The sequence below is a fragment of the Elephas maximus genome, chromosome 11 (genome assembly GCF_024166365.1).
Source record: "Elephas maximus indicus isolate mEleMax1 chromosome 11, mEleMax1 primary haplotype, whole genome shotgun sequence".
In the NCBI taxonomy this organism is placed as follows: Eukaryota; Metazoa; Chordata; class Mammalia; order Proboscidea; family Elephantidae; genus Elephas; species Elephas maximus.
The window spans coordinates 112,335,753-112,406,583 of NC_064829.1; the positions used below are offsets into that span (position 1 = coordinate 112,335,753).

Sequence of the window (70,831 nt, forward strand, 5' to 3'; positions counted from 1 at the left end):
ACAGTGTCTAAGAGTTCAAATCCACCAGCTGCTCCTTGGAAACACTATGGGGCAGTTCTACTCTGTCTTATAAGGTCATTATGAGTTGGAATTGACTCGATGGCAATGGGTTTAACAGGTTTTATGTCCATAATTTGTTATTTAATTTATACATCTGGCAGGAGCCCTGGTGGTGCAATGGTTAAGCACTCGGCTGCTAACCAAAAGGTTGGTAGTTCAAACCCACCAGTGGAAGGAAGAAAAGACCTGGCAATCTGCTCCTGGAAAGATTACAGCCTAGGAAACCCTTTGGGGCTGTTCCACTCTGACCTACAGGGTCGATATGAGTTGGAATTGGCTCAACGGCACATAACAACATCATATTGTAGACCTTATTGTTGTCACGTATCACTGTTTTGGACCCCCCAACCCACGTTGTTCTGGGTGCACCTGCTTGGCAGCTTCCAACAAACTGCACAGGAAACCTTGGTGTTACTCCGCTTCCGTGTACACACCCACTCCTCTGGGGTAGACAGCCGGGCTGCCTCCAGCTCCTGCCCCATCAATAGCACACCTGATGCTGCAGTGAACATCCTGATGCACGTGCCGTCGTAGACCTGAGTGAGAATTTCTTTGGTAGTCACCCAGAAGCCGAATCATTGGTCAGCTTGTTGCGGTGGCAGGGGATGGTAGTTCAAGTGAGCGTGAGTAGCCAGGTGGCACACGACTTAAGAGGTATTGGGATGCTGCCTGGGCTCTGCCACCACCTGGCAGAGTCACAGCCCAGTTGATGGGCATATGTTAGGTTGGGGTGTTCATTTTCTCCTCAGGACCTAACCCCTGTTCTCATCTGCTTTCCAGTGCCCAATCCCTGTAAAGATGTCTGCAGTCACCTCTGCCTACTGAGACCTGGAGGATACAGCTGTGTTTGTCCCCAAGGCTCGACGTGGTATGTGTACATACGCATGATACTTAATTTGACTAAGCAAGACTTAAAAAAAAAATTGTTTTGCCAGACCTGTCGTGTGAGATAGCATCTGATTTGAATTTCCATTTCTCTGATTACTAGTGAGTTTGAACACCTGTGCATATGCTTGTCGGCTCTTGGGGTTTTTCTTCTGTACGTTGCCAGTTCATATCCTTTGCTCCTTTTTATATTAGGGCTCTGTGGGATAGAGAATTTAATTTTAGCCAAAGAATTTGGTCTCCGTCTCGGCTCCTGAGAGATAACCTCTAAAACCTTGGAATTGCCCCCAGGAGTTTCCCCAGTGACTGAAGTGGCTTTGCTGAGGCCTCCAGACCACCCTTGAGGGTTTATATTCATGAGGTTACTCATGTGGGGGCTGGCCAGGCCAGAAAGACCACCTTGTGATATCAGCTGACCTCAGGGGACAGGAACGGGTTCAATCAATCATAAAAATGAAAACCAAACCTGTCGCCATCGAGTTCACTCCGACTCATAGCCACCCTATAGGACAGAGTAGAACTGCCCCATAGAGTTTCCAAGGGTGCCTGGTGGGTTTGAACAGCCATAGCTCTTAATCACTAAGTTACCTGGGTTCCCAATCAGTCATGATACACAATAAAACCAAACCCGTTGCTGTCAATTCTGACTCATAATGACCCTACAGGACAGAGCAGAGCGGCCCCATAGGGTTTCCCAGGAGCAGCTGGTGGATTCGAACTGCCGACTGTAGCTCGTGTCCACTGCACCACCAGGACTCCGTGATGCACAGTGAGGCCCCAGTGAAGACCCAGGCGCTGGAACTCCATGGGCTTTCTGGTTGGTCGAAGACATCGATGCATGTGACTCTTTCTGGGACATGGAAGCTTCACGTCGTGGACCCTCTCAGACCTCCTCCTCTGTATCTCTTCATTTGAATCATTTTTGCTGTAATAAAACTGTAAGTATAATTCTAAGTACCTGTAAGTATAGCAAATTACTGTGTCCGAGGGACTAGTGGGAGCCAGCAGATCAGAAGTGGGGAATCCTGGGGACCCCTGAGCTTCCAGCTGGCATCCTGATGGGGTAGTGGGAATACCCCAACTTGTAGCCAGCAGGTCAGACGTGAGGGTGTCATGGGGATACCCAAGCTCGTGGCTGGTGGCTGATATCTTGGGCAGACTTGGCAGTCTGGAGATCTGTGCCCTTTATCTTGTGAGGTTTCATCACCCGGCTCTTGGTGGTCGGGGGCAGAGGTGCTGCAGGGGTAACTGGTGTCAGAAATGGAACAGAGCGATACAGAATTTGTAATAGATTTGGACTGATCATCACATCTGGTGCCAAACAAGCAGGATTTGGTTTATCCGCACAGATCGCTACCTTTTTCTTGTTAAGATAATATCTTATGTTAGAGATTGCAAATTATTCCTCTCGTTCTGATACCTGTCTATTAAATTTGTCCATGATGTCCTTCCAGAGCCCTGGTGGTGCAGTGGTTAAGAACTCGGCTGCCGAGCAAAAGGTTGGGAGTTCAAACCCACCAGCCACTCCTTGGAAACCCTATGAGGCAGTTCTACCCTGTCCTATAGAGTCACTATGAGTTGGAATCAACTCAACGGGTATGATGTCCTTCCCTGAATAAATGCTCTTAAATTTGACTAAGATTTGGTTTTTTCTTTATAATTTGGTCCTTTGGAGGTTTGAGAAGTCCTTTATTTTTCTCTACCAGCTTCAGTTTACCTGTCAGTTAGATCTTTAATTCACCTAGAGAAATATCACATAATAGAACGTTCTGTATAATGAAAATGTTTTATATAAAATGTGGATAATGCAACTGAAGAAGTGCTTAATTTTAATTCAAAATTGAACAGCCACATGAGGCTAGCGGCTACCGCACTGGGCAGCACAGATCTAGTGTTTCTTTTGTAGTGGTGTTAGGTAGGGATTTAGTTTTACTTTCCTCCATAAAATGAGCCAATTTTCCCAGCACTATTATTAAACAATCTATTTCCCCCATTGATTGGTGGGGCCATCTTTATCATATGATAAGCCCCTGTATCTTCATGAGTGGGAATCGACTTGATGCCAACTAATAACAGCAACCAAAAAAACCAAACCTATTGTCATCAAGTCAATTCCGACTCATAGCAACCCTATAGGGCAGGGTAGAACTGCCCGTAGGGTTTCCAAAGAGCGGCTGGTGGATTCCAACTGCTGACCTTTTTGTTAGCAGCTGTAGCTCTTAACCACAGCGCCACCAACAATAAGCTCCTGTATATACCTGGGCCTGCTTCCGTGTCCTCTGCTGTGTGTCAGTAAGTCAGAATCCCGGTGGTGGAGCATGGTGCATGTAACGAACAGCCATTGTGGAGGATCACTGTTCTATGGTGACAGAATTTTTAGACAGACACATCAAATCAAAAAACCCAAACCCATTGCCATGAAATCAATTCCAACTCATAGCAACCTTATAGGACAGAGTAGGGTTACTCTGCCCCATAGGGTTTCCAAGGCTATTATCTTTACGGAAGCAGACTGCCACGTCTTTCTCCCATGGATTGGCTGGTGGGTTCAAACTGCTAACCTTTCGGTTAATAGCTGAGCACTTAACCACTGCACCAAAATAAAGACTACATTTCCCAACCTTCCTTGCTCCTGGGTATGGTCACATGACTCAGCTTTGGCCAGTGAAATAACAGTGCAGCCTCTGGGTTAGGTCCTTAAACGGAAGGAGAGTGCTGTCCTCTTTCCCTGTCCCCTTTTCTGGAGGCACTGAGTCATCTTGGACCATGGGGGTGAGGCAATAGTCTCCGGATGAAGGAGCAACAAGATGGAAGGAGACTGGGACCTGGTGACTTGGAAGGCGGAACTACCACTCACCTCCACCATTTACACAGGATAGGAATTGTACATCTCAGTGGTTCTCAAACTGGAGGGGCATGAGAGTCCCCTGGAGGGCTTGTTAAAATAGATATTGCTGGGCCCTACCCAGAGTTTCTGATTCGGTCTGGGGTGGGACCTGGGAATTTCTAACAAGTTCCCAGGGAATACTGATACTGCTGGGCCAGGGACCACACTTGAGGAACCACTTGTCTATCTTGTTTAAATCACTCATTTTAAATCTCTGTCAACACAGCTCTGACCTATATCCAGCTCCATCCAGTAGCTGAGGCTTCAACCCTGACTAATGGTAACCCCATGTGTGTCAGAGTAAACTGTGCCCTGTAGGGATTTCAATGGCTGATTTTCCTGATATGCCTCTGGGTGGACTCGAACCTCCAACTTTTAGGTTAGCAGTGAAGGCATTAATAGCCTGCACCGCCCAGGGACTCGTTGGCCTTACAGCTAATACTGCCTGAGCCTTTGGTGTTCAGATCCATTGCCCTCAGCACCTCCTGCTGAGTTAACATTCCTTGTGGAGTGCCATGTCCAGTCAATACAATCTGGACGAAGCGGGTCCTCCTGTTCCCCACGGCTGCTGTGTCCAGTGACGTCTGCCACTTCTCAGCCCACTTGCTCTCCTAAATGCTCCTGTTCTGCTGAGGCTGAAAAACTACCTTTTACTGACTCCCTTTGCCAGCTGGCATCCAAGAAGGTTTTAGAGGTAGGAGGCACTATTACAGGCTGGGAAGCTGGAAGGAGCCATTCTACATTTGGCAGCAGCAACAAGAGTAGAGTTCTGGGGTCTTGTTAGTGGCTGTCGAATAGGCTCCAGCTCACGGCGATCTTACATACAACAGAACAAAATGCTGTGCAGTCCTGTGCCATCTTCTTGATCATTGGTATATCTGAGTCCACTGTCTGGACTATTGTGTCCATCCATCTCATTGAGGGTTTCCCTTATTTTTGCTGACACACTACCAAATAAAAAAAAATAAAAAATATGATGTACTTTTTTAGTGATTGGTCTTTCCCGGCGATGTGTCCAAAGCATGTTAAGTCTGGGGTCTAGGTAATACAGCTCACCCGCTTTGTTCCTCCAGCCCCGTGGGCGGTGGCAGCCTCCTGCCTTTAGAGATCTCTAGGCAACTGTGGCTCCTTCAGCCTTTCCACTAGTCTTATAATCAACCCCTCTATTAAATCCCCCTGCCTGACACCTAGAGGGGAGTGTTTCCCTGACTGGTCACTGACCGACGCATGAGGGCAACAGCAGGGGCGGGCAGCACTGGGGGTAGGGCCTGGGGCCTCGGAGTTCACCCCGGACCACCCAAAACCATTCTTTTACGGACTTCAGCATTTTTTTTTAATAATCAAGTTACCTCTTTTGCATCGTTGTCGTCTTATGCCCTAAACCCACGTGTTACGGAGTGGAACTACTCCATAGAGTTTTCTTGGCCGTAATCTTTACAGAAGCAGATCGCCAGGTCTGTCTCTTCCGAGGTGCCACTGGGTACGTTTGAACTGCCAACCTTCCCATTACCAGCCAAGCACAAACCTCAAAACCATTCTTCCAGACTGCACAGTGGTTGTGATTGACGCAGTGACAGACCTGCCCCCACAACTTATGGGAAGCTGGACAAGTGCCTTCCCATCACCTCCCCTGTGGAACGGGCACCCGCGGAGGTGCTCTGAGTGCCCAGCGAGCCTCCATAGCCCTAAGGCTACAGGTGAGGTGGGTCTCTGACACCGTTCTTCACTGTCCGCATCTGGTTCTGGAATCACAGTTATACCAGCCTCATAGAAAGAGTGCCTCAGGTTGCAGGAAAAGGCTCAGCTGATGGGGCCTCTCTGAAGCTGCAGCTCCAGGTCAAACAGCCTTAATCAACCCCCCCAAAAGCCCATCTGCCCTGACCAGTCTGCGAAATGACCAACTCATGACTGTCAACTCACCAAGGACCAGTTCCTATCCACTGAGCTCGCTCAAGACAAACAACCTTTACGTTGCCAGCAAACGGTAGATCCCACTCCCATCTGGAGGGGGGGTGGGGCCGTTACAGGCTGCTTTGATCTGGAACTCCCACCGCGCACAAGCTGCACAGCCCTTGCCCTCAGTCTGACTGGGATCCAGGGTTAGCCAGGCCTTGCTTACCCAGCTCACCAGCCATCGCGTGGAACCTGACGCATGCCTACCCCAGGTGTGTCAGAGCAGAGCTATGCTCCGCAGGGCTCTCAATGGCTGATGTTTCAGAAGGAGACTGTCAGGCCTTTCTTCCGAGGCGCCTCTGGGTGGAGCTGAACAACCAACCTTTCGGTTAGCAGCCAACTGCGTTAACCATTTGCACTATCCAGGGACTCCCAAAGTCCCAAGCCAAGACAGCCTGGGCAGGGTCTCTACACACCCCACACACAGCACACATACACACCCAAAACAAGAAAATGTTTTAATTGTAAAACTAACTTGAGGGAGGGAAAGGGCGGGGCTGCGCCGAGGAGCCAGGAACCTGATTCTTCAGACAGTGGTTCTGTCCCCGGTGCCACCCCGCAGGACAAGGGCCGTCTGTCCCCAGGTGGGGGCAGGGGCCAGAGTGTTATAAAATGGCAATATAAATAGATTTCTAGAAAAGAGGAGGCCGTCTGGGTGCAGTAGTCATTTTCTGCAGCGGCAAGGGATAGGTGGGGAGCTCTGATCCCCGGCCCCCTGTCCATGCCTAGGGGGTGTGTGCAGGGCTAAGGGAAAAGGCCACTCTTCAGACATTCATGATTGACCCCCACATGGCTCAGGGGGGCTATACGTCAGGCGAGGTCTGAGGCGCCCACTTGCAGGACCGTCCACACCGCGTGCACACACACCTGTCGTAGTGTTCTCTCCACCTTCAGCAAGCCCGCTGCAGGTTTCCAGTGATGGGAGGGTGCCTGTCCTTCCAGGAGACAGGGGACACAGGCAAGAGCCTGTCCTGGATGGAAGGGGTGTCCTGGGAGCCTCACTGCTCCCACGAGTCTCTGGGTTTTCTTTAAAAGTCTAAACCGAAGTTCAGTAGTAGGGTCCGACACCCTGCAAGGGGGGTGGCGCCACACGAAGTGTCTCCCAGGGTGGGAGGAGTGGGGGCCAGGCCCCTACTGGCTTCCGGTGGGGCAGGATGGCCCGAGGGGCTCTTTGGTTCAGGGCCAGCGTCCTGGGCTTCATCTGGTGCGGTTTTGGCGCATGAGGGGCACGATGCTGGCGGGCGGTCCCGCCTTGGCCAGGAACGGATGCTTCAGCAGCTCAGCTGCTGTGGCCCGCTGGGCAGGGTCACGCACCAGCAGGCGGTCCAGAAAGCCCTTCAGGGATGGCGACACCTGTGGGGAGGTAGGGGAGGGGTCAGGGGAACGGGTCCTGCCCTGGGTCTACGTGCCAGCTCTACCACTTACTCAGGTGGGGCCTCAGTTTCCTCCTCCACCAAATGGGCTAACAGCACCTACTGCCCAGGGAGCAGGCAGAGGTCAGGGATGTCTACAGCTTAAGTGGGGGGATAAAAACAAGCCTGGGAGGCCCCACCCGGGGGTTCATTCCCTGCCCATTCTGGTCACTTGGCAAGGAGCTGGCAGTAGCTGGGCACTGGAGCACCCCTTTTTCACCAGGTGATTCTTCCAGCAGAAAGGTCCCCTGTCCCTTGGGCCCAGCTATGCTGTGTGCATTCAGCCAGGCCAGCCCAAGCACAAGGCCTGTGAGGGGCAAGGGCTCGGAGGCCCCATGTGCTCTGCTCTCAGCCGCTTAGTCTCCTGCGTAAGCCTGTTTACGTGGACACACATGGCCTGGGGGTGGGGGACAGCACCCAGTAAGCGTGCCCCCTCAGGGACTGGCAAGGCCCCGCTGCCGATGTCTAGCGCCCTGCCTGGAGAGCAGGCCGGGGTGCCAGCTCCTGCCTGCTGTGCAGTCTGCCCCACCCGCCTGCCTGCAGGGGGCTGACCTTGTGCAGGTTCTTCAGCCGGGGTGGCAGGTTGTCCCGAATCATCTTCATGGCTTTGAGGGGCGGCTCGTTGAAATAGGGGGGCTCCCCGTCCACCATCTCGATCACCATCACTCCCAGAGACCAGATGTCCACCTGGGGGGAGGGGGCGGGAAGACTGAGCCATGAAAGGATGGCTGGTCCTTGGTGGGCAGGGGGAAGCCCCGGGGAAGGGTGGTCCCGGTTCTGCCTTTGAATCCTCATGCGGGGCCCACAACACCCTCTCTCAGAAACACAGGAGAAAACCCAGTGTGGCTTCTCACACCACCCCTGACCCAGTGTGACCCCTATTCCAGCCCATGGGTCCCCCATTATGTGCTCCCCAGGGATGCCTTTTTCATGGACAGGCAATTGGTCAAGTCCTGTTGGCCGACTAGCTGGAGGAGTTCCCAGGGCCACAGGCCACAGTTCAAAGGCTCAGGGCCAGGCATAACAGCAGTGAGTGAAGCAGGTAAGTGGAGAGCAACAGGGATGGGTGGGGACTGCAGCCCAAAATGAGTGCCAGGCCCCTTCGACAGGGAAGCAGCCCCTCAGTGCTGCCGACTGTTGCCACGTGGGAATTTAGGTTCCATGTGGCCGTATCACCCGGTTTTCTGCCAGAGGATGGAAATTTGAATTTTTATGTGAGAGCTCTCTTTAAAATGCTTCCAAGAGCATCTTCAGGTCACGCCAGCCGGGAGCCTACCAGTCTGTGCCCGACTGTCTGGCAGGGCCCATAGCCACTTCAGCTCAGTATTCTGTTCCCACTGCCAAGCTCTGGGCCTGGCTCAGCACTAGTACTCAATCAAGAATAAACAAATAAGTTAATGAATGCCTTCCTGTCTTCTGGTCTAGGCTTTTCCACTTCCTCTTCCATGAAACCATCCCCAGTAACCAGTCCTCAGACACAGCCCCACCTCACCAGCTGCTTTTGGACTGTGACAGCATAAGCCCATGCTGCCTGTGGGTGGGGTCTGGGCTCACCTCTGGCCCATAGGGAAGGCGGGAGATGAGCTCCGGGGCCATCCAGTAGGGTGTGCCCACCAGCGACTTCCTCCGTGGCACCTCCTTGCTCACCTGGGCGCAGAACCCAAAGTCTGACAGCTTCACCTGGGGCATGGTGGAGGCAGCAAGGTCAGAGGGGCTGGCGTGGGGGTGGGCAAGATGAGCCAGAGGTGTCCACCTACAGGACTTCTTGGCCATGGACATCCTGGGTCTCCACAGTGCAGCCCAGAGGTGAAGAGCTGGGCTCTGGAGCCCGACTATGGGTAGCTCTGGGCCCCGAGGCCTGTCACCTCCCCGGTATGTGAGAACCGACACAGGAGACACATTGGGTACTGGATAAGCCAGAGCCAGCCCTCACCCAGCACCTGCCCCTGCAGCCCTTCTGAGCACTTCACACCTGCCAGCTCCCAGAGCCCCACAGCAGCTGCATGAGGTGGGCACTGCTAGCATCCCTATTTTTCAAAGGGGTCAGCAGTGGCCCAGAGAGGTGGAGCGCCTTGCTCAAGGTCACACAGCTGGTGAGAGGCAGAGCTGGGTGTGACCCCAGGTAGGTTCCAGAGTCCACCACCATAACCACCGTGTTAAAGCATGGTCATGATGATAACCATCACTGTCCCACCATTGTCCCAAGGATGGGCCCTGGGCTCAACCACGGACATGCAATTTCCTTTCTGAAGCCCCCCACAAGGCTGGGAGGCAGGGGCTGTGAGGTCACAGCCACTTTATAAGTATGAGGAAGCTAAACTCAGGCAGGTCAGTGGGGGGCCAAGGAGGAACAAGAGGAGGAGGGGGTGCTCGGCCTAGCTACGAGCCCAGGTCTTGCATTCCGGGGACAGGGACCAGGACAGGCTCCAGCCCAGACACTGACACCAGGAACCCCAATGGGCCTCATGTGGACTTGATCTGAGGGGGAGGCCCTGGCATCTGGGAGCCACGGGCCACACTAAGGGTCTTGGGGGAAGTGGCCCAAATCCTGCAAATAGCAAAGGCTGGGACATAGTCTAGTTCCCAAGCCTATGCCCTGGGCTATTCCGTGTATTCCCTGGAGGAAGCAATTCAGGTCACAGATCTAAGGGGGACACAGCTCTACACTGGGGGTCCGAGGGGACACAGCCCTACACTGGGGGTCCGAGGGGACACAGCTCTACACTGGGGGTCTGAGGGGACACAGCTCTACACTGGGGGTCTGAGGGGACATGGCCCTGTCCTGGGGGTCTGAGGGGACATGGCCCTGCCCTGGGGGGTCTGGGAGGACATGGCCCTGCCCCGGGGGGGGGGAGCCTGAGGGGACATGGCCCTGCTCTGGGGGGTCTGAGGGGACAGGATCCTGCCCCTGCAACAACCAGGTCTCCCAGTTCAAATCTCTGCACCTTTTTTGGATGCAAAGGCCTGGCTTAGAGGCTTGAGCTCTGTGAACTGCCTCATCCCAGAAAAAACAGACACAATGTGTGCACACTTTCAGGAGGCCCACAGGTGTCCCCCCACACATCTGCAGGCATCCTTAGATTTTTACAGCTCCCAGAACGAAGTCTCAAAGAGACAGCCCTCAGTATCTCTGTCTCTATGACCGGTGGGTGTGTCTTTCCGGGGGAGGGAGAGGTCACCAACTTCTGAGAGAACCTGATGAAAGTCAAGGGCCCTCGCCCACAAAAACCATCTCCACCTTTGGAATAGAAAGGCACATCTGGGCACTGTGAGGTTCACCCATGGGCCCAGATTTGGAACCTCTGTCCAAAAGACGGGAGATGGGCCTGTGTTCCCAGCCCCCGGCCCAGGGTGCATGACTAGGAGTTGGTTCTCAGTGGAAGACGGAGTCTCTGGGAGAGGTGTGGCTGTCTGCCCGATTCTGTCCTCCCCTCTGGGCGCAGGGATGGACTACACCTCCCAGCACCCTGTGCTGAGGAAGCTCCTGCCAGCCTGGATCCCTGACTCTCGCCCGTTACGCCAGGAACAAATAAATTTCCTGTTCCTCAGGCCACTACCTTTGGGGATCAGAACGCACAGAAGGAACTTTGGAGAGGCATGGGGCAGGCCGAGCACCCCCGCCACCCCGCTCCTCACCCGGCCGTCGTGGGTCAGCAGGATGGAGTCACTCTTGATGTCCCGGTGGATAACACCCTGGGCGTGGAGCACAGACAGGGCCTGCAGCACAGCCAGGCACACGGCGGCAATCTGTTCCTCGTTCATCCTGCGCCGGGGTGCCAGTGATCACCAGGGGCAGACAGCCCACCCCGCGGTCTGAAGGGACATGCCCCCCCACACCAGGGAGTCCAGGGAAGTTTTCCCTGCACACCCGCAGGGCCCAGTGCCCTCCAGTACCTGGTGTGGGTGACAATGTCGGTGAGGGCACCTCCCTCCAGGAACTCCATCACCACCCAGAGCTCATCTCCCACCAGGTAGCTGTTGTACATCTCCACCACGTTCTCGTGCTGGTAGTCCCGCATGATCACCACCTGGGGGGGTGGCCGCGTCAGTGCCACCCAGGCCTGCCCTCGCACCCAGCCACCCTGCCTGCCTTCCCAGCCACATGGCAGGCCCAGTCCCACCAGGCTGCCCTCTCCCACTGCCAGATCCACCCAGACCTCAAAGCTAGGTGGAATTCTGGGATGGGCCACACACATTTTCTGAATCTCACCTCTGAGCAGCCCTGTGACTGGACTGGGGCAGGAAGAGGGTGGTGGGAAGCATGAGGCTGAGATAAGGACAGGCAGGTAACAGCCAAGGTTAAGATAAGGGGGTGGGGGAAGCACGATGAAAAATTCTGGGTGAGGGGAAGACGGTGCTCACAGGAACCTCATTAAAGAGCAGCAGCTCATAGTGCAGCGGGAGCATTACCAACGCTGGGGGGCGACAACTGGGGGTGAGGAAGTGCCGAGGGCCAGGGAAACCAGAGCGAGGGAGCCCCAGGCCTGCTGTCCTCCTGGAACCCGAGGCGCAGAGTCCCTACGTGTTCCTACAACAGGTTCCCCTCCAGGGAAGGGGCCCAGGAGTAGCCTTGTCACGAGCTCCCTGCAGAGGCCATCAGGCGCTGGGCTGGTGGCCAGATGATAAAGGGCCTCAAATACCAGGCAGAGGGGCTGGGACTGCATCCTGAGGGCCCTGGGGGTGGGCAAGGGTGTGTGATGTGGGGGAGGGACATGGTCAGAAGATAGCTTTGGCTGCTGTGTGGGAAATGTTGAGGGGCCATCCAGGAGGGGAGGCTGGGGCACGGAGGGAGGGGCTGCATGGTGCAGGGTGGACAGGCTGCGGTGGGGGGCGGGAGGAAAAGGGAGCTTTTCCCGAGATGGGGACCCAGAGGAGGAGCCGTTTGGGAGAGACACTTTGGAGGTCCGTTTGGGACTCGATGGGTGTAGGGGGCTGGAGGTCATGGGATGCTGGGCCTGGGGCCTGGCAAGAGGTCAAGAGTAGGGTCAGCAGTCAGCCTGGGGAGGGTGTCAGGGGGGTAAGAGGAGGTAGGGAACCAGCTGTGAAGGGTCTTCTCCCACCCCCACCAAGGGCGGGCCTCAAAACCACATGGCGGCAGGACACAGGGACGGGAGGTGGGGAAGAGGACAGGGACGGAGACGCAGGCTGCAGGTGGGGCTGCCCACCTCGTTGAACAGCAGTTCACGCCTCTGCTGCTTGCGCAGGTCCATCTTCTTGACGGCCACCAGCTTGCCGGAGCTGCGCACGGTGGCAATGCAGACGATGCCCGTGGAGCCCTCGCCGATCTTGATGAAGTTGTCCAGGTAGGAGCGAGGGTCACCTGGGTCTACCACCAGCTGCAGGGCGGCCCGGAACTGCTCATGGGATACCCGCTGGGGTTCCCGCTGGGGTGAGCGGGGGCCAGGGGGCCCGGGGGCGGCAGGGGCAGCAGGGGTGCGGGCCAGAGGGGCCAGCTGGGGCTCAGAGGCATGGGGGCCCAGCACTCCCGGGCTGGGGGCGCTGCGGACTTGGGTGGGGAGCCGGGAGGAGGACTGGGGGGCAGACAGACCCCCTGTGGATGGCCCGTTGGGGGCCCTGCTGTGAGGCTCCCCCTGGAAGAGAAGAGAGGTGAGAGAGAGGCAGCTGTCAGTGGAGGGCCGGGCCAGCTCCACTCCCTGAGGAGGGGCCTGGCTGTGGGACAGACACACGGCTGGTTAGGATGAGAGATGGATGGTGGGTGGGACATGGGTTGGAACTGGTACTGGGGAACAGAGTGGGGTCCTGGGTGGAGGGGTCAGTTACCTGGGCACCACGGGATGGGTGGTCTGTGTCCCGCGGGTATGTGTTAAAGGGCCGGCCAGCTGCCAGTTTCGCCCCGCTGACATCAGGCCCAGAGAGGGGGCGTTTGTCCCAGGAGGACTCCTGGGGCACCCTTGGGCCCTCCCTGGAAGGCTTGGGCCTCTTCTCCGGCCCCACCCGCCGCCTGTCACTGCTGCCACCACCCGCCTCGCTGCGAGTGGTGGCCTGGCCTCGGCTGCCTGCTTTGTCCGGGCCCCCTCTGGCCATGGCAGCCTGCTCCTGGGGCAGCCCGTTCTCCTGGCGGGCGCGGGCAGGGGGTGGCGGGCTGTCTCTCCGCAGGGAGTTGGAGCGTGTCACCGACATGTTCTCAAACTCGTCGAGCAGCAGCGTGAGGGCCCCATCCTTGGCACCTTTGCTGCCCCGCACGATGGTCTGGGGTCCAGGGCAGTAGCGGGTGGGGGAGGGTGGAGGTGGGGTGCACAGGACGTGGATCCACACACAGTGACAAGACAACACAACACACACAGAGACAAGACAGAGACGAAATGAAGAAATGCCATGGGGTGACAATGGGGCTGGGCAGGTGGGGGCAGGACCGGGGAGGCCTCTGCACCCCTTCCCCCACCGAGAAACCAGTCACGGCAGGGGGAGCTGATGGTGATCCCCATGGCCAGGCTTGGCCCCCAGGGCTGGGTGTCCCCTGAGAAGCATCTACTCTGTCTTTCTATTCCCCTCTAGGCTGTGGGCAGGTCCCTCCCCACCCTGCGGGTTGGAGCAGAGAGGACAGCGGCTAGCCCAGCCCATAATCAGCTCTGGAGAGATGCAAATTACAGGATACAGGGCAGGGCCTGGCACTTCCTCCCCTGCAGGCCTGCCGGGCTCATTAACCCCAAAGCCAGGCTCTCTTCTCCCCTGGAGGTTGAGGGAGGGGGCACAGGGAGAGTCCAAAAGGCCCAGACCCAAAGGAGAGGGCAGAGAGGGCCCCCGAGTGAGTGGGGGCAATTGCAAATGCCCCTGGGGACCAGGCAGAGGGCAAAGTGTAGCCAGAGCTCAGCCTCCATGCTGCCTCCCCCTTCCAGGCCATGGCCACCTCCCCCGAGTAGAGTCATGGTCTCCAGGGCGCTCCCCCAGCCCCACTGCCCCTTAACCCTCCTACAGCTCCCTCAGCTCTGGCCACGTGGGCCTCCTCCCTGCTCCTCTAATACCCCAGGGCCTTTGCACTGGCTGTTCCCTCTGCCTTTCGGGACCACTGCTTCCTGTATCCCCGTGGCTCCCTCTCCCCATTGCTCAGACCCTGGTTTGCCGAGCACCTGTAGTCTCACAAGCCAGCCCTAACCTCCCGGCCAGCTGCCCTCTTTCTTTTTCTCCAGGGCATCTGTGCGTCTGTGTCGCTCCCCCCATGGCAATGTTCACGAGGCCTGTTTTTCCTCTCTGTTTCTGGTCTTGCTATGCATCTCAGTACTGAGAACAGCATCTGGTATCCACAAGGTGCTCAATAAATACTTGCTAAATAAGTGAGTGAGAGAGAGGGGGGCCAGGCACAGGCTGTGGTGGACAAGGAATAGGGGACCTGCTGAAAGGGAGCCTTGCCCACCTGCTGCCAACTGTTGGTGCACAGGGGCTGGGGAGGGGGCTGCCTGGAATGTGCAGAACATACGCTTCCCACCAAAGCCCCCTCCAGCTACACAGGCCCCCTACGGCCTGTATCTGCCTCTCCCAGGCCTTGGGGCCGGGTCGCAAGTCTGGCCTCGTAGGGGACCCCGGTGAAGGGTCTCAAGCAAGGCAGACCCACAATCAGACTTTGGTATGAGAATACAGAGTGGTGAGGGCCTGCGGGTCGTGGGGAGACTCCAGGCCAAGGGCAGCAAATACAAGTACCCATGGGGGTCCCAGGACAATGCTAGCCCGTGTGGCACCTTTGTGTGGATTAAGACAAGGTAGCCCTATCTTGGGGTGGACACAGCCCCAGGCAGCTGAGCAGGGGCTGGGTTTTAGGAGGGGCCTGACCATACTGGGCCCACAGGCCAGGATAGAGCTGTGGTGGGCAGGGTGGGACCTGCAGGCAGAGAAGAGTGGGTCCCTCCCACCCCGGAGGCAGCTGCCTCTCATCCACAGCCCATTTGTCAAAAGAAGCCAGAAACTGATTCAGATGACAGGTGTCTTGCCTTTTAAGCTGTGGCCAAGAACTCAAACTACTCCCAAATGCCCTGCAGACAGAGACCCTGGTGGGAGAGCTTCTGAGCGTGTGTCCCCTCCCCGCCAAGCCTGGCTGGCAGGGAGAGAGCTGAGTCAGCCATGGGCCCACCCTGGGCGTGGGGCCTGTTGGTGGTCACACCCACCTCCACCCACTCAGGGCAAACTTGGCCACAGTCCCCCCAGTCCTTTCTGGTTCCGACAGCCCTTGGGGTAAAGTCCATGCTCCCAGGCTGGCTCTCTGAGGTCTGGCATGCACTCACTGGCACCGTGCCTGCCTCGCCTCAGGCCACGCCGGGGTACCGGGGCCACAACCCTCACATTTTCACATGAAGGCAGGACGGGGGCAAAGAGCAGGGATGGGCCTTGGAGACAGTCCTTGGTTCAAATCCCATCTCTGCCATTTTGCTCAAGGATGGCAGGAAGAAATGCAACCCCCCAAAAAACCCCAAAACCCAGGGCTTTACGTGAGCCGTTTCCTCCACTGAAGCCCCTGCTCCCTGCTGCCTGCCACAACTGTCACTCCTCAACAGCCCTCCGGGCTCCGCTCAGGTGTCCCCTCCTCCAAGAAGCTCTCCTGGATCCCTGGATTGGGTCAGGTGCATCCTCTGGGCCCCCCATCCCAGCCTGGACCACTTGGGGCTGTCGATGTCTGGGGATGGGCCTGCCCCCCTGCTGGACTGAAAGCTCTGTCGGGGCTAGAAATGTGCCAGCCCTCTGTCCCACCCAAGGACAGGTCTGGGGGTGGCTCTGGGGAGGGGTACAGAGTGTGAGGTGTGAGGAGGAGGGTGCAGGGAAGGGCGGGTCTTACAGGTGGGTGCTGGGAGTGTCAGTGAGCCAGGGAGGGGCTTCAGAGTGTGGCTCTCAGGATTGGGGATTAGTGCTGAGCATTGAGGTGAAGGGCTAGTGGGTGGAGGGATGGGTTAAGGTCTGTGTTGGGGTCGAGAGCTGGGGACCAGGGTGTGTCACTGTTGTGAGGTCAGTGCTGGTTTGGGGGAGACCAGCAAGGAGGAAGGGTGGGTTGTAGGGTCAAGTGTAGAGGGTGGGGGGGTCACCCTGTTGGGGGTCAGTGCTGGGGTCAGGGGAAGCAAGGGGAGGCGCAGAGTACCTTGGGGGCCCCAGGCTGGATGGAGGTGATGCAGGCAGGGTCAATGAGCGGCTTGGGCCGGCGCGCCGACTCCTCGATCAGGCTCTGCCACTGGCGGGGCAGCCCTGTGAACTTCTGCTCGTGCTGGTCAAAGCCCGTGTGCACGCGGTGCTCAAAGTTAGAGGGCGCCGAGATCTCCACCCGCTTCTTCTTCTTACCAAACATGGCGCTGGACGCTTGGGCTCCTCCCAGGGGGCCTGTGTGAGGGAACCACCCTGCGGGGGTCAGTGGCAGAACCCGCCATTTCTCCCCTCTTCTGTCCCGCCCTAGTCCTGTCTGTCCTCACCCCTTTCTGGACCACTGCAGCTGCCTCTCACTGCCTCCCAGCTCCTGACTCTGGGTCCCCGGGTGAACCTCACTCCAGTCACGTCCTTCCCTTGCTTGGAACCCTCCGTGGCACCAAATCTCACTCAGGAAAAACCAGAGTCCTCCCATCACCTCTCTGCCCTCATCTCCCCTGTGCTCCCCAGCCCCAGCCCCAGCCACACTGGGCCTTTGCACTGGCTGTTCCCTCAGCCTGGAACACTCTTCCCCCAGATCCCCACGTGGCTTCCTCCTCCCTCCCCTCCTTCAGCTTCTTTCCTAATCACCCCAAGTAAGAGCCCCATGCCCCACCATCCCTTATTACATCACCCTTCATAGCATGTTTTTTTTTTTTTTAAAAAGCTGCCGTGGAGTCAATTCCGACTCATGGCGACCCCATGTGGTCAGAGTGGATCTGTGCCTGAATCACTGGCCACACCACCCCCTTTGCTGAGCCCTGACTGCGACCGGAAGGCCACACACCTTCGGTGGCTCATTCAACAAAGGGTTTGTGAGCTGCTGCCATGTGCGCAACCCTGAGGCCCCCTCACTGCAACACTCCCACTTCACGGATGAGCACACTGAGGCCACACACACAGTGACAGAAAAAGCAGCCAGTTTTCAGGACGGTGCTCCTCAGTCGAGGACTCGGGACAGTGCCAGGCACAGGGTAAATGCTCAACAAAAGTCAGTTTATAAAGTAAAGGGGCCAAAGGGGAGATGTGCCAAAGGGGCTATCACACAGCGGAGAGGGGGCAGAAAAATGATGGAAGGGGAGCCAGATGGCCAGAGCACGAATCCCTCTCTGCCATTTGCTGTGTGCGACCTCGGCCAAGTGACTTCACCGCCCCGTGCCTCAGTTTCCCCATCTGTAAAATGGGGGTCAACCTTATTCACACCTCATAGGGCTGCTGTAAGGGTTAGCACGAGCACAGGGCTGGGCACAAGGGAGTGCCATGTTAGCATCTGCTACTGTGACTATTGTGGTTTCCTTCAGTGGTGTCTGTGGGACAGGGCCACAGGTCCTGCTCCCCTGTTGGGGGCCCCGCCCCAGGCGCCCCACACGTGGGCCTGGGGGTCACTCACAGACCTGGTTTGATGCTGGATCTGCTAAAAGTGCCCTCAGGCAGGCGACAACTCCTCTCTGGGCTTTGGGTTACTCATCTGTAAAAGGGGAAGAAAATAGCCATTCGTTCATTCACTGATTCATTTAGTAATAACCCACCAGTGGGTCTCCTCTGTGCCCAGGCCTGTGCTGGGTGGTGCTACGGACACAGTGGTGACCGAGATGGCCTTTGTCCTCATGGGGCTCTCAGGCCAGTACACGAGACAGACTGTCTCCAGAGGAAGACAGCCCAGAGTGGCAAGGCTGGACGGGGAAGCACAGGGATGGTGGGAGCCCAGAAGGGGCACCAGGTCCAGCCTGGTGGGATGGCAGCTGGGGGGTAAAGGGAGGCTTTCCAGAAGAGGGGCTGTGTGAGCAAGGACTCAAAAGATGCAGGGAAACGCACCAGGTAGGGCTTTGTCTTGTTCATGGCGACTTCCCCGCACCTGGAACAGTGCCCAGTGGAGTCAGCACCGAGCCCAGGAGCGGACCCAGTCAGACATGCTCCCACGTGTGTCTGGGATACGGCCCTGCCCTCTTCGCCCTCCGTAGCCTGTGGCCTCTCCAGCCCCCAGTTGTGCTCCCCAGCACCCTGCCCTGTGGGAGCACTCTCTGAGGAGAGATAGAAGACCATGGATGGGTGCACCCAGCGGAACAGGTTTGGCAGTGGGAGCGTAGTGGGAGGCAGGCAGGGACACAGCAGCCAACCTGTCTAGACTGGTCTGGGCCTCCTGGCCAGCAGGTGACCAGAGCCAAGCTGGCCAGGGCACCCTCAGCAGGCCCAGTTCGCTTGCCTGCTCTGGGACCCAGGCTGCTCAGACCTGGGATGGAACAGGCCCCTATCAGGATGGGGCCCCTTTGTCTCAGCCCTGCCCTGTCTCTTGCCTGGGATTGAGCCAGGAGCCCCCCATGTCTCACCTCAATTCCAGTCTCCTGAACAGTGCCCACTGCTCCCAGACCTCTGCCCCAGTTCACCTACCTGGCTCTGCTACCCGGTTGGCTCTCTACAGGCTTCTCTGCCCTCAGCTCGCGGTCTTTCTAGTTCTACGCTTGTCCCTACACCCCTGACCACCCCCACCTCCCCTGCTCTGTCACCCACATATGTGCCCCATGTCCTCTCGCCTCCCCACCGTCTTCCCACATGTCTCCCCAGTCTGACCCCCCAGCCCACTGGTGACCTGGGGGACATCAATCAGCTCCCATGGCCCTCTGTAGGAACTGGGTTATCCATGTGACCCCCCATTAAACCCAGAGATGGGAGCGGCTCAGGACCAAGATGGGGTGGGTGGTGGTAGCCCGGGATTCTTTAAGCCAAACATGGTAGTAATGGGGGTTGGGGGCTGTCATACAGCAGCCTGTCCTACAACCCTCCTACAGATCAGAGCCCCCCATAAGTTCCCAAGCCCCTTCTGTACACTGCAGCCAGCACCGCCCCCTCAGCTGTGTGTGACCCCGCAGGGGAAGAGGGCGGACTCCGGATATTTACCCAGGGCACGGCTTCCCTCTGGGCCCAGCATGGAGGGCAAGACAAACAGAGGAACTGACCATGTTTATAATGCTCAGGCAGGAGCCCCACCCTGAGCCCTCCCCCAGGCAGTTCCAAGCCCTGCTGGTCCCCCACCAGGTCCCCAAGTTTCTGACCTTATGGGGGACGCCAGGCCTTGGGGGGAGAGGGAGGAGCAGCTGCATAAATGCCAGGCCTGCACCAGGAGCAGGGATGTGGGAGAGGAGACGCTGGGGCTACCAGGCGAGCTCGGAACTTGAGGCAGCCGGCCAGTGCTCAAAGTGCACCTCTGCTGCTGTGTCTGTGAAACGGGATACTCCAGCCCACTGTGGGGAGCTGACTGTGCGACCCTGGGCCAGCAACTCAGCCTCTCTGTGCCTCAGTGCCCTCCTCTCTGAAAAGGAGATGACAGCACCTGCTTGACAGAGTTGTTTTTTAAGGAGTCCAACAGGAAGCCTGGTGGCCTGGCCCAGAGAGAGCCTGTGCGGCCAGAAGCACCGGCAAGGGCAGGACTGGAGGTGCATACAGTGAGCACTCAATACGTGTCACTCACCGAACACTTACTGAGCACCTACTGTGTCCTGGCCTTGCTCTAAGGACTCCCCAAGGATTTGCTCATTATATCTGCATCCCTAACCCAAGGAGTAGGGACCGTTACGAGCCCATGTTACAGACAAGGAAAGCAAGGACACCCACTTGTCCAGGCCACACAGTGAGGTTGTGGAAGGGAGGGCATCAGAATCCAGCCTGTCTGACCCGGAGTCCGTCCCCTGCCTCGGTTCATGGAGCCGCAGGGGGGCAGGACATCACCAAACAACCACGACAACAGTACCGCTCTGCCGAGAGATGGGCCAGGCCCTGCCAAGCGCTGTTTGTGTCCAATCCCAATACATCCCCACAACTACTCTCATCACCCCCAATTCACAGATGGGGAAGCTGAGGCCCAGTGAGGTGACACCCTTGTCCAGGGCACCCACTGGCGAGGGAGCCTGCCTGTACTGCCCTCGAGGGCTGCAGTGACGCTGTGGCTTTTGCTGTCATCACTGTCATTGTTGTTATCATCTCCAAGACCAGTCCGGGCCTCCATCCCTTCCTCCCCGCTCCTGGGGCGAGGGGTCCCCACTATCTGAGCTGTCCCGCGCCCCCAGAGGCAGTGAGGGGCAGCCTTATCTGCCTTTCCCACAGGCCTTGGCGTAACAGTCCACAGCAGAAAAGATGTTTGAAAACCAGTCCCCACTATCAAATGAGCTGAGGCTCAGCTCCAGTACTTTCCCCGTGGACCACCACCACCATGGGGGACCGACCCCACGTTCCCGCCCAGGTGCCGACTCTGAGCTCAACGGCTCCCTGCAACTTTGGCAGCGGTTCTGATCCCCATTGTGCAGATGTGGAAACTGAGGGTCCCAAAGGTGAAAGCTCTCACTGAGGTCACCGAGCAGAGGTGGGCGTGGAAAACAGGCCACCCACTCCAGGGCTGACACTCTTCAACCCCTTGCTGGCCCCCAAAGCTCCTCCCCGCGGCCCAGGAGCCCTGCATGATCAGCCTGTCCCCTCTGCCCCCTTGCTCGCTGTTCCCCAGCCATGTGGCCTCCTGCTGCCCTGGGCATGTTCTCACCACCGGATCTTTGCTCCAGCTGAGGCCTGCCCGGCTCACTCTTCTCCCAGAGCTGCCATAGCCCCCTCCCTTCCCACCCTCCCTGGTTCTACCCTCAAATGCCACCTTCTCAGAGGGGCCCGTGCCCCGTCACCCTCTATGTCCCTTTCCCTGCTTTATATTTTCTTTATTGCACTTTCTTGTCGTTAGTTGCCATTCCGTTGATTCCAACTCATGGCGACTCCATGTGTGCCAGAGTAGAACTGCACTTCATAGGGTTCTCAAGGCTGTGGCCGGAAGCAGATTGCCAGGCCTGTCCTTGAGGCGCCTCTGGGTGGGTTCAAACCACCAGCCTCTCGGCTGGTAGTTGAATGTAACCGTTTGTGCCATCCAGGGACTCCTCATGGCACTCCTACGCGATGTATTATACATGTCTGTTTCCTTTTCGGTGCCTGCCTCCCCCACTAGAATGTCAACTCCAGGAGGGCAGGGAGGCCTGCAACACTGCGTGCCCACAGGGGGTGCTCAGGGACCTTCCCTCTGCCCAGGCAGCACCTGTGAAACTTTTCCTGAGCAACGTCCGGAACCCAGAGGCAGAGGCTAAAGCAGTGACCCCAGAAGGACAGGTTGGAGGCGGAGGACAGTATGTGTGCAGCCCGTGGCCACCAGCAGGCAGAGACTGTCCTGAAGTCCAGCGTTTGGTCCTAAAAATGCAGCCCCCTCTAAAGTGTTATGGAGCCCTGGTGGAGCAGTGGGTAAGAGCTTGGCTGCTAACCAAAAGGCCGGAATTTCGAATCCACCAGCCGCTCCTTGGAAACCCTGTGAGGCAGCTCTGCTCTGTCTTATAGGGTCGCTGTGAGTCGGAGTCGACTCGACAGCAACGGGCTTTTTTTAATGTTTATTTCAGTTTTTCAAAATAATCTTTAACATCTGCGATGGACAGTTTCCGACCTGTCCCAGACAAAAGCTTTAAATTTTCCAGTCATCTCTGTATTCACGCGTCCCGCCCTCTGGCCTTTCATCACCTCCACCATCCATTCCGTCCCCACCACCAGGAGACCAGCAGAGGTGGAAAAGCAAGACGTGCTCTGTGCACGTGACAAAACCTGCTGGGACATGGACGTGAGCCCTGAATAAACTTCTGCCCCGCAGTGGACGGGTGGTCTGGCTAGGACCCAGGGGCCTAGTGGAAGAGCAGGGGACACAGCCAGGGCTGGTGGCCACTCTTTCATGCTCATCAAAATGAAACTCTAAGCCAGGATGGGGAGGAGGAAGTGGTCACGTCCCCAGCCTGCATTCCAGGCCTCCACCGCACCCTGGCTCACCCCTCTGGCATGATCTTTATCAACTAGCACTGGAAGCTCCCTTCTAGCCTCAGTTTAGCCCCTGCCTTCCCACAGCTGGCTCTGGCTCCCCTCTGAACACTCCATACCACTCCCGCCTCAGGGCCTTTGCTCAGCTCTTGCAGCCCATCTGCACTGCCTCCCCCCATATCCCAATCTCCTTGCAGCCCACCCGCTCTGGGCCTACATCCTCCAAGGAGTCCTCGGGGACCCTCTCCTTAGGCACTGCCAGAGCTCTGAGACCGACACGTCCCCTAGCTCCCTCCTGGGTAAACACCTACTCTACCCACAACGGCCCCATCACACCCGCCCACCCACCTACCCGTCCATTCATCGTATGTACCGAGGGCTGACTCTCTGCCAGGCCTGGTGCCAAGGCCACAGCAATGGACAGAACAGGCAGAAACAGCCCTGCCCTACAGAGCTGACAGTCTAGGAGGAAGGAGAATCAGTAAATGAGATAAATCCTAAGAACATCTAGTAAGTGAGAGGTGACAAGTGCTGGGAAGGAAACAAAGCAGAGACGGGACCAGAGCATACTGAGGGTGGGAGGAGGCTGCAATCTTCAAGGAAGTGGTTAGGGAAGGCCTTGCTGAGAAGGTGGCCCCTGATGGAGGAGAGGAGAAGGACCACGTAGGTGCCTGCAGTAGCCCTCCAGGCAGCGGATCAGCCAGTGCAATGTCTTCAGGTGGGGGACACGTGGTCAAAGAGCAGTGAAGGCCCGGGTGGCTGGGGCAGGGTTAGTGACGGGACGTGTGAGCGGAGATGAGGGCAGGGAGGGGATGGGGGTAGATGATATGCAGCCTCGTGGGCTTCTCCCCTGAGTGAGATGGAGATGGGCGGGCGCAGGGGAAACAGCAGCAGACAAGGTGGACAGGACCAGGGTGGGGCTGTGGTGCGAGGTGGGGTGGGCAGAGGGCAACACATGCTATGGGCTGACATCACCTCTGTAACAGCTGGAGCTGAGCTCCATGGGGCAGGGGCTTAGTCGGTCTTGCTTGCTGCCATATCCCCCAGAGCCTGGCACAGCGCCTGGCACTCAGCCCACTCCCTCCACAGCCCTGGCATCACCTCACGCATCGTCTATTTATTAGTTTGCCTATTGTCTTCTCTACTACACACATTGGTGGTTCCATGCAGGCAGGGACCATGTTTTGGGGTGTCCCCTTTGGATGCTGGTGCCTACAGCAGGTGTGGCCACAGCCAGCTGAATGCAGGAAAGGAGCACACGTTTGTCAGCACTGACTCTGGCCCAGTCACCATGAACCCTCAGAACAGTTCGGGGTGCGTGGGAGGGCTCTTCCTTCCTGTTTTCCAAAACAGGAAACTGAGGCCCAGAGGGTCTGCTGCCCAGTGCCTGGTCACAAAAGCGCCCACTCTGACCCAGAGAGAAGGTCTGCTTCCCAGTGGCTACAACCCCAGCCAAGGCCTCTGTTCCAGAGAACAGGCCCCAGAGGTTACTGGGAAAAGAACAAGGACAGAGACAACTCTGCTGACAGTAATCAGAAAGGCTACCTTTGATCAGGAGGGAATTTGAAGAAACGATAAACAAACGAACAAACAAAACTCTCCAAGGGCTTACTCTCCCCTTCGCTCCACATTGGCTCAGACTCCCCACCAGGACTTAACAAGGCCCTGCCTGGTCAGACCTCACCAAGCTCACCGACGTCCTCTCCTCTCCTCACTTCACTCCAACCACGCTGACCTCCATTTTAACATTCTGGACAAGCCCAGCTTGTCCCAGCCTCAGGGCCTTTGCACCTACTGTGCCCTCTACCCATGCGTGGCTCACCCTTTTGTGGTATTCAAATCTTCGTCAAACAAGGCCTCAGAGAGGCCTTCCCTGGCCCCTAATAGAATCTGTCCCCCAACCATGTCCCTTGCTGTGTACTTTCCTGTGGCACTTATTACCACCTGGTGTCGTGGACTTGTTTACTGTCTGTTAAGGACTGAATTCTGTCCTCAAAAAAGACATGCTGAAGCCCTAACACTTGGTACCTTGTTTGGAAATAGGGTCTCTGAAGATGTTACCAGTTATCACTAGGCCATGCTGGAGTAGGATGGGTCCTACCCCAACTGAGTGGTGTTCTTACAAAAGGAAAGGGGCAGAGATGACAGATGGAGGGTGGCCACGTGAAGCTGCATCTACAAGCTAAGGAAAGCTTGGGCCTGCCAGCAGCTGGGAGACAGGAAGGTTCCAATCCGAGAGCCATCAGGGCGAGAGCATGGACCTGCTGACACAGATTTGGGTTTCCAGCACCCAGAGGGTGAGAGAATCCGTTTCTACTGTTTTAAGCCACCTACTTTGAGGTACTTTGTTAGAGCAGCCCGAGGGACTGTCTCCCTGCCGCAGGGACCCCTGTCCTCTTGTTCTTGCTGTATCCCCAGCACCTAGGATGTGCCTGGCACACAGGAGGTGTCCACTAAACATCTGGCGACAAGTGAACGGCGGTGTTGCCCAAGTGAATAGTTTGGACCTGGGGGAAGAGCAGGGAAGGGCAGTGAGGACAAAGGGCTGCCAGACCTCTCCCAGGCTGCCTGGAATTCTGACCTTGAGCCTAGGAAGGAGCTTGGGCCTGCGTTCTCAGAGGCTGGATTTGGCTACTTAGTGAATAACCCAGGGTGTGTTCGTTGCCCAGTCGTGAGCTGTTCCCAGGCCTCCCCAGCCTCGGCAGCCCCAGCACCAGGAGGGCCACCCAGGCCACGTGGACTGGGCTGGGAATCCAAGGAAGTGGCAGCATATTTTGGCTCCAGACAGGAGGCAAATCACACAGGGGGCATATGGGGGAGGGAGGAGCGAGGTGGGGGGAGGTTTCAGCCCCAAGGAGGCTGCAGGAAACTCACCAACCCCAGCAACAGCTAAAACCCCAGGAGGGGTACAGCAGGTACTCCCTCAGGCGTCCAGGGAGAGAGGAACACCCCTGCTCTCCACATTCCTGCCTGTATCACCGCCCTTCCCCACCCCAGGCCTCTGCAGGGGCTGTGCTCTTGGCCTGGGACCCAAAATATCCTCCACCCCAACCTTCACCTCCTTGTCCCTTCCTCTTCCTTCAAATTACCATGTTGCTTGCCTTCTCCTAAAGGGCACCTGTCCCAGCTATAATTTTACATTTACTATCTGACGTTACATGTGGTCATTTGACTGATGCCTGTCTCCTTCAGTGTCAGCATCTGCAGACGGGGGTAATGATGGTCCCTCTCTCCCAGGGACGTCTTGACAATGGAAGGAGATAACACACGAGAAGAATTTAGGACAGCACCTGGACAGGACCTCGTTAGTCCTCACTAGGGGCCAGCCGCTGCTGTTACTATTGCTAGCGTTGTTGTTACTGGTGGTGAGAAAGTAAATGGATGGGACACTAAGAAAGGAGACACTGGGAACGGCCATCTCGTGGCCACGACAGGTGTGCCAGTCTTCCTTTCTCCATTTCTCCCTGGGACAAGGAGCATAATGGGCTTGACCACCCTATGTCCCCAACCCTGGCCAGCACCGGGCCAGGCACAGCACACATTCAGTGTGGCTGAATGAAGTCAGTGCTTCCTCTACCCAGGCCAGTGCTCAGGGCACAGGAAATCTGGAGTGGGCCTGAGGCTACCAGCTCCTGGGCCCGTCACCCCAACCTGACCAGGCACAACACGTCATAGACACAAATGGTGCCGCTGGTGCCCCTGTGGGTGAGTCTGTGGGGACTGGGGATCAGATGAGACTTCATTCATTCCTCCTGTGCCTGTGGGTGAGTCTGTGGGGACTGGGGATCAGATGAGACTTCATTCATTCCTCCTGGGCCTGTGGGTGAGTCTGCAGGGACTGGGGATCAGATAAGACTTCATTCATTTCTCCTGGGCCTGTGGGTGAGTCTGCAGGGACTGGGGATCAGGTGAGACTTCAATTACTCCTCTGGAGCCTGTGGGTGAGTCTGCAGGGGCTGGGGATCAGGCGAGACTTCATTCATTCCTCCAGAGCCTGTGGGTGAGTCTGCGGGGACTGGGGATCAGATGAGACTTCATTCATTCCTCCTGGGCCTGTGGGTGAGTCTGCGGGGACTGGGGATCAGGTGAGACTTCATTCATTCCTCCAGAGCCTGTGGGTAAGTCTGTGGAGACTGGGGATCAGATGAGACTTCATTCATTCCTCCTGGGCCTGTGGGTGAGTCTGCAGGGACTGGGGATCAGGTCAGACTTCATTTACTCCTCTGGAGCCTGTGGGTGAGTCTGCAGGGGCTGGGGATCAGATGAGACTTCATTCATTCCTCCTGGGCCTGTGGGTGAGTCTGGGGGGACTGGGGATCAGGTGAGACTTCATTCATTCCTCCTGGGCCTGTGGGTGAGTCTGCAGGGACTGGGGATCAGATGAGACTTCATTCATTCCTCCTGGGCCTGTGGGTGAGTCTGCGGGGACTGGGGATCAGGTGAGACTTCATTCATTCCTCCAGAGCCTGTGGGTGAGTCTGTGGGGACTGGGGATCAGATGAGACTTCATTCATTCCTCCTGGGCCTGTGGGTGAGTCTGCGGGGACTGGGGATCAGATGAGACTTCATTCATTCCTCCTGGGCCTGTGGGTGAGTCTGCGGGGACTGGGGATCAGATGAGACTTCATTCACTCCTCCCCGTGAGGCAGAGGAGGAAAGGTAGTGGCCCCCGGACCCAAACCCTCCTTTCTGCCTCCTCGGCCATGGACCACACACCTCCGTGCCCCCCCCCCAAGAGCGACACGCAAATGCCATGCAACACAGCCACCAACGCACATAACAGATGCTTGTCATCTCACACCCAGGAGACACTTAGCAACAGGCAGACAGACACCCATTAGCACACACACACTAGACACTCACAGGAGTCCCTGGGGGATAGAAACAGTTAAGCGCTCGCCAGTGAACCGAACAGTTGGACGTTCATGTCCGCCCAAAGGTGCCTCGGAGGAAAACCCTGGTGACCTACTTCTAAAAACCAGCCACGGAAACTGCAGCGGAGCACAGCGCCCCTCTCACACACACGGGGTCGCCCTGAGTCGGAACTGACTCCACGGCAACTAGTGGACACACACACGGACACGCACGAAGGCGCTCCATGAGCCACAGGACGTCCACAGCTGACACACCACACAAAATGAACCCACAGAGACCATCGCACATACGCACAACAGGGACATCCCGGCACACAGAACCACGGGGCCCCAGAAACATAGCCCGCCGATCACACAGAAAACTCCCCAGAGGCCCCCAACCTTGTAACTCCCCGACCACCCCAGTGCTGGCCATCACAGGAGCGTGAGCACAGGCGGTCGGGGGCCAGGGGTCTGCGCCTTGCTTGTGTGGGGCTGTGGGACCACCCTGAGCCTCAGTTCCCATCTCTGGAGTGCGGGTCCCAGCGGGGCATCAGTGGGAGAATGTGGCACCAGGCCGAGAATAAGCAAGCAGCAGTCAGGTGCGCTGGGACACTCAGGCAGCCACAGACTCCCTTCACCAATGCTGTGACGTTCACACACGCTGCCTTCAGGGACCACCACAGAGATGCAGGGACCCAGGCAAAGACTCACAGACAAGTACCAAGGGCCTGGGGAGCCACCTGACATACAGCAATACGGACCCCAGCCATCACCTAGAACCATGGGGACACGCGTGCCCACACACCCAGCCCCATGGGCACGCGATAATTGCCGACTTACCTGGGAAGATGCACCCCAAAACCCCCATGCTGTGCTGACCACACACCCAGGCGTGCCCCCCAGAAATATAAAGCCCAACTGCAAAATCACACAACCCTAGACCCACACATGGTAGGTAATCATTCCGCACGACAGAACCAGACACACCCACAGCCAAGTCCAGGGTAACCCAGATACTCCCCGAGTGACCCAGTGAGTCATGGCCCCACAGGCCTGCCCCCACGCAAACCAGAGCCCAGGACTGCACTGCCACAGATACCCAGCTCGAGCTCTGACAGCCTTTACATGGAGGCACGGTGACCCCGCCCTGGCCCTGAGGAAGGTGTGGTCGCTCACACCTGTGCACTGGCTTCAGTGACCAGGTAGCAGACCTGCCCAACCCCCATGCCCAGCCCAGCCTGCCTGCACCGTGCACGCTCACCTCCGCCATCCTCTGTCCCACTTCCTGGGCCACCTCCAGTGGGGCGGGCCGGTAGACAGAGGCTTCCAGCTGGGGACACAGGAATCAGGGCCTCCCTGGCCCTCGACACAGGCACCCACTGAGAAGAGCTGGCTGACTGGGCTCCGTGTCCCAGCCCCCTAGCAGCAGGTGGTGACGCGGCCCTGCCCTGGCAGGAGTTGGGCCTCCGCTGTGGCTCCAGCCCACGGAGGGAGGGAAAGGGGGAGGAAGGGAGGCAGGGCGGAGCCTGAGACAGCGGGCAGGCCTGGTGCACAGGCCCACAACTGCCCAGGCAGAGGGAGGGGCTGAGCTGGGAAGGGATGGGCAGGGACACAGGAGCAGTGGGACCTAAGCCCCAACCCTCCTCAGGAACCTCAATCCCCCACTAGCACACTCTCCACCTCGCACCTCCACGCGCTAGGCGAGGTGCCAGGGCCCGGGGGAGGGGGGCAGTGGCTGCACAGAGCAGGGTTGAACCCTGAAAGGGACCAGCTGGGCAGGGGGTGGTGAACGGGGTTTTGAACAATGGGCCCACGGGGTGGGTGGCAAGGGGCCTAGGTACAGGACAGAGCTCAGGGCACTGGCCAGAGGGATGGGTGGACTCTGATCTGCAGGGGAGGCTGACTTTGGGGATAACCACATTCCCCCTCCCAGCTGTGGCTCCAGCAAGTGCTCCAGAGGGCATGGTGAAAGGGGCAGGCTGCAGCCCACAGGCCCATCAGGAGGGATGGGAGACGGGAGGAGGCAAAGAACCCCCACACCTCCATCTCCAGGTGCGGGGCCAGGGCTGGGGAGATGTGCGGGGCAGGAAAGGTGGTGAAGGGGCAGGCTGGGACTTGGGAAGGCCACGCTGGCTCTCACCTTGCCAGGGGAAAGGACACTAACCTTCTGACAACAGCAGTGGCCTGACGCCATGGATGGGACACTTGTTCTGTGCCGGGACCTGCTCTTAGCACCTGACCTGCATTCAGTCATTTCACTGTCACCACGGCACTGAATGGGACAGGCACTTTATCAGGCCCATTGACAGCAGAGGAAACTGAGGTCCAAGGTCCCATGCCCTGAGCCTGAGCCTTTACCCCGCTGCTCAGAGAGGGGCACACAGCCCAGAGGGGCCGCACTGCCCCACCCCACCTCTGCCTCACTCAGGGCCTCCAGCCACTATCCTCAGCAACTCTGCCGTGCTTCTTCCATGGCCTGGTCACCTCCCTCCCTTCAGATCTCACTTCTTCCATGGCCTGGTCACCTCCCTCCCTTCAGATCTCACTTCTTCCATGGCCTGGTCACCTCCCTCCCTTCAGATCTCACTTCTTCCATGGCCTGGTCACCACCCTCCCCTCAGATCTCACTTCTTAGGCAAAGCCTTCCCTGACCCACCCGATCCAGGCCAGAGCCCGGTGTGGCTAATCTGTTACTTGTGTAACTGTTTCTCTCTCCCAGGGTCTGAGGCCTGTGAAAGCAGGGGCCAGGCTGACTGGTTCACCCATATTTACCCTTTGGCCCCGGCTCTGGTACCTCCTTCTCCAAGAAGCCCTCCCTGACACCCCAGACTAGGTTGGGGACCCCCTCCGGCCTCCCTTAGCCCCCTGCAGCTTCCGCCATCCCTGTCCTGTGACTCTCCCATCCCAGCCTGACCCCTCTTGCCACTGTCTATGACATATCAGTCTGTCACATTCATTTACACATTTACTGAACTCCTAACACATACCAGGCAGGCCCTGGGAATTCAACAGTGAACACACTGGACAAGACTCCCAGCCTGGGAAGCTGACACTTGGTGGGACTGCACCCTGCTGGGGGCTCCTGTGAGAGGCAGGGGCTGGGTCTTCCCAGCTGGCCAGGCCTGGAGCAGTGAGAACAGTGAGTGGGTGGTCCAGGTGGGCAGGTGGACACCTGACTGCCCTGCTCGGGCCCCATCTCCTCACACAGGACAGCCACCAGGAGGACTGCACTCACTCCAAGAGCCTGGAAAGCCCAGCTGCCCTGCTCCTGCCCACCAGCTGCCACCTAGCCTGGGGCCCAAAGTGGACAGGGGCTCTGAGGAGATGCTGGGTTGTGCTCTGGGCCACAGCAGGGCAGGTCTGGAGACCCCAGGAGCCCCAGGTGCCAGGCCACCTCATCCCCCGTGGGGGTGGGGCACCTGTCAGGCAGCCACCCAGAGGAGCCAGGTGGAACAAGCTTCCCAAACCTGATGGGCTGGTTTGGGCTTTGGTGGGGGAGGAGGGTCAGGATTGGATGGCTCTGGCCAGCACTGCTTCAGGGAATCTAGGTCCTAAGGAGAGGGGGGAGGGAGGGAGGGGGAAGGAAGGAGGGAGGGTCAGCCCAGCAAGGACAGCTACCAGGAAACAAATGCCCCCTCCTGGCGGGTGGGGGGGGGGTGTCTCATGGAAACAACAGGTCCCCCTGACAGCAGGCCTCAGGGGCAAGGAGAGATAGGTCCAAGGCCCTCTCACACAGGACAGATGTTTGGTTTTGTGTGGCTTAATTATGAAACTTTTCAAACACACCCCAAAACAGGACTAAAACAATCCACCTTAAACCTAAACCCAAGAATCCCATTCTTTATCATTAACATTGTGCCACATTTGGGCTTCGTCTATCCCTTTCTCCCCACCCCACCCCCATCTCTCTCCCTCTCTGTCGTTATTAAGTAGACTATACAGGAACACGGTCTGAAAGCCAAAGGCGCCAAACAAAAGGTAAACAGTGACACAGTGCCCTGCCCCAGCTTGGCCCTGGAGGCAGCCCCTGGCAGTTTCTTCTTCTCCTTTCTGGGACAGCTTACACGTGCGTACGCAGCACACACTTCTTTAGCACCGAAGGCAGCACCCCACACACACTATTCGCCACCTTGCCCTTCTCACAGCCACTCCTCGGCTCTCCTATGCTGCTGGCACTTAGGGAGCTGCTGGCACTTGGGGGGACGTTGCGGCATCCAGTCAAGTTGGAGGCGCACGCCTGGGACCTAGCATGTGCTCTCCCAGGCTCGTCCTGTAGCAACATGCGGGCCCGCAGGCCCCGGGAGACCCGTGTGGGAAGGTTCACGGCAGCGCGGTCTGAATGGCTAGAAACTGGAAACAACACAAATGCCGGTCCACAAAGATGGGCAGTGAATTGCCATCTCTTCACTCAGTGAAATAGTGTGCATTGGTGAGGGGCTTCCCACAGTTACCCGGCGGCTGAGTATCAAAAACCACGTTCAACAGCAGAGGCAAGTCATAAAACGATACATACTCGGGCTTGGTTTAGGTAAGTTCAGAGCCAGGCAAAATGAAACTTTGCTACTGAAGGATGCATACCGAAAACCAAAACCCCTTCCCATCAAGTGGATCCTGACTCATAAGTGACCCTACAGGACAGAGTAGAACTGCACCATAGGGTTTCCAAGGAGCAGCTGGTGGATTCAAACTGCAGACCTTTTGGTTAGCAGCTAAGCTCTTAACCACTGCACTGTCAGGGCTCCAGGGATGCATACAGAAGTGGCAAAACCAGACAAAAGCAAGGCAGTGGTTGCCCTAAAAGGACAAACAAGAGGGAAGGGAAGGGGAAGGAGGAGCTCCGACCAGGCTACTGGGGGGCTGGCAACAGCTGTTTCCTCACCTGGAGGGTGGCTATGCGGGCTTTCCCTTTATGATAATTGGCTATGCTGTATGTTTATGGGGAGCCATGGCGGCACAGAGGTTAGGAGCTTGGCTGCTAACCAAAAGGTCACTAGTTCAAATCCACCAGCTGCTCCTTGGAAACCCTATGGGGCAGTTCTACTCTGTCCCATAGGGTTGCTATGAGTCGGAATCAACTCGAAGCCTGAGGGTTTCGTTTTTTTTTTTTTTTTGTACTTTTATGTTTTATGCACTTTTCAGTGTGTATGTTAACAGTTGAAAATCATGATTTTAAGAAAAGAATATATATGCATACATCACACATGCACACCTATCTGTTTTAGTGATCTCGCCCTGCCTTGATCTTTGCTGTATGGACAGCCTGGCTCCCACGCGGCCAGCACAGCTGTTTACAGCCCTTTGCTCTCACACAGCGCTGCAATGACAGCCATGTGCAGCCAGCAAACACACGTGTGCCAGCATGTCTGCAGGGTGACATGCCTAGAAGGGGAATTGCCAGGCAAAGCTCATCACTGCCAGGGTGCCCTGTGTGGGAGCTGTCCCACCTCATGGCCCCCAGCAGCACGGTGTGCCCTCAAGCTTTCTGATCTTTGCCAAGCAGACAGACAGGTGAAGTCGGGCCCCTCTCCGCCTAGTTTTCTTTTGCATTTTTCTACTCAGGAGATGGAGTACCCTGTTATATTCACAAAAGCCAGCAGAATGTCCTCTTCCGCTAAGCATCAGTTCAAAGCCTTTGCCTATTTTCGTGCTGGGTCAGGGACACCTTGGTAAACGAGATGTGACCATGTCCTTCTCCCATACAGCTAAAGCCCAGCTCCTTCCTGGTCCTGGGCCCTGCTGCCTCCCAGCCTCATTTCTTACACTCTCCTCCCTCACTATCTCTTCCAGCTGCAGACGGCTTCCTATGCTCCACGGTTCTACCAAGAGAAATTTAGTGCGGGTCCCCACGTGCTGGGTGTGGGGTAGGCAGTGTCACTGAGAGTCAAGCAGGGGAGGCAGACATCACACAAAACGACAGGCTGGCTGGAGGGAGCCAGCAGGTAAAGGCCTCAAGGGAAGACAGTATAGTGGAGCCAGGCCAGAGGGGCAGCAACAGCAAGGGGAGCCAAGGTGGGCATGGAGGATGGCCCATGTCCTGAAGACACAACTCTGGCTGCACTGAGGGGGATGGGTCAAGGGGGGCTGATGGGTGTGGGGACGACTGACAAGATGCAGACAATTGAGGACTGCAGCCTGGGTGGACATGCAGCGAGGGGGACCAACACCAAAACAACCCGTTGCCATCGAGTTGATTCTGACTCACAGCAACCCTACAGGACAGAGGAGAACTGCCCCATAGGGTTTTCTAGGCTGTCATCTTTACGGGAGCAGACTGCTGTATCTTTCTCCTGAGGAGAGGCTGGCGGGTTCGCCAGCCTTTTGGTTAGCAGCTTAACCACTGTATCACCGACAGACGTGAGCAACGTGCACCAAGAAAAATCAATACTTGTCAATGAGTCAGACACTGGGACTGAGGACAAAAGAGGTGTCAAGGGTGACTTTGAAACAGGGTAAACCACAGTGCCATCTTCTACATAAGAAGGCCCTAGAGGAGCTCCCAAAACGCCAGGGCCTGGTCCTGCAACCACTCAAACAGTCTCTAAAAAGACTAAACTGGGAGGAATCACTCCACCTGCTATTAAGGCCTGCAGTGGGGTCCCTGAGTGGCCCATATAGTTAGGCGTTCGACTACTGAGAGGTGCCTCAAAAGAAAGGCCTGCTGATCTACTTCTGCAAAACCAGGCCCTGAACCCTATGGAGCACAGTTCTACTCTTGACACAAATGGGGTCACCACGAGTCAGAATCAACTCAGTGGCAATTTTTTTTTTTTAATATAGCTACAATAATCAAGATAGTGCAGGATAAACAAAGAGATCAATGCATCAGAACAGAGACCCCAGATAATACCTAAAAACTCACAGCAGTCTAGTCAATTTCGACTCCGATTCATAGCGATCCTACAGGACAGAGTAGAATTGCCCCATAGGGTTTCCAAGGAGCGGCTGGTGGACAAAAGCCAGCAGAATGTCCTCTTCCGCTAAGCATCAACCTTTTGGTTAGCAGCCACGGCTCTCTGTAGCTCTTAACCACTGCGCCACCAGGGCTCCCCGAGATAACAGGCCCACACTAATGTAACCAATTGGTTTTTGAGAAAGGAGAATAAGCAATCCAATTTAACAAATGGTGCTGGAGCAACTGGACATCCATCGGCAAAGAAATGAATCTTGACCGAAGCCTGGCACCTTAGACAAAAATTAACTCAAAATGGACCACAGACTTAAATGTAAAACATAAAACTACAAAACTTCTAGAAAACAAAAAAGGATGAAATCTTCAGGACCTGGGGGTAGGCCCAGGATTCTTAGACTTGACACCAAAAGCACAACCCATAAAAGGAAAACTTAATAAAGCAGACCTCATCAAAATTAAAACTTTTGCTCTGTCAAAGTCCATGTAAAAAGGACGAAAAGACAAGCGAAAGATTAATCCATTGCCATCAAGTTGATTCTGACTCACAGTGATCCTACAGGACGGAGTAGAGCTGCCCCATAGAGTTTCCAAGGAGCAGCTGGTGGATTCCAACTGCTGACCTTTTGGTTAGCAGCCATAGCTCTTAACCACTGCGCCACCAGGGCTCCATGCACAGATTAGGAGAAAACATTTGCAAGTCATAATTTGCAAACAAAAAAAGACTAGTATCCAGAATATATAAAGAACTCTCAAAACTTAAGAGCTCTGGTGGCACGGTAGTTAAGCACTCAGCTGCTAACGGAAAGGTCAGCAGTTTGAAACCACCAGCTGCTCCAGGGGAGAAGGATGTGACAGTCTCCTTCCATAAAGATTCACAGCCTTGGAAACCCTATGGGGCAGTTCTACTCTGTCCTATAGGGTAGCGATGAGTCGGAATCAACTTGACAGCAACAGGCTCAAAACTTAACAGTAAAAAACAAACAATCCAATTAGAAAATGTGCAAAAGACATAGAGACATTTTACCAAAGAGAATACACAGATTAGCCATGCGAGAGGTGCAAACCAAAAGCAGTGAGATGTCACCACACACCTACCAGAATGGCTACAATAAAGTGGTGACAACACCAAATGCTGGTGAGAAATGGATCATTCAGACACGCTGGCAGGAATGTCAGATGCCATAGCCACTCTGGAAAAGTTAGGCCGTTTCTTAAAAAACTAAACATGTAACTACGACTCAGCAATTGCCTTTCTAGGCATTTACCCCAAAGAAATGAGAACGTAGGTTTACACAAAAACCTGTACACAAGTGTTCACAGCAGCTTTGTTTACAATAGCTAAAAACTGGAAACAGCCCAAAGGCCCTTCAGCCGCTGAGTGGATAAACAAACTGTTGATACAGGCATAAAAGTAGTGGCCCTTGGGTCAATTCTAACTCATGGTGACCCCGTGTGTGTCAGAGTAGAACTGTGCTCTGTAGGGTTTTCAGTGGCTGATTTTTTGGAAGCAGACTGCCAGGCTTCTCTTCCGAGGTACCTCTGGGTAGATTCGAGCCACCAACTTTTCAGTAGTAGCCGAGTGCAGTAACCATCTGCACCAGCCACGGAATAATGCTCAGCAATAAATAGGGATAAACTCTTGACACAGGCAACAACCAGGATGAACCTGGAATTATGCCGAATGAAAAAAGCCAGTCTCGAAGGTTACATACTGTGTGGTTCCATTTGTAAAACATCCTTGACATGACAAAATTATAGAAATGGAGACATGGTGAGTGATTGCCAAGGTTTAGAGATGGGAAGGTGGGGGCAGGTGGCTGTGACTATAAGAAGGCATGGGGGGCCCTTGTGGCGAGGGACACAGTCTGCACTTGACCGCATCAACGTCAATATCCTGGCTGTAATACTGCACTATGGTTTTGCAAGATGTCATTACTATCGGTGAAGCGCACGAGGCACCTCGCTGTATTATTGCTTACGACCGCACGTGGATCTACCATTATTTCAAAAAAAAAGGTTAATAAATGGTTTTAAGTGCCAGACCTTTCCCACCTTTTAGCCTTTGGGCATGCTGTTCCCTCTGGTTGGAACACCCTTCCACAGACCCCCCCCCCGTTCATCTTCCAGTTCTCAGTTCAGATAATTTCCTCCTCCAGGAAGCCTTCCCACACTCCCTAGGCTGGAGCCAGGGCTTCACACAGTCCTCTGGGCTTTCCCCAAGGTCACTCTGGGTTGTTGCTGTCTAGTGCTGTGTCTGCCTCTGTCACTGGACTACAAGTCCTGTGAGGACAGGCCCTTGGGTTGACGGGTCACCAGCCCATCCCAGGCATCACCTAGCACAAGGCTGGACCTAGAGAAGGTACTGGGTGAATATCTACAAAATGAATCAATGAATGGCAATGACAACACTACCCACAGCTAGCACTTACTGAGCAGTTCCCGTGTGCCAGCTCTCATGAGTGGAATAGCTTAGCCCTTATTGTTGTCGCTGAGTCGATTCTGACTCATGGTGCCCCCAGGTGTGCAGAGTAGAACTGCTCCGTGGAGGTTTCAAGGCTGTGTCCTTTTGGAAGGAGATCACCAAGGCTATCTTCTGAGGCGCCCCTGGGTAGGTTTGAACCTTTTGTCTAGCAGTCGAACACTTAACCATTTGCTCCACCCAGGGACTTAATCCTTACACAACCCCATTTTACAAATGAGGAAATTGAGGCCAACAGAGTGGGGAGGGTGTCATCCAGCTAGTCAGTGGGAGAGACGGGTGGCAAACCAAGGCCGGCTGGATCTGGGGACTTCAGTAATCTCCACCCAGAGGGCCTCTCCATGTGAGACTGGATAGCGGTGCCTGGTGGGGAAGGTGGGGTGGGGGGGAGGGCAGGCAGAGGAGAAGAGGCCCTCTCCCAGGTTCTAAACCATTTCCACAAGGAGAAGGCGGGCTCGCCACCCTCCACGGAAGGCCCCTCTGTGGCACAGACAGACCCCCACTGGCACCAAGGGCCTGTAACTAAGTCTCATTTGGGGACTGAGAAGCCAGCAGTGCCCATGGTGGAAAGGAAATGCCCAGTTTTACTAGGGGGCAGTGGTTTTTAACCAGGCTGGTGCCAGGGGCTACAGGCCTAGGCAAGAGGAACCTAGAGTGCCCTCCTGAGCTGCCATCAGAGCGGGCTGCTCACATCTGGCTACAGCTGGGGCCCTGCCTCTGCCCTCGGAACATCCTGTTGGCACAGGACTTCATTTATCGGCTGCAAGAATCTCCAGAGCAAAATACTGAAAGCAAGCTGCAGCCAGGGACCAGGAACAGACAGCCTGGCTTCATTCACACACGGTTTCAAAACCTGCAGAACAACACTGCATATAGTTGAGAGAAGAAGCAGGGGACCACAATGGGGACTGGGTACCTGGGGGGCTTCAACCGGGGCCAGAGCGTTCTCGCTCTTAGCTTGGTGGTGGGTACACAGGGGTCATTAGGTGAGCCTCCAGTCTGTCGAGAGTGTCTGAGATCCTTCATAATCAACAAAAAAGAGCCAACAGTTAAAGGGAAAGAGGGGGATTGATTTATTTGCTAGCACTGGGACGAGCACATGGAGGAGGGGGCTTTAGGGTGCTGGTGATGCTTTTCTTCTTGATCTGGGTGGGAGCTACAAGGGTGTTTTGCTTTACAATTATTCACTAAGTGGGACATGTTTTGTGCACTTTTCTGTCACATGTCAGATCTTACCCTACGAAGCATGAAAAATCAGGGACCCCGGTTCTAATAACTGGAAGCTTTTTCTACACATGCACATGACTGCAAGCCATCTGTCAGGCTGTCTCCCCCTGGTCGTCTTGGCTCTCTAGTGCTGCTATAACAGGTATACCACAAGTGGGTGGCTTTAACGAACAGAAATTTATTTTCTCACAGTTTGGGAGGCTAGAAGTCTGAATTCAGGGCACCACCTCTAGGGGAAGGCTTTCCCTCTCTGTTGGCTCTGGAGTAAGGTCCTTGGCTCTCTTCAGCTTCTGCTCCTGGGCTCCTTGGTGATCCATGTGGCGTCTGTCTTCCTCTACCTGCGCTTGCTTTCCCCTGTGCCTGAGCTGCTCTGTTATCTCTCAAAAGTGACTGGCTTCGGACATGCCCTACACTGCCATGGCCTTATTAACATAAAGAAATCTCTAGGCCCAAATGGGGTTACAGTCACAGGTATAAGGGTGAGCATTTACAATAGGCAATTTTTGGGGGGGACCCAATTTGATCCGCAACAGTATTTGTCTCATTGTCTCCCTGTGCCAATCTCTTTCCTACCTCTCTGCCTGCCTCTCTCTTACCCTTACACACACGCGTGCAAGAGGTCATCAGAGCAGCAGTCCTCCCAGGTCCCTTACGGTCTTGGCCAGCCCTGGCCTGGAGCCCTGTTTCCTGTAAGGAGGACAAAGGCCTGGGGGCTCCAACCTCTGACCTCTCACTCTCAGGCCACACACAGCCACAGTCTCTCAGCACACAGGGCCCTCTCTTGTGCTGCTGGCACCACCTTCCCCAAGAAGCCTTTCTGGTCACTACAAAGCACCCACTCAACCGCCCAAGGCATCCTCCGTGCCTCAGCCTGCCCCAGCCCTGGGGCCACCACAGCTGGCCACGCAGAAGGGAAGGAGCTGTGTAAGATTCCACAAAGCGTCCCCATGACAGACGCAGCCCCTGGCCGTCCTGGGCTGGCATCTATAAAGTGCTGCGTGCAGGCACCGTTCTAGCACAAAACGAGGCGGCAAGGAGGGAACCACTCATGTCCCCACTTTCCAGAGGAGGATGCTGAGGCTCAGAAACAGAGGTGCCAGCCCACGGTCACACAGCGCGTGTCGGGGCCAGGATTCCACAGCAAGTCTGTCCACTCCAAAGTCTGCTCAGTCCACCTCGTTCGTTTACCTGCTCTTCCCTCATTCATTCGGCAACTCTTCATTATGCACGCAGTATGTGCCAGGCACTCTTCTAGGCACTGGGGACACAGCAGTAAGACAGAGTCCCTGCCCTCCTGGAGTCGGCATTACAGCGGGGAGGCCGGCAGCACACAAGCAAGCAAAAAAGAATACAACAAGCAAGGGAAGGGACAGAGAGTGATAGGGCCGCTCTTTCAGAGAGCACAGGCAGGCCTGGGGAGGTGGCACTGGAGCAAAGACAGGAAGAAGTGAGGGAGGGGGCTGTTTGGGGCTCTGGGGAAGAGCCCTCAGGAGGAGGGAGGGCCTGTGTCCAGGCCCAGGGGCCCAGGGCACCTTCCAGGGATATGGAGAAGGCCAGGGGGAGCAGGTGAGGTCAAAAAGAGCTACACTAAAAGCCCCAGGAACACGACAGCCACTCCCAGCGCAGTGCACACCATGCGCTGCTCTGCACAGCCCCATCGTCCTCACCACAGCTCTGCAAGGGGTGTGTCATCACCACCATGTTGTGGAGAATGAAGCAGGCAGAGAGGATGGGACATCTACCCAGGGGGGTACTGCTGGCCAAGGGCAGAGCTGGGGAGTACCCACCAGGCCAGGAAGAAATGGGCAGAGTTGGCTGGGTGGCTCACAGCAGGGGCCCAAGGCCGAAGCAAAGCAGGAGCCTGGAGGCCCAAGTCTGACAAGCTTACGGGAAGCCTTCTGCTCCCAGGCTCCAGGGGATTTCTGACCTCGGGTCATTCAGGTCCTCCTGCCCTACGACCGCTGCACCCAGGTACCAGCCTTACTGTGAGCTGCTTCAGAATTTTTTTTTTTTATTTAATTAGATTTATTTTAAAAGTTACCTTGACTGTCACCCAGACATTAAGTGAGCTCTGCTGTCTGTACAGAGCATCACCTATAAAAGTGTTTTTGCCAGAAGAAACTGAACCTGAGTATCATGGAGCCTCTAGACCTCACTCTCAATTTCCAGGAAACACAGCGGACAAAAGAACACTCTAAACAGCACCACAAGGACGCCCCAGCCAGGCCCAGGCTGTGGGAAAGGCTACAGGACGAAGGACCACTGAAAACACCCATACCAAAGAGCTGCAGGGGAAAATCCTGCAGATCACAGAAGACTTGAGAGGCCCAGATCCCGATTCCAGCAAACAAGGTGAAAAAAGTACTTAAAGGCAATCAGGGAAACATGAGGCTATGAAGCAATCTTTTCTCCCCCTGTGACAATGGCATCGTAGTTATTATTATTTTTTAAAGACACCTTATCTCTTGCAGAAGAAACGTCTGCAGCACTTACAGCTCACAGTACGTGGCGTTTGGGATTTGCTTCAGAATAACGAGGGGACTGGGGAGAGGGGACACAGACGAAAAAGCCTGGTCATGACTGGTAACGGATGAAGCCGGAGCTGGGGACGCGGAGGCCACGAGACCATTCTTTTGAGTATGTTTGAACGTTTCCATAATACAAAGGTGCTCATTTTTTTTAATGTGACCTAACCCTAAGAGCAAGGAATTATGGAGCACTCACTCTGAATCATCACTACTAAACCCGAGCACAAACAGCCTCTAATAACTACCCCCGTAATAACAGTAATAGTAACGTAAGGATATAATGACAGCAGCCCGGCTCTGAGCGCCACGCTGAGTCACCCTAGGAGGAAGCAAGAACCACTACCTCCTGCTCCAGAGTGGGAATAGGACTGTGACCCCGAGGGCCCTGCCCAGGGTCGGAGGACGGGTAGGAGAGATGTAGGAGAGCCCCACGCCCGAGCCCTGTGAGTTGGGGGGTGAGGGGGTTAAAGCGGGATAGACAGGCAGGGAAGCCCTTAGCCCTTGCCGAGTGCGAGTGCCAAGTGCGGACACATGGACGGGAACTCGGACACATGGACGGGAACTCGGATGCATGGACGGAACTCACTTGGGCTGTCATTTCCCCTCGCTCCCATCAGATGAAGGCTCTTAGTGTAATCTCCACATCTGAGCACAAATCTTTCCTGACATTAAACGACCTGCCAGCAGGCGGTCTGTCCTATCGAGGGGACCTGGAAATGTGATACTGGCCACTGATGACAACACCAGCATTCTGGGTCCACAGGGACCTCTGGTGTCATGGTTCCTGTCGGCGTCTGCCCCGTGGGACCATGCTCCAGTACTCCTGACTGTCAGCTGGACGCTGAACCCGCCCCCACAGCCCCCCCCCAGATTCCAGGTGCCAAGAACAGTGAGGGAGGCAGGCCCAGTGACATCAGCATCCTTCCCGTCCTTGTCCAGGGGCTGCAGAATCCATCTCCCCTCTATGACTTCAGTGGGACCTTGGCTCAAAAGCCTGAAAAGTTTCTACCAGGAGAGAGAGTAGAGGGAAGCCAAAAGGGAGGGCGGGAAAGAGGGAGAGCAGAGAGAGACAAGAGAAATGGTGAGGAGAAATGGAGAGAGGGGGAGATGAGAGCCGGCCGCCTAGACAGAGGCCTGGAGGGCACAAGATGGGACGACAGGGTGGGGCACAGGCTGCATGCTAGGCTCTCAAGCCACAGCCAGGCCTCTCTGAGCCTCAGTTTCCTCGTCTGGAACACGGGGATGACGGTCACATCTCTCCCATAATGTGGCTGTAGGGACAACAGGACTTAATCACTGCACGTCAGAAGCCGAGAGAAGGGCCTGGCAGGCTACAAAAGTGCATGCGTGTTTGCAATGGTTGCTGTGGGCCAGTGCCTCTCACCCCAGCTCAATCACAGGAGAGTCACAGGGTTGGGGGCGGGGGGGGTGGTGCCTGAAAAAACAAACCCTATGCCCAGGACCCACAGCGGAAATTCTGATTTAAATGGTCTGGGCTTGGGCCCTGCACTGTGCACCCCTCGCCCCAACCATGTGCTGCCAGGGCTGAGGAGGGGAGACCCTGGAGGAGGTGGTAAAGAGGGGCAGACAGAGAAGGCAGGGCGAGGGAAAGGAGAGGGAGGGGTGGGAAGGGAGAGCAGCTCAGAGGAGCGGGCAGTAACCTGGCCACCAAGTGGGGGAGGGGGCCGGTGTCCACCAGGAGGCCCTCTCCAGCTTCCCCACCTCCCCCACCTTGTCCTGGGGCCTGGGACCTGCTGAGGAATGCAAGGAATGGAGCCAGGCCTGGCACGGCCATCCCGGCCCCTCCCCCACCAGCCCCAGGCCCATCCTCTGTCCAGCCGGCCCCTCCCTGGGAGGGCTTCAGTCATCACTCAGTCACTGGGGAACCTACCTGGCACCCACCACCAGCCTCTCCTCCCAGCTCAACCCAGACCTCACCTCCTCTCAGGTCCCCCAAAACCCAGGTGGTGGCCTATAGGGCCCAGTCCAGGCGTCTACCAGGGGACGAATATGCTTCTGAGTGTCGGCGAGCCAGCGAACAAGTTGATGCACCGTGAACCAGACAGAAGGCCAGGGGCTGGCAAAGGTTGTCACCTGCTCTGGTGAGGGAGGGGCAGCCTGATAAAGCTTCCCAGAGGTGGGGACCTTTAAACCAAGGCCCTGAGAATACATGAAACTGAGAGCATCGTAGGAACGCCAGGAAGCCAGGAGTGCAAGGGGACGACGACAACAAGGTCTGTCAAAGTCTGAGGAGGGACAGGAGCTGGCACCTCTTCCGACAGTGGGAGCCAGGGAAGGGTTTTAAGCACCTGCTGGTCCTCCCTCCTGTTCCTCGCAGGGATGGAGAACCCCGTGGATGCTCTGGAGGGTGCCGGGGTATCCCCAGGTCCTCCAGCCCCCGCGGAGTAGGGCTGGGAACTGGCTCATAGTGCCACACAATGGGGAGACCCCACCAGACCTGTTTTCCCGAAGCCCTGAGCCTACTCCCAGATAATTAAACTGTAAGCTGATTAGTCAAGGAAAACCTTTAATTAGCCCTTGAAATCATTCAGGAAAATTACCACCTCCTCTCCATGCACCCTGGGAAGGAGGGTGGGGCTGGAGCAAAAGCAGGGAATGGGAGAGCTGGGCTCCTGCCACCCTGTGACATCCTCAGCCAGCAAGGCCAAACCTAGGGGAACAAGGCACCTTGTGGGAGTGGAGGGCACAGACCCTCTGCAGTGCAGCACACTTTCTGGTCTTGAGCTTATAATTCTGCCAAAAATGACTGGCTGGGTTACAATCTTACAAGTGATTGGTCAGACTGCTATGCAAATAAAAAAAACAAAAATCAAACCCATTGCCATTAAGTCGATTCCGATTCATAGCAACTCTATAGGACACAGTAGAACTGCCCTGTAGGGTTTCCAAGAAGCAGCTGGTGGATTCGAACTGCCGACCTTCCGGTTAGCAGCCAAGCAGTTATCCACTGCACCACCAGGGCTTCAAATTGCTGTCGAGTTGATTCCGACTCATAGCGACCCTATAGGGCAAAGAAGAACTGCCCCATAGGGTTTCCAAGGAGCAGCTGGTGGATTCGAACTGCTGACCTTTTGGTTAGCAGCCAATCTCTTAACCACTGCACTGTACCTCTTAACCATTGTGCTACCAAGATTCACTATGCAAATGGGTATGTAAAACCACCCAGCAGGTTTAAGTGACTTTGTGGGAATTGGTCAATTACTACGCAAATTAAATGACCGTGGCCTATCAAGGGGATTGGTAAGTTCGAGCCCTGGTGGGAGGGCCATGACTTGAAATTGACAAGAAGTAGGTTTACATAAGGGCCAAACACACAGGTTGGGGGGGACACCTCACTACCACCAAGAAGGGCCTGGAGTGGAAAACGTCCTTTGAACCTGGGGTCCCTGTGCTGAGAACCTCCCTTGACATAGGAGACAGGTGTAATACCAGAGATGGCATGGCGGCAGCAGCAGCAGCAGCGGCAGGAACCAGGAGACCAGCGCGAGACTGCTGCAGTGGGCTTGCCGACCCACTGGGTGAGACACAGCTGAGTGCCTTCAGGCAAGAGGCTTGCTGGCACAGTGTGGTGCCTCTGGGCAGTTGTCAGTGGACCTAAAGAGCTGTAGCACTTTCCCGAGCAGGGCAAAGGCTGAGAGAAGGCCTGGCAGCGGGCACAGCTGAGAGGCCTGCCTACAGGGACAGCCAGACAAAGAGAAGGGCTGCCTGCAGACACGGCCAAGAAAAAGCTGAGTGCTGTCTTGGCTGGGAGCCATGCTAACTGATGAGCTGTATCTTGTCTCCTGAGTTGTCCCTGTTACTTCCAAGTTGACCCTGATCCTGATTCTGAGCTGTAGCACGTTACTTCTCTAATAAGCCACTTGACCATGAGTATGATCTGTGAGTTCCGTGTGGCCATCGCAACGAACCGTCGAACCCAGCAGGGAGTGTCGTGGGGGCGGATGGCTGGTGTCAGAAGGGTGAAAAAGTTGGAGAGTGGAGGTATGTCAGCACTGTGCTGATCTTGGACTCTCACCACTCCTCTGAATGGAGACAAGGTCTTTAGGATGGCACTTTCCCCGCCACATCACGAAGCTCCTCCAAGTAAACCCAACAAGTACAGCCCTTTTCTGAGATACACTGAGGACATAAACAAATGGAGAGCTATACCACGTTCATGGACTGGGAGACTCGTGTGTGTGTGTGTGTGTGTGTACTCTCAAGATGCTTGTCTAACCTGTAAATGGAACTGCAAAGAGCCACAAATAGCCAAGACACTCTTGAACAACAAGTGGGAAAGCTTGCTCTACCTGAGACCGAAACTTACTATAAACTACAGAAGTTAAGGTCGTGTGGTATTGATACAGGAATAGATAAATAAGCAATAGAAAAGAAAAGAGCACCCAGAAACAGACCCACTTACATAGATACATGATTTATGACAAAGGCAGCAGTGGAGAAAAGTCGGTCTGTTTTTAATAAATCGTGATTGGATGACTTGGTATCCATGTGGAAAAAATGAAATTGGACCCCTCTCACGCCATACACAGAAACACAATTTCAGAGGGTACGAAGACTAACTGTGAAAGGCAAAACTATAAAACTGTAAAGGAAATGACTGACAAAGCTGACTTCTGTCACGGGATGAACTGTGTCCTTCAAAAAGAGATGCTGAATCCTAACCGCCGGTACCTGTAAATGTGAAATAGGGTCTCCGCAGATGTAATCAGCTAAGTTAGCATGAGATCATGCTGGAGTAGGGGTAGCCCTACTCCAATGTGACTGGTGTCCTTACGAGAGACATGCAGAGGAAAGACAGCCATGTGAAGACAGATTAGAGTTAAGCTGCCACAAGCCAAGGAATGCTGGAAAGAGAGGAGGCAGGACCTTCCCCCAGAACTTTCAGGGAGGCACGCCCTGATTTTGGACTTCTGGCCTTCAAAAGTGTGAGAATTACTGTTTGTTGTTTTAACTGTGCTGCTTGCGGTACTTTGTTACAGCAGTCCTGGGCAACGGTTACAACTACATTAAAATTAAGCACTTCCCTTCACCAAGACACAAAGAAAGCGAAGAGTATCCACAGGCTGTGGTAAGTGTAACATATTGGAAACAAAGGGCTCTTATCCAGAATCTGCAAAGAACTCAAAGAAATACAAAACCAAAACACAGAAAAACAGGTAGCTTTAATTAGGACCTGGAGAGCCAGAGGTCCCACAGACAGGGAGAGCTGCTCCACCTGGTTAGCCACCAAGGAAATGCAAACTGCACTCCAGGGAGCCATCGCCAGATTTTCTTAGCACTAGCCTGCAGGACGAGGCACACACTGGGGCTGCCTCATTCTCCTCATCTGGGAAATGGGTCAGATGGTTGTGGCCATCTCCTGAGATTCCAGGGAAGATTCAGCAGAGGCCTGAGACAGCTGGGCAGGGCACAGGGCCTGGCACTTGGCAAACCCTCAATTACTTTTCCCTATTAATCACCCTACAGAAGGCCCTGTACCCAGAGTAAGGATCCCCAGGCCCAAGGTCACTTTAGGCCTTCTCCTGCCTCCAAGCATTGGGTGGCCTACAAGGCTGAGGGGCCAAAAGACACGCTCCAGATGGAGACCAACTGGGTCTGTGGCTCCGCCACTGTACCCCTGGAGGCCAGCACACCGCATGGCCGGGGCCAGGCATGCCACAGCATTTGGTGGATAAAAAGAAAACAATCACATTTGTATTCCTATGCCAGGTGCCAGGATAACTACGCTACACACTGGACTTCAGGGGAACCCTAGAACGCCCAAAGGACCCTCATTCTAGAAAGGGCCAAACCCAGGCTGCCCTGGGAACTGTACGTTAGTCTTCCTTCAGTTCCTCAAAAGCCCCTGCAGACTTCTAAGTCAATTGGCAAAATAATTCTATTATGAAAACATTCTGCATCCCACTTTGAAATGTTGCGCCTGGGGTCTTAAACGCTAGCAAGCAGCCATCTAAGATGCATCAATTGTTCTCAATCCACCTGGATCAAAGAAGAATGAAGAACACCAAGGTCACACGATAACTAAGAGCCCAAGAGACAGAAAGGGCCACATGAACCAGAGACCTACATCATCCTGAGACCAGAAGAACTAGATGGTGCCCGGCCACAACCGATGACTGCCCTGACAGGGAGCACATCAGAGAACCCCTGAGGGAGCAGGAGAACAGTGGGATGCAGACCCCAAATTCTCATGAAAAGACCAGACTTAATGGTCTGACTGAGACTAGAGGAATCCCAGCAGTCATGGTCCCCAAACCTTCTGTTGGCCCAGGACAGGAACCATTCCCGAAGACAACTCATCAGACTGGACAGTGGGTAGGAGAGAGATGATGATGAAGAGTGAGCTACTTGTATCAGGTGGACACTTGAGACTGTGCTGGCATCTCCTGTCTGGAGGGGGAATGGGAGGATAGAGAGAGTTGGAAGCTGGCAAAATTGTCACGAAAGGAGAGACTGGAAGGGCTGACTCATTAGGGGGAGAGCAAGTGGGAGTACGGAGTAAGGTGTATATAAACTTATATGTGACAGTTTGATTTGATTTGTAAACGTTCACTTGAAGCTCAATAAAAGTTAATTAAAAAAAAAAAAGCCCCTGCACTGTCTCACTGGTGGACCTCTGCACAGGTGGCCTCGAGTGCCCATGCCTGCTCCCAGCTTAACTCCTGTCGGCTTCCCTTCTCAGGAAAGCCAGCCCCGCCCTGCCCTGCCTTGCCCTGCCCAGGGCAGATCCTCTGTTATATACTCTGGTGATAACAGCTTATTCAGTCAGTCAACCTGTGTTTATTGAGCAACTACTACACGCCAAACTCTGAGGACACACAGCATGCCCCTCCACCTCTCACCTCTTGTGAAGCTAAGTTACAGTGAGGGGAGGGAGATGATAAAGGAGCAGACCCGCAAATGATGATGCTACGAAGAAAACCAAGCAGGGAAAGGTGGGGAGAGAGTGGCAGTGATGGAAGCTACCACTACAGACAGGGTCAGGGACAGTCTCAGTGAGGGAGCAGGTCAGCAGAGACTGGTCTGAATGGAGGGCAGCAGGAACAAAGGCCTGAGGCAGCAGCCAGCCTGGAATGTTTAAGGACAGTGCAGCAGGCAGGGAGGGAGGGAAGGCCAGGATGGACACCGCAGACAGGAAGGCTGGGCCTAGACTTCCCGTGACCTTGTAGACTTTCCTCCTGAATGAGATGGAGCCACTGGAGGGCCATGAACAGGGCAGGGATATGATCTGACTTAGGTGTTCGCAGGGCTGCTCTGGCTGCATGTGGGGAACAGACTGTAGGCAGAAGTGGGAGCAGGAAGTGAAGAGGCCCCTCCAATGGTCCCGGGCAGACGAGGGTGGCTTGAGCTGAGGGGATGATGAAGAAGAGTGCGAGGCACCAAGTTATACAGCGAAGGTAAACCCGCCAGCTCTCCAGGTATTTTCTATGTGGAGTAAGAGGGGAAGAGACAAGTCAGGATGGCCCAGTCAAAAGGATGGACGGGGTGCCTATAAAGAGACAGGGTCACTGGGAGTCGGGGAGCTTGGGAAGCGGCAGTCTGGTTTCGTTTACCTGTCTCTGTGTCTTTCTTTGGCCAAGCGCTGTGAGCTCAGGGAGGGCTACCTGCTGTTTGTGTCCAACCTCGGCCGCAGCATGAGGCCTATCAAGGAATAAGCACTGGACACATATTTGTAAAGCGGTAACAGTGGACTGAACATGGGGAGGAGAGAGGAAGGAACAAGAGAGACCGATCTGATTAGGACAAACACTTGTTACTTTTACAGTAGAAAAGAATTGTTTAACAAAGTGCCAAGGTCCATGAAAAAGTCTGACCAAGTGCTGGTGAGGACGTGGCACAACAAACATTCTCACGTGTCACAGGTGGGAGTGTAAACAGGCACAACCGCTGTAGGAAACTTTGTGGCTGAGTCTACTGAAGGTGACATGCTCTACCCTTGGCCTTAAGCCATCACAGTCCTGCATGCACTCCCCAGAAAAAGGCGCGCACTCACGCCAGGAGACCAGGCAAGCCGCCAGCACAGCAGGAGACGGAGAAGTCAGTCACCTATCAGGGAAATACTAGACAGCAACGAGGATGAATGAGCTAGACGTGCACCCAACCACGCGGCTGGATCTCACGGACAAAATGCTTACAGCAGCCGGACACAAACAAGCACACAGGGTAGGGTTCCCTTTACACTGAGTTCAACGGCAGGCAAAGCAACGGCACATAACTGAGAGCGGCACACTCAGGTGTAAAAACTCTCAGGAAAAGCAAGGACACGATGACCACCAAAGTCAGGAGGGTGATCGGTATTTGGGGGTTGTGATCCAGAGGGGGCTCCAGGGGGCTCCTGGGTGCTTCGTTATCTGTCTTCACATAGGTGGTGGTGAAGTGTTCATTTACATTCCAATTATCTGCTAAACTGATGCCGCTTTATTGACTTTTCTATGGACATATTATACTCACAATTAAAGGTTTTAAAAAGTAACAGAGTTATAAAGGCATGTAAATATATACACAGCATTTCAGAATCAAACACTCTGTATGAGGCTGCTCTGGGAGATTTGGGAGGAAGACAGGCTGCAGAGGCGTGGCAGCCCAGGCCCCAGGGAAGTGGGCGAGGGCTGCCTGCGTGGGGGGCTCAGCTGGGGGCTGCGTCTGCAGAGAAGCTCAGCCCTCCGGCAGCCTGCAGTGGCCTACTTTCTCCCCTTTCCCAGTGCTGGCCATGGAGGGCAGAGGGGAGAGGAGCTTCCCCGCGGTGTGGGAGTGGCTGAAACTGGGGTAAGCAAGGCCGAAACCACCACACAATGCCGCTTTATCAAGAGTTTCCAGGGCCAGGCAGGGGCGCCCAGGGGTGGGAGCCAAGAGAGCAGGGAGGGAGGCCCCCACCTGTCAAGGTGCTCCCCTCAAAAGCTCTGCTCTAGCCTGTCTGGAATGAAGACACAATAGAAGGCAGAGGAGAGGGAGAGCCTTCTACTTCCTCTAGCTTAGTTACGGTGGCAGCAGAGGTAGTGTTCCATAGTGGTTAGGGGCCAGACTCAGCAGCCAGGCATCCAGGTCCAGATCCCAGCTCTGTTTGCTCTGTGACTCCGGACAAGTCTCCTAGGTTCTCCATTTCTTCCCCTATAAAGGGAATAATAATATAACACCTAGGTCTTGGGGCTGTCGGGAGGACTCAGCAAGTTCTTGGGAAGCACTTAGAACGATGTCTGTTAACATTATTACATATAATACTACTACGACTACTAACACTAACAGCTAACAGTCCTTGAGCAATTACTTTGTATTTTGCCTGCAGAATAGGCATTTATAACCTCAAAACAACTCTACGAAGAAGTACCATCATTCCCATTTTACAGATGAGGAAACTGAGGCACAGAGAAGTAACTTTTCCAAGGTCACACAGCTAGCAAATGGCCGAGCTGGGACAAGAAGCTGGGCCATCTGGCTCCAGAGTCTGTGCCCTCAACCTCTGCTGTGTCAGAGGGTTATGAGCTCCAGACTGGGGCCAGGTAGACCTGGGCTGGAGTCTTGGATCTGCCACTTACTTGCAGTGGGGTTCCCGATCTATGCCTCAGTTTCCCCTTCTCAGGAAAGTAGAGGTATCATGACAGACAGCTCCCAGAAAAGGCAATCCCGATGGCTGTCAATAAACACAAAGCTGCTCCACTTTACTCATCAAAATCAGAACCACTGAGGACCACTGGTTGCCTATCTAACCGGCAAAGGCCAAAGCGTGAGATGACACCTCGGCCATGCTGATCAGGGTGTGAGGAAAGCCTGGGGCCATCAGACACCGGAGGTGGGAGTGTCCACTGGCCTGTCCTCTCTGGAAGGACAGGACACTCCACCAGAGTTAACAGGGAACACATCTTCACACAACCCACTCCTACGTGTGGGTCCACAGCTACAGTCACGCGCGTGTGCCGCCCTGATTGGAGGCAGGGGAGACCAGAATGGCCTGACAGTCTAGGCACAGGGAGCATCACACAGCCCTGCAAGGTGCTCTAGGACAGACCAGTATTGAAAAGGTAAGGGGGCTGGGGGGGGGTGGGGAGGGCAGAACACAAACCAGTTAAGTCTGCTCCGTTTGCATAAAAACACAAAAAAAGTGGCGGAGAACTGCGGTTTGTAAATGAAAAAACATGGCAAGAAAGAAACCAGAGGAAGCAGGAAGAAGGGCTATCTCCAGGAAGGAGGACCGAGTGGGGAGCACAGCATCCTTGTCACTGCGTACCCATCTGTGTGCACTTTTTCAACTATTATTTAGGGGAACAGGTAACATATGCACACAAAACAAAAATGTGCCTCCTTAAAATTAAAATGCAGGAAAAGAAAAATGAGATTAATAACACCTCCCCTTGGGGACTCTGGAGAGAGGCCGGAGATGATGCTCCTAAAGCTGACGTCCTCGTGGCCGGCCCACCGGAGCCGCCACACTGCCAGAAGCAGGGTTATTAAGGCACACAACAGGAGGACGCAGGCCAAGAGGAAACCGCAGCCCAGGGGAGGGCACGGAGGCTGGATCTGTTCAAATTAGGACGTGTAACTCCAAGAGCTCACCGGGCCAGGCAACGTGCTGAGCACATCACCTGCATAAAGCCTCCCAGGAGCCCGAGAGATAGCTACTATAGCCCTCATTTAACAGGCAACAAGGCCAGGGCCCAGGGAGGTTGAGTCTCTGTCTCAGTGGCCCCCCGCTAGGGGGCGCCAGATGAGGGACTCTGTGGACCATGTGGCCCTGCAGGGGAGTTCCCATTGCCCCCCGAGGTCAACAGCGGAGCACCTAGCGGCCTGGGGAAGGTCAGGGCAGGGGCTGAGGGCCCAAGGAGGCAGGCTGCAGAAGGCAGTGGCTTCTATTGCATCTGCCACAGTTGGCTCCCCTGGGACCTGGGAGAGTTCCCCTTCGGATTCTCCCTGACCCCCTCAAACTTCCTGTGGGCCACGGCACCTGGCAGACAATAAGCCTCAGCCCTGGATGGGTGGCTGGGGCGGGAAGGGTCCCATTTTCCTGGCCGCAACTGGGAAGGAGACTGTATCCTGCTGGCAGCCTGCGGCCATCAGGCTCGGGTAATGGGAGAAACAGCTGCTGGGGACACCCCTGCCTGGTGTCTGGCCAGGAAGTCTGGCTACTGTGAGCCAGCAGGACAGGGAGGGGAGGCCCTGGACAAAAAAGGGAAAGAGGGTACTGGGGGTTCTGAGGGAGGCAGGGACCCACTGCCTAGAAACCACTCAGGTCGAGTATGCCCTATGGAACTTTCGTCTAAAGAGGAGCCTGGGTAAGAATCACTGGACAGGAAGTAGCTTGTCTTGTTAAAACCACTTCCAAATCATTGGAGGGCAGCCTGATGAGCAGTGACGCTGGAGTCCTACTGCCCAGGATTCAAACCCTGCCTCTGCTACTTGTCTGTGTGACCTCAAGCAAGTCATGTACCTCTCTGGGTCTCAGTGTTCTCATCAGTAAAATGGGAATGATAAAGCACCTGCTCCCGGGTTGTTGCGAAGGTTAAATGAGTTTATATGGGTGAAGTACTCAGAACCTTGGTTGGCACAAAGGACCATCCTCCCTCACTGCCTGGTCCTATCCACCTTCTTCTCCTGCTTGGGCCATCACAGCAGCTTCCTCACAGGACTCCTTGCTGACGTGCTCCACACTCTGTTCCCCACACAGCAGACTCAGCCATCTTTATAAAAGAGAAACCAGATGTGTGAGATCCTCCAGTGACTTCCCATTACGCACAGAGTGAAATCCACACTCCCTACCTCAGCCTGTCAGTCTCGGAGTTATCTGCCACACCCTCCCACATCTCACTTATCCCCCACTCAGCCATGCGGATGTTCCTTGAACATCCCAAGGTCATTCATTCCAATCTCAGGGCCTTTACACTTTCTGTACCCACTACCTACTCTACATTTCCCATCTCCTTTCGCAGCCTGACACACTCCTCCAGGAAGCCCTCATTGACTCTTCGGGCTGGTCAGGCCCCTTTGCAGGGCTTCCACAGACACCTGTGCTCCCCCCATCCCAGCCCTGACCCTGTGCCTCCCCTGTTCAGGCCCTGACCCCTCTGGGTTGCCAGCATCTAGGGGACAAGTCTGTCTCCCCCACTGTGCTATACTCCATGAGGGCAGGGTCAGGGCTGTGCAGAGACTGACGGTCAAGTTCCCAAAAGGGTGTAAGGAGGTTTTGCCCATTCCTTTCCAAGCTTAACCTCCTTCTTTGCCTCCTTCCTGAGATCCAAGTCAGTCCAGTTTCCTTTCCCAACTGTCAGGCGTGAGAGCTCCCTGGCAGAGGAGATGGGTCAAAGCTGCAGCCCTTCTCCTGGATGCTCTGGAGGGCAAAGGTCAAAGCTCCTTCCAGCCTATTCCTCTGAGCATGGGGACTTACTGGGTGCCAGGCCCTGGCTAAGCCTGTCCATGAACCATATCCCGGACTGTTCCCAACCAGGCTGGGGAGTCCCCAAGACCATTCATCTCACGGCTGGGTAAACCCTTCTAGGGAGGGCCACAAACTTGCCCAAAGAAAGAGGTGGAGCAAAGGGACCCAAGCCCTGCTGGGAAGCATATTGGTACAGCCGCTTAGGAGAGCAATTTGGCAACTTGTAGGAAGGGGGTTAGCAACAATTGTGAGGATGGTGCAGGACTGGGTAGTATTTCGTTCTGTTGTACACAGGGTTGCTGTGAATCAGAAGCAACTCAGCAGCACCTAACAACAACAGGAAAGCGGAAGGTCCAGCACTGCTACTGCCAGGTGTATGCCCCGGACTCTGGCCACAGCACTCAGGGAACATACTCTAGAACACTCATCACAGTGCTGTTTGTCACGGTCCCCCACCAGCAACCACCTAAAAGGCCACCAAAAGGAGACTGGATAGCTCCTGTGCGGTGCAATCACAAAAAGAAATACTCAACAGCAGGGAGAACAGACGGCCTGCCTTAGCCCTACACACGTCCACATGGAGAAACATCCAAACTCTAATGCTGGGGGAAAAAAGCAAGTTGCCGAAGGACACGTTTAGCACAACAGCATTCAGGTGAACTCTAAGAATGATGACCAACCCTGGTGGGACAGGGGAATCACCTGGGGAGCTTTCAAGGTGCTGAGGCCTGGGCCCCACCCTGGACCGAAGGAATCAGAATCCCTACGGGCAGGGCCTGGGCAACAGCATTTCTTCAAAGCTCTCCAGATGATTCCAATGTGTCACAAGGGTTGAGACCCACCGCTCTGCTGTTTGTGAATGCATGCAAGGGTAGAAAAGGCAGGAAAACCTGCAGCAGAACGATGAACACCAGATCCAGGGCAGTGGCTACCACTGGAAGGGAAGGAGGGGAAAGGAAGTGTGGAAAGGTTCTCGGCCTCTAGCTGTACCCACAATACGGTCGGTCCCAGGCTGGGCACTGGATGCATGGGCATCTCATTATACTGGGAGCTCTACTTTCTCACTGCCTTAAATGAACTATAAAGGAAAAAAACATCAAGTAAGAAATCACTTGCCCAAGGTCCCACAGCTGGTAAGTGACGGGGTAGGGACATGAACACGGGTCCCCAGTGCAAAACCCAATCTCTCCTTATCTGGCCCAAGCCCTGAGACGCTGAGTAGGCTGCCCGCTCACTGACCATGCCAGAGCCAGTGGAGGTGGGGCGGCTGCCGGAAGAAGTCAGGGGGCAGAGGGAAAGGGAGGCCCCTCACCATCTCTGAGATGCCCCCTGGGTGGCATCTTCCCACCTCCGTAGTGGTCCCCAGGCCCACCTCTGCCTTTGGAAACTATGCCTCCCCAACTCTCAGATCACACAGTTCGGGCAAATGACTGGGCTGGCCTGGCCAATTGGGGCACTACATTCTCTGCCCCCTAAAGAGTTCATCCAGGGGCTAGCACTGGGGCTGCTGGAGAAGGGCGGCTGGGTCAGCTGAGCTCCTGGTGAGAGGTGGCCAGAGGAAAGTAGAGCCCAGAGACGGACGGAGTCAGGCAAACTCAAGAGAATTTCTCTGGCGCCTGGATCCAACTCCACTTGAAGCCATCACTCATCAACGCCCTTTTGGCTTGAGCCAGTTTAAGCTGGATTTTCTATCACCTACGCACAAAGCAGTCCCAACTGAGATAGCTCCCCCACTGCTGGGGCTAGACTGAGCTTCCCATGTGGACGCCTGCTCACCACTTGCTGAGGCCTGTTACTCAGCTGGGCAAGCCATCTCCCTGCCCCGGCTTTCACGGTCTGGCCTTTCCTGCCCACCTGCCTGCTGAGAGGCACAGGTCGGGGGTTAGAGACAGGCACACATAACCTCCCCCAAATCAGGGCGATGGACAGAGAAATCAGGGACTAAATCTGCCTCAGGCAGAGAAATGTTCTTCCCAGGTGGCAGCGGCAGCAGCATAGAGGCTAATGCTTAGCCCGCGAAAGCTGCGTGCCGCCGGCACCAGGCACTCCACGTGCACGCACCCTCTGCAGCCTCACAGCAATTCTCAGGAAGACACAACACGATCCCCATTTTGCGGAGAAGGAAACTGAAGCACAGAAACTTAAGTAACTTGGCCTCAGGCACACAGCCTGTGAGGATGGAGCTGGGGGGTGAACACTGCATCCCTGCTCCTCGCCTTTCTGAGCTGCCCCCAGTACCGCCACACACAGCTCCGCACACACAGAGCAGCTCCTCGTCCTGCCCCCCCCACCCTACTGCCCCCAGGGGTCTACCCTGACCCTGCAAGGCTATATGCTGCTACAGGCCCCTGACTCTGCACCTGTCCCCTGACCTCCACTCACACCCAGGGCATTTGCACACACTGTTCCCTCTGCCTGGTGCACCTTTCCCACCCCTCCTCAGAGCTTCCCCAAGGGACACACTTGCGTTTAGAACCGGATCTGGGAGTGTTTGCTATTATCACCGCTATCTGAGGGAGAGAGGCTCCTCCACCCAAAGAAAACACCTTTGACCTCTCTCCTGAATGTCCCCTCCCCCCATGGTATGGCCCTCTCCTGGCTCCCTGAACACGCCCCTGTCACATTTGTAAGGATGAAACTGTGTGCTGCTGTCTGAAGGTCTGGTACCAGTCTGCTCCCATCAGGGGACACTGAGAATACTCTGAGACTAGAGACTCTGTGAGTCTTGTCCAGTGTACAGTTCCAGCACCCAGCAGGGCCCAGCATCCTACCACCAGCTACAGAGCACCCTCTGTGTGCCAGGCAGGGCTTCAGGCGGGGATTCAAGGAAGGAACAAGGCTGAAAAAGTTCCTGCCCTCCCAGGGCCCACATTCCAGTGGAGAAGGCAAATATCTGACCTAATACCCAAGGTAAGGACACAGGGAAGGGCTGGGAAGGAAACCAGATAATGAGATAAAGGGTGCCTGAGGGCTGGCAGAGCTGGGTGGTCAGGGCCAGGCTGTGAGTGAGTGAGACCAGAAGGGGCAGGGTGGGGAAAGGACTCCAGGCAGAGGGAAGAGGAAGGTCAAAGAGCTGGCAGAGGCATAAGCCTGCAGAGCTGAAGAATAGCAAAGATGCTGGTGTGCCTGTGTGCCTGGGCCATGGGGAGTGACAGGGAGAGCAGTAGGAAATGAGGTGGGCTTGACTGAGGGCCACTGTGAGACCTTGGGGCTTTAAGAACAGACAGTGCCTGGCTTTGCATGGGTCACCACCCAGGGACATGTCTCCCAACCAGAAGCCCTTCAGACTCACTTGGACCATCCCCACTGCTCTTTGGGCCACCCATAAACACCCACTCCTGCCCCCCATAGGCCCATGGGAACTGCTCCTCCCGATCACACCCTTCCACAGAGGCCAGAGACAATCCATTCCTGCCCAGGGAGGTAGTGGCCCAGCCCCCTGCTTCCAGGAACAGATGCACAGGCAATCTACCATGTGGCAGTGTGTCAACTGGAGGCAGGAGCTCTGGAATCATTCAGACCCAGGTTCAAATCTGCCTTTGCCACCTATTAGAAGCCCTCTGAGCCTCACTTTTATCATGTGTAAAATGGGTCTAACCCTACTGCCCACTTGACAAGACTGTAGTAGGGATGGAATGGCACCAGGTACACGGGGCACTGAATACAGTGCCTGACATAGAGCTGCCCTCATTAAACATTAACCATTATGAGCGGCAGAGGAGCACAGAACAACTCTGGGGCCAGAACTCCAGAGTTCAAATCCCAGCCCCACAACTTGTTCACTAGGTAGCAGTGTAGTTAGGTACCATGAGTCGCCTCTAACTCATGGCTACCCTGTGTACAAAAGAACAAAACCCCTGTGCCATCCACCATCGTCACAATCCTTGCTATGTTTGAGCCCATTGTTGCAGCCACGGTGTCAGTTCCACTCCTCAAGGGTCTTCCTCTTTTTTGCTGACCCTCTACTTTACCAAGCATGATGTCCCTCTCCAGGGACAGATCCCTCCTGGTAACAAGTCCAAAGTACATGAGTCTAGGTGGCTTCGGGCAATTCACTTAACTTCTCTGATCCTGTTTCCTCATCTTAAAATGGGAATAACACCACCAAACCCATGAGATTGTAGTGAGAATTACACATGTGTTAATGTATGTATGGCATTTAGAACAAGATCTGGCACCTAAATGCTTTATGAGTGTCTATTATTATCATCATCATCATTTGTGGGAGAGAGGCTCCTCTTCCCATCAGGAAATACCTCTGACCTCTGCCCAGGATGTCCCCTTTCCCCCATACGCCCCATTTGGGTTTTAATTTTCAACCCTTCAGACCATCTGTCTGCCCTTCAGTTTCCGACCTTTGCCCTTTCTGGCCACATTCCACTTTTGAGCCCATAAAAGGCGGCCCCCAACCTAAATCTCGTTTATCTGTTCCAATCCGTCGCACCTCTAGGTTTGATTCCTGACCCTCGCAGCCGCACCCTCCCTTCATATCATTAACTTTGACCTCTTTTTAGACGCTCACGGATCCCCTCGAAAGCGCCCCCAATTCAAATTTCGAACTTTGCGCTCCCCTTCGCCACGCCCCCTTGGCTACAGTTTGACCTCCGACCTCCCTCACACCTCCCTCCCCTCAGCGTTGACCCCCGACCCCTCCCATGCGACCCTTCCCTGCAGGAGCGAACTTTGACCCTGACGGACCCGCCCCCTACTCTCATAAGCGTTCTCCCACAGCTCCGTCCGGACCACCCCAATCCTCCCCCAGATCGTTGACCCTACGGACCCAGCTTCGCAATCGTTCGCGGCCTACCTGCTCGGCCCCGAACTCCGCGCCCTCGCGCCGCCCTCAGCTCTCTTGCGCCGCGTCCACCGCGGCCACTGCCGCCGCCATGTTGAATACCCAACGAACATCCGGGGCTTCCCCCCCCCCAACCGCCCGCCTGTCCCCATAGCAACGGGGCCGACAGGGCAGGGGGAAGGGCCCGCGCAGGGGCGGAGCTGGGAGCCTGGCAGGTCCCGCTCCGGCTTCTGATTGGTGCATATCGTCCAATCGGAGGTCAGCAGGCGGAAAATGCCAAGCGGGGATTGGAAAATTTGGAAAGAGTGGCTGGCTCCCGGCCCAGCCTGGATCTTAAAGAGGAAATAACTGTTTTCTTGTAATATCCACCCACGTTCCACCAGAGTTAGGGGGTGGGAGACGGTTATAGATAATAATTTGCCGGAAACAACTCTTGAGCGCTTACTGTGTGGCAGGCACCAGGCTAAGTGCTTTGCTTGCATTTTCGACCTGAATACTCAAAACAAACCCTATTGTATTATTTATACCTATTTTACAGGTAAATGGAAACCCCGGTGGCGTAATGGTTAAGAGCTACGGCTGCTAGCCAAAAGGTTGGCAGTTCGAATCCACCAGGCGCTCCTTGGAAGCCCTATGGGGCAGTTCTACTCTGTCCTACAGGGTCGCTATGAGTGGGAATTGACTTGACGGCAATGGGTTTGGGTGTGTTTTTTTTTTTTTTTTTTTTGGTTTTGCAGGTAAATAAACTGAGGCTCAGAGGACTGGATTAACTGGCTAAGGATCACAGGAAATATATGACGAATTTTGAACGATGGTCTGTCTGAGCCAGAGAACCTGACTAGGGAACCCAGATGCTATTTGATACATACCCACTAACTTTATACATATGCATACGTATATAGATATTAACTCTTTAAAATAATTAATTGATCAAAAAATTGGAAAATACAAAAAACATATAAAGTAGACTCAGACATCCTCTTCTATGACCTGACCCATTGGACTCCAGCCTCCTTAGTGTTCCGGGAAAATATCAGGCACTCTCCCACCTCAGAATTGTTGCATTGGCTGTTGCTTCTTCCTGGAACGTACTCTTCTCCCAGGTATCCTCAGGAGTCAGGGCCAACCTGCTGGCAGCTAACTCTACAACAACAGAGATATGCTTAAACTTTTTTTTTTTATTAAATAATTTTTATTGTGCTTTAAGTGAAAGTTTACAAGTCAAGTCAGTCTCTCACACAAAAACCCATATACACCTTGCTTCACACTCCCAGTTGCTCTCCCCCTAATGAGACAGCCCGCTCTCTCCCTCCACTCTCTCCTTTCGTGTCCATTCGGCCAGCTTCTAACCCCCTCCACCCTCTCATCTCCCCTCCAGGCAGGAGATGCCAACATAGTCTCAAGTGTCCACCTGATCCAAGAAGCTCACTCCTCACCAGCATCCCTCTCCAACCCATTGTGCAGTCCAATCCATGTCTGAAGAGTTGGCTTCAGGAATGGTTCCTGTCCTGGGCAACAGAAGGTCTGGGGGCCATGACCACCAGGGTCCCTCTAGTCTCAGTCAGACCATTAAGTCTGGCCTTATGAGAATTTGGGGTCTGCATCCCACTGCTCCCCTGCTCCCTCAGGGGTTCACGCTTAAGCTTCTGCTGCCTCTCTCCTACCCCAGTGTAATCTAGCACAAAAAAAAAAAAAACAAAAAACCCAACCAGTTGCTGTGGCGTCCATTCCAACTCATGGCACTCCATCGGAAGCAAATCGCCGGGCCTTTTCTTCCGAGGTGCCTCTGGATGTGTTCGAACCAACAAACTTTCAGTTAGTAGTCAAATGCTTAACTGTTTGTGCCACCCAGGACTCCAGCACATACCTGGAGCCTGTTGCTGTCTAGTTGATGCTGACTCATAGCGACCCTATAGGACACAGTAGAACTGCCCCTTGGGTTTCCAAGACTGTCATCTTTACGGAAGAAGACCACCGCATCTTCTCCCGAGGAGCACCTGGTGGATTCTAACCACTGATCTCTTGGTTAGCAGCTGACCGCTTAAACACTGCACCACCTGAGCTGCTACTCTAGCACATAGTAGGCTTTTAATAAGTGTCTGTGGAGGCAATGACTACATGACGGGGTTTTTTTTTTCCTTTACATTTACCTGCTCCTCCCCTTTGTAAAAAACAGAATCAGAATCACATGTCCGTAAAGAATTTCATATCTTTGAAAACAGTGTTATAAATATCACCAGTATCTTTCCATGTCATCAAATATTCTTCAAAACCTTAGTTTTAATGGCTGCATAAAATGCCACCCTATCAAAAAACTAGTTTAACTACCCTTTCTTGTTAAGCATCTGAGCTGTGGTAAATATTTTGATATTATAAATAACTCTCCCCCCAAAAAAAAACCCAAGCAGCTAAACACTTCTACATATCTCTAATTATTTCCTTTGAAAAAACAAAAAAACCCAAACCCACTGCCTTCGAGTCGATTCCAACTCCTAGCAACCCTATAGTTGACCACAAATAGAATTGCTGAGGACGTCAAAGGGAATGCACACCTCTAAAATTTAGTAATAATAACAGTTCCCATGTTTCAGGCATGTCTACATACCAGGCATGGTGCAAAATTTTGTAATTTTGACCACAGGGGCTATGATTATCCCTGTTATGCAGATGAGGAAACTGAGGCTTAGAGATATAACTTCACTTGCTCAAAGTTGCTCACAGCAATAGGGTAGAAAACCAAACCAAACCCGTTGCCATTGAGTCAATTCAGACTCATAGCAACCCTATAGGACAGAGTAGAACTGGCCCATAGGGTTTCCAAGGAGCGGCTGGCAGATTTGAACTGCCAACCTTTTGGTTAGCCCAGCTTTAGTTTCCAGCCACTGCTCTCACTAACTGCCGTATGCTGCCTCCTTATGGCCTGGGGCACACACTGCATGTAGACGATTCTTACTGCCATCAGCGTTCAGAGAATGTGCCCTTTAAAGCACCCTCACCAGCATTAAGAATTCTTGTTGTGTGTTCTTTGGGAACCTTTATACCTTACAGAATCTCCATTTTAAAAAAGCAAGGCCAGTGGTTGGTATGACAGCCCCTTGTTCAGTTCACAGTGGTGGGAGGAGGGCTAGGTGCAGCCTTTGCCTCTTTAAAGGCCTGGCACAGACTGCAGAGGTGTCAGGCACCAGAGCTCACATTCAGGGAAGTCCTTTTATAATGTAAGCTGGGGATTCCGGTCAGAGATCATACCCCTAGAACAATCCCAGTGACAGACTTTGCCCCAAGGGCTTCCTCAGTGTCATCAATCAGGTCCCAAAACAGCCTCCTAAGGAGGGCTTCCAAAAAGGGTGGTAAGCAGGTGGAAACAGGAGGGGAGGGAGGATGGAGGCAGATTTGACCATGTAAAAAAAATAAAGTTCAGTACATCAAGAAAAAAAGACAAGTTGCAAAATGTGGCTGGCAAGTGAAGTTTTGTCTTTCATATGTAAACAGCATTTACGAGTCAATAAGAAAGATAAACATAACATACAATAGGAAAATAGGCAAAGGACATGGACAAGAAGAAAAAAAACAAAGGACAATGAATAAGAATAGAAAGGAGTTGGTGAACAAGAAAGTAATGAAATAGATATTATTCACTGTGTTTTGTTTTTGGTATTTCAGAAAAATATTTTGAGATATTATAATCAGTGTTAATGGGAATGCAAAACAACAGTCACTGTCATACTCCACTTGGGGGGTTGCGATCTGCAACAGCCTTTTGGCAGCATGCATCAGGCAACTTAGTAATGCTATCTACCCTTTGATACAGAAGCCCTGGCGGCTCAGGGATTAAAGCACTTGGCTGCTAGCTGAAAGATCAGCAGTTGAAATGCACCAGCCACTCAGTGCGAGAAAAATGTGGCTATCTGCTTCCATGAAGATTTACAGCCTGGGAAATCCTGTGGGGTAGTTCTACTCTGTCCTACAGGGTAACTAGGATCAACTCAAGGCAGTGGGTTTTGGGGTTTAAACCCATTGATACAGAAGCCCTGACGGCACATTGGTTAAACACTTGGCTAACTGAGAGGTGGGTGGTTCAAACGCACCAGCCACTCATGGGAGAAAGACGTGGCAGTCTACTTCCGTAAAGATTACAGCCTTAGAAACCCTATGGAGCAGTCCTACTCTGTCCTATAGGGTCGCTATTAGTTGGAATCAACTCAGTGGCAATGGGTTTACCCTTTGAGACAGCAATTCCATTTCTAGGAATTGGTCTTATAGAAAAAGAAAGACATAGACAAAATGCTACTTTAGTAAGAATTTTTATCACCTTTGTTTTTTAATTATGGATGTATCATAATTTTTCCAGTTTTTTCCGCTGGTCTTTATGCCAGACCTAAACACTTTACCTACATGCTCTTACTAATTCTCACCATTAAGATGGGATCCATAGCCCCATTTTACAGACAAGGAAACTGAGGTGTGGGACAAGGCTAGGAAGTGGGACAAAGTCCCACTGCTTGTAAGTAACTCTGCTAGGATTGTAACCAGGAAGTCTGACTCAAAGCTGATCCTCTTAAGAACTGCTCAAGTTCATTCAATAAGTACATTCATTGAATGCCTACTGTGTGCCAATCGTGTTGTGTTGAACAATAATAAAAGCAAACATTTGAGGACTAGCATGCGCCTGACCCAAGCCATGGTGTTTTCAATCACCTCATATGCATGTGAAAGCTGGGCAATGAATAAGGAAGACCAAAGAAGAATTGACGCCTTTGAGTTATGGAGTTGGCGAAGAATGTTGAATATACCTTCGACTGCCAAAAGAAAGAACAAATCTGTCTTGGAGGAAGTACAGCCAGAATGCTCCTTAGAAGAGAGGGCGGTGAGACTTCATCTAACATACTTTGGACATGTTATCAGGGGGGACTAGTCCCTGGAGGATATCATGCTTGGTAAGGTAGAGGGTCGGTGAAAAAGAGGAAGAGCCTTAATGAGATGGATTGACAAAGTGGCTGCAACGATGGGTTGAAGCATGACAATGATCGTGAGGATGGTGCAGGACCGGGTAGCGTTTCATTCTGTTGTACATATTGTCTCTATGAGTCAGAACCAACTCGACAGCACCCAACAACAACATTTATTACTGAGCATTTCCTATGTGATAGGCTATACGTATTAACTCATTTAATCCCTACAACAACCCTGTGAAGTATGCGCTATTGTTATCCTCATTCTACAAATATAGAAAGTGAGACACAGAGAGGTTAAGTAACTTCTCCAAAGCCACACAGGCAGCCTGGCTTCAGGGTCTGAGCTCCTAGCCACTTCTCCTACTTTTTGGTGAACAAATGCTTGAGAAATAGATAATAAACACACGAACAAATAAATAATATAACATAAAATGAGGTGATGAGCAAAGCTAGAAAGAAAAATCCCATGCCATAAGATACATCTATGCAGCCACAAAAGGAACGTGGAAGACGAGGACCCACCCAAGGGAAAGGAAAGCATTTATTCGCACAGGGATTTGTACAGGAATGTTAGAGCAGCTGTCTTCATAATTGAGAAAAACTGGAAACAACCCAGAATATGCACCATAAACACACTGCGGTCCATACATCCCGTGGACTAGTACTTAGCCATAAAGAGGACAGGATTATTGATCAGGGCAACAACATGGTTGATTCGCGAATACGTTAGGCTGAGTGAAAGAAGTCCATCTCTGAAGGCTACAATTCATCACCCAAAACCAACCCATTGCCCTCTCGTCAGTCCCAACGGATGGGGCCTCCATGTGTTACAAACTGTCCCACAGGATCTTCTTGCCTGTCACCTTTACAGAAGCAGATCACGAGGTCCTTCTTTCACAGCACCGCTGGGTGTGTTCAAACCACCAACCTTTACGTTGATAGTCCAATGCAAGCCATCTGTGCCACCCAGGAACCTATTCGGTTTATGTGGTTGTGTGACGTCGAGTCAATTCCAGCTTGTTACAGGAGCTGATCTCCAGGGCTTTTCTCCCCATGAGTGGCTGGTGGGTTCTATCCATTGACTGACTCATAGTGGCCCTATAGGACAGCTGCCTCATAGGGTTTCCAAGGAGCAGCTGGTGGACTTGAACTGCCGACCTTTTGGTTAGCAGCCGTAACTCTTAACCACTGTGCCACCAGGGCTCCATTCTATTTATAAAACCAAAAAAAAAAAAAAAAAACACCTGAAACCCCCTACTATTGAGTCAATACCGACTCCACAACCCTATAGGACAGAGTAGAATTGCCCCACAGGGTTTCAAAGGAGCCGCTGGTAGTCTCGAACGGCTGACTTTCAGTTAGCAGCCAAGCTCTTAACCATTGCACCACCAAGGCTCCTTAGCACTGAAGAAAAGGTGAAGCCAATCTAGCAACTGAGCAGATTAGTGGCTACCTGGGGCTGTGCAGAGGGAGGGGTTAACTGCCAAGGGACAGGCAGGAGCCTTTGGGAGTCAGGGAAATGTTCTCCATCTTGATTGTGGTGCTGGTTTCATGGATATACACAACTGTCAAAACTCGTCAAATTGTTCATTTTAAAAGGGCGCAGCTAATTGTACTAAATTAAATCTTAATAAAAAACTCACCTCTGTCGAGTCGATTCCAACTCACAGAGACCCTAGAATTATATTAAAAGAAAGGGTTTTCAAATGCAGTAGAATAAAGTATAGGCTCCAGCTAATAGTAATGTATCAAGATTGGTTCCTTAATTGTAACAAACGTAATACGAATGTAAGGTGTTAATTCTAGGAGAAACTGGCTGACGGGGTCTCGGAAACTCTGGGCTACAGTCCCAATTTTCATTTGTAAATCTGAAACAATTCTAAAATATAAGGTTTATTTTTTTAAAAAATATACAAGGCTTATTTTTTTAAAAAAAATGAGGGAAAAAAGCAGTAGAGAGATGATTTTATGGGCACGTTAATTTAAGCAGGAAATAAAAACAGATTACATATACGTCCACATCATACACTAGTATGTTCATTAAAAAAAAAAAAAGGCCAGGGTTGTAGGAGAAATACTGAAAACAGTAAAAATGAGAAACTGTCAGGGATGGGAGAGCAGGGAAAGTTCCAGTTCTACTTTATCCTTTTTTGCATGGTGAGAATTTGGTTTTCTGTTAACAGTAAGTGTGTTACTTTCTCACCTGAAATAAAATAAAGTTACTAACTTGACAGTAGCTTTATTTTATTTCAGGTGAGAAAGTAACACACTGACTGTTAACAACAAAATATATATATATATGCTGGAGATCGAATGATAGAATTTTGGAAGACCAACGACTTCTTCACTGCAAATACCTTCTTTTGCCAACATAAACAGCAACTATACACATGGACCTCGCCAGATGGAACACACAGAAAACAAATTGACTACATCTATGGAAAGAGACGATGGAAAAGCTCAATATCATCAGTCAGAACAAGGCCAGGGGCCAACTGTGGAACAGACCATCAATTGCACATATGCAAGTTCAAGCTGAAACTGAAGAAAATCAGAGCAAGTCCACAAGACCCAAAACATGAGTATATCCCACCTGAATTTAGAGACCATCTGAAGAATAGATTTGACACATCGAACACTAGTGACCGAAGGCCAGATGAGTTGTGGAATGACATCAAGGACATCATCCATGAAGAAAGCAAGAGGTCATTGAAAAGACAGGAAAGAAAGAAAAGACCAATATGGATGTCAGAGGAGACTCTGAAACTTGCTCTCGAACATCGAGCAGCTAAAGCAAAGGGAAGAATTGATGAAGTAAAAGAATTGAACAGAAGATTTCAAAGGGGTCTCGAGAAGACAAAGTAAAGTATTATAATGACATGTGCAAAGAGCTGGAGATAGAAAACCAAAAGGGAAGAACACGCTTGGCGTTTCTCAAGCTGAAAGAACTGAAGAAAAAATTCAAGCCTCGAGTTGCAATAGTGAAGGATTCTATGGGGAAAATATTACATGACACAGGAAGCATCAAAAGAAGATGAAAGGAATACACGGAGTCATTATACCAAAAAGAATTAGTCAATGTTCAACTATTTCAAGAGGTGGCATATGATCAGGAACTGATGGTACTGAAGGAAGGAGTCCAAGCTGCTCTGAAGGCATTGGCGAAAAACAAGGCTCCAGGAATTGATGGAATATCAATTGATACGTTTCAACAAACAGATGCAGCGCTGGAGGTGCTCACTCGTCTGTGCCAAGAAATATGGAAGACAGCTTCCTGGCCAACTGACTGGAAGAGATCCATATTTATGACTATTCCCAAGAAAGGTGATCCAACTGAATGTGGAAATTATAGAACAATATCATTAATATCACATGCAAGCAAAATTTTGCTGAAGATCATTCAAAAATGGCTGCAGCAATATATCAAGAGGGAACTGCCAGAAATTCAGGCCAGTTTCAAAAGAGGACGTGGAATGAGGGATATCATTGCTGATGTCAGATGGATACTGGCTGAAAGCAGAGAATATCAGAAGGATGTTTGCCTATGTTTTATTGACTATGCTAAGGCATTTGACTGTGTGGATCATAACAAATTATGGATAACATTGTGAAGAATGGGAATTCCAGAACACTTAATTGTGCTCATGAGGAACCTTTGCATAGATCAAGAGGCAGTTGTACGGACAGAACAAGGGGATGCTGATTGGTTTAAAGTCAGGAAAGGTGTGCGTCAGGTTTGTATTCGTTCACCATACCTATTTAATCTGTATGCTGAACAAATAATCCGAGAAGCTGAACTATATGAACAAGAACGGGGCATCAGGATTGGAGGAAGACTCATTAACAACCTGCGTTATGCAGATGACACAACCTTGCTTGCTGTAAGTGGAGAGGACTTGAAGCACTTACTAATGAAGATCAAAGACCACAGCCTTCAGTGTGGATTGCACCTCAACATAAAGAAAACAAAAATCCTCACAACTGGACCAATGAGCAACATCATGATAAATGGAGAAAAGATTGAAGTTGTGAAGGATTTCATTTGACTTGGATCCACAATCAACAGCCATGGAAGCAGCAGTCAAGAAATCAAAAGATGCATTGCATTGGGTAAATCTGCTGCAAAGGACCTCTTTAAAGTGTTGAAGAGCAAAGATGTCACCTTCAAGACTAAGGTGCGCCTGACCCAAGCCATGGTATCTTCAATCACATCGTATGCATGTGAAAGCTAGACAATGAATAAGGAAGACTGAAGAAGAATTGACACCTTTGAATTGTGGTGTTGGCGAAGAATATTGAATATACCATGGACTGCCAAAAGAACGAACAAATCTGCCTTAGAAGAAGTACAACCAGAATGCTCCTTAGAAGCAAGGATGGCGAGACTGCGTCTTACATACTTTGGACATGTTGTCAGAAGGAATCAGAGCCCGGAGAAGGATATCATGCTTGGCAGAGTACAGGGTCAGCAGAAAAAAGGAAGACCCTCAATGAGGTGGATTGACAGGGTGGCTGCAACAACGAGCTCAAGAATAACAACGATTATAGGGATGGCTCAGGACTGGGCAGTGTTTCATTCTGATGTGCACAGGGTTGCTATGAGTCAGAATCAACTCAACAGCGCCTAACAACAACGGTCAAGTTTTGAAATCTGGTGAAAAGAGAAATAAAAAAAGCAGAAAAGAATTGGAGGAAGGTCTTGGAGGGGGGAAAGAGCTGAGAGGAGGTGCCCTAGCCCAGGGAGGAGGACTCCCCTACAACAAAGGCCCCCCCTAGAACCTCAAAGAGCATCTCCCTCCTCACGCATGACCAGGGGAGAGCCTAGTATCTCCCCGCTCCATTTTTGCCCTCTCTATATCCCCCTTGCTTGCTCCTAGGGTGGTCAGATACAGCAAATAAAATGACAGGATGCCCAGCTAAAATTGAATTTCAGACAAACATCAAATGATATTTTAGTATGAGTATATCCCATGCCATATTGGGCTGTACTTATGATTTAAAAAATTACATACTGTTTATCCGAAATTGATTTTCAGACATACATCAAATATTTCAGTAAAAGTATGCCCCATGCTATATTGGACTAGACTTGTAATTTTAAAAATTACATACTGTTTGTCTGAAACTGATTTTCAGACAAACATCAAATAATATTTTAGTGTAAGTACATCCCACACCATGTTGGGCCATACTTATAATTTGAAAAGTTATATATTGTTTATCTGAAATTCAAACTTAACCAGGCATTGTGGATGCTATATGGCAACCCTACTCGCTCCATACCACCCACTCTGGCCTCATGGGTGTTCCTCCAATGCACAAGGTCAGGCTTGCCTCAGGGCCTTTGCACTTGCTGTTCCCTTTGACTGTATCACTCTTCTAGCTCTTTGCTTTGACTATCTTTCCCTTACATGTCATCTCCTCAGAGAGGCCTTCCCTGGGCATCCTGTCTAAAGCAGACCCCCTTTTCTATCCCACAGTTATATCCCAGTATATTTCTTCATGGCACTAATCACTCTCTGGAAATAACATGTGATAGTATCTTTGCATGGCTTATTTATTGATTTCATGGTTTCTTTTCTGTCTCTGCAGCCGAATTTTAACTTATGAGGGCAGACACGTCATCTTAGGCACCACGGTATCTCAGACTTGGATCATAGTAGGTGTGTGTATCTTTTGTGGTTCTTAGCTGCAGTCAACAGAAACCAATTCTGATGTATCTGAGCAACAAATGTTGTTGTTGCTAGCTGCTCTTCAGCTGACCCCTTTCACAGCGACCCTGGGCACAGAGTCCCCATGATGGGCTGTGGATCGGAGTCTTGTGACTCATAGGAATTTCACTGGCTGATTTTCAGAAGTAGGCCACCAGGCATTTCTTCCTAGTCCATCTTAGTCTGAAAGCTCCTCTGAGATCTGTTCGGCATCCTACCCAAAAAATCCATTGCTGTTGAGTTGATTCCAACTCACAGCAACTCTATACGACAGAATAGAACTGCCCCACAGGGTTTCCAAGGAGCAGCTGGTGGATTCGAACTGCTGACCTTTCAGCTAGCAGCTAAGCTCTTAACCGCTGGGCCTCCAGGGCTCTATACAGCATCAGAACGACACGCAAACCTCCACTGACAGAAGGGCGGTGGCTGCGAATGAGGAGCATCGATCGGGAATCAAGCCAGGTCTGCCGCACGGAAGGCGAAAATTCTACTCTGAACCACCAATGGCCCCTTTAGCAACAAAGGACTTTAGTAAACAAATATTTGTTAAATGGATGGACCCAGAGATCCAGAAGCTTTCCCCAGCTTATTTGTCCACAGGCACGAGGACGAGGCAGATACTTTCAGACCCCCAGGCCTTGCTGCCCTTTGTGGGGAGACTTTTGGGCAGGCAGCTGTGTAGCCTTCTGTCATGGATTGAACTGTGTCCCCCCCAAAATGTGTGTCAACATGGCTAGGCCATGATTCCCAGTATGTGTGGTTGTCCTCCATTTTGTGATTTGATGTGATTATCCTACAGGTTGCAAATTCTTCCTCTATGACGTTAATGAGGTGGGATTAGGGGCAGTTATGTTAACGATGAAGGACTCGTTCTATAGACTGTATCTCCAGTCAATCTCTTTTGAAATATATAAGAGAGATGCGACTGGAGTGGAGAGGGACCTCATGTTACCATGAAAGAAGAGCCAGGAGCATAGCGCGTCCTTTGGACCCAGGGTCCCTGTGCTGAGGAGCTCCTAGGCCAGGGAAGATTGATGACAAAGACCTTCCCCCAGAGCTAACAGAGAGAGAAAGCCTTTCCCTGGAGCTGGCACCCTGAATTTGGACTTGTAGCTTCCTAGACTGTGAGAGAATAAACTTCTCTTTGTTAAAGTCTTCCACTTGTGGTATTTCTATTCTAGCAGCACTAGATGACTGAGATACCTTCAAAAGCCTTGCTCAGCTTGGCCGCGCAGAAGCCTCAGGGTTTCCAGCCCTGCCGCCTGTAACCCCCCATGCATATCACATATCACAGGTGTCACAAGCGGCTGTATGCGCCTGTCTCCTGAGCACCCTGCAATGGGAGCACCCCAAGGGCTGGGCCTTTGTCTGGTTCACCTAAATCACGGTCATTCCTATCATTAGTTATGTTCCCTCCGTGACAGGTTTATACTAAGCACCTTACTCTTATTCTTCCTTCCTTCCTTCTTTCATTCAACCAATGTTTATTGAGCGTTTGCTGTATGCCAGGCACTAGGGCTACAGGGGAGAACAGAACCTGCAGAAATCCCTGGGTCTTGGAGCTTATACTCCAAAGGAGGAGATAAAAGATAAATAATTAAATGTGTAGCTACAGAGTAGGTCATATGGCCCAAGTGCTTTGAAGAAAAATAAAGCAGGGAAGGGGGATGGAAGGTGTGGGGTTTGGGGGCGAGGGATGGAGGTGCTGCTTGAAATAAGGCGACCAGAGAAGGCCTCACTGAGAGGGTGACGTTGAGCCAAGACCTGAAGGATGGAGGGAGGGGACCAGGCAAATACCTGGGGGAACAGAGCTCCAAGGCAGAGGGAATGGCCAGGACCAATGAAGGAGGGTAGCCTGATATATTTGAGGAGGCCCATGTGGCTGGAGGAGTCCTGGTGGCATCGTGGTTAAGAGCTCAGCTGCTAACCAAAAAAAAAAAAAATGTCAGCAGTGTGAATCCACCAGGCGCTCCTCGGAAACCCTGTGAGACAGTTCTACTCCGTCCTGCAGGGTTGCTGTGAGTCAGAATTGGCTTGATGGCAGTGGGTTGGTTTTTGGTTATGTGGCTGGAGCAGAGTGAGTGAGGGGGATGAGTGGTAGGAGGGGAGGGCAGGGAGGTGATGGGGCAGACCATGTGAGGCCACATGGGCCACGGGGAGGACTCTGACTTTTCCCCTGAGTGAGATGGAGTGGCAAGAGGGCTGGGAACAGGGTAGGGATGTGACCGGACTCAGGTATTCACAGACCCCCCTGGCTGCGTGAGGGGAACAGACTGTGGGGAGGAGTGGGAGCTGGGAGACCAGGGAGGTGCAGGGGATGAGGGTAGACAGTAGACAGGACCGGGGAGTGGGGGAGGGGGCGGGAGGGGCTGAAGGCAGGAGTAGATGGATTCTAGATGGATTTTAAAGGCACAGCCAACAGAATTTACCAGCTAATTGGGTGTCAGGGATGAGAAGAAGAGGAGCCAAGGCTAAGGCTTTCAACCTCATTTAATCCCCAAGGCAACTTCCAAAGCATTCTCATTCTATGTTACAGATAAAGAGACGGTTCAGAGAGGGCTGGGGACACTCACACGGGAAGTGGCAGAGCTGGGATTTGAACCGTTTGTCTGGCTCCTGAGTCCATGGGTGGTACAAACGGCTTATTTGCTCACTGAAACATTGGTGATGCAAGTCTACCGAGAGGTGCCTTGAAAGAAAGGCCTGGTGATCTACTTGCAAAAAATCAGCCATTGAAAACCCTGCGGAGCTCAGAAGTACTCTAGCTATGGAGTCAACTTGATAGCAACTGGGTTTTTTTCTTTTTTTTTCTGTTTCGCTCCAGTGCCAGGCCTTTGTCCTCTGTGGACCCCAC

At 53.3% G+C, this 70,831-nt stretch overlaps 1 protein-coding gene across 6 annotated transcripts; it reads right to left on the reverse strand.

Moving 5' to 3' along the window:
• Nucleotides 1-6,229: 6,229 nt before the first annotated feature.
• On the reverse strand, nt 6,230-57,426 carry PAK4 (p21 (RAC1) activated kinase 4). 6 transcript variants are annotated; one of them, XM_049900760.1, is made up of 10 exons: nt 57,327-57,426; nt 17,709-17,782; nt 16,277-16,512; nt 12,979-13,407; nt 12,363-12,788; nt 11,092-11,225; nt 10,834-10,960; nt 8,752-8,877; nt 7,750-7,884; nt 6,230-7,138 (listed from the first exon to the last, which is right to left on the reverse strand). In XM_049900760.1, the coding sequence occupies exons 3-10, from the start codon at nt 16,478-16,480 to the stop codon at nt 6,983-6,985; spliced, it is 1,737 nt and encodes a 578-aa protein (XP_049756717.1). In that variant the 5' UTR covers nt 16,481-16,512; nt 17,709-17,782; nt 57,327-57,426; the 3' UTR covers nt 6,230-6,982. The 6 variants fall into 6 exon arrangements, with proteins under 6 accessions (XP_049756717.1, XP_049756719.1, XP_049756718.1 ...); XM_049900762.1 differs by having other exon boundaries at nt 16,277-16,530; XM_049900761.1 differs by lacking the exon at nt 57,327-57,426 and adding an exon at nt 28,252-29,454.
• Between the last annotated feature and the right edge of the window lie 13,405 nt (nt 57,427-70,831).

What these genes read in the sequence shown, in the direction of transcription:
- PAK4 (XM_049900766.1), bottom strand. Translation starts at nt 16,480, where the DNA reads ATGTTTGGTAAGAAGAAGAAGCGGGTGGAGATCTCGGCGCCCTCTAAC. An exon ending in TCCAGCCTGGGGCCCCCAAG is followed by an intron (nt 13,408 to 16,276) that starts GTACTCTGCGCC and finishes CCTGGACCCCAG; the next exon opens with ACCATCGTGCGGGGCAGCAA. An exon ending in ACCCATCCCGTGGTGCCCAG is followed by an intron (nt 12,789 to 12,978) that starts GTAACTGACCCC and finishes CTTCTCTTCCAG; the next exon opens with GGGGAGCCTCACAGCAGGGC.